At 39.4% G+C, this 72,089-nt stretch overlaps 2 protein-coding genes across 2 annotated transcripts; one reads left to right on the plus strand and one right to left on the minus strand.

The window, feature by feature from the left end:
* Window positions 1-11,659: 11,659 nt before the first annotated feature.
* On the minus strand, window positions 11,660-27,352 carry PDPN (podoplanin). Its single transcript, XM_009484437.1, has 5 exons — window positions 27,283-27,352; window positions 15,016-15,101; window positions 14,304-14,436; window positions 12,150-12,185; window positions 11,660-11,775 (listed from the first exon to the last, which is right to left on the minus strand). Exons 1-5 carry the CDS (start codon window positions 27,350-27,352, stop codon window positions 11,660-11,662), a joined length of 441 nt encoding a protein of 146 aa, XP_009482712.1.
* Window positions 27,353-48,143: 20,791 nt separating this feature from the next.
* LRRC38 (leucine rich repeat containing 38) lies at window positions 48,144-61,818 on the plus strand. Its single transcript, XM_009484436.2, has 2 exons — window positions 48,144-48,890; window positions 61,565-61,818. Exons 1-2 carry the CDS (start codon window positions 48,263-48,265, stop codon window positions 61,816-61,818), a joined length of 882 nt encoding a protein of 293 aa, XP_009482711.1. The 5' UTR covers window positions 48,144-48,262.
* The last annotated feature ends 10,271 nt before the right edge of the window (window positions 61,819-72,089 follow it).

Raw genomic sequence — 72,089 nt, forward strand, 5'->3', positions numbered from 1 at the left:
CCTGTAATCAAGTATGTTTTTCCCTGTTTCCTTGTTGATTATCCAAGTTCCAAATCACTTACACTTTTCTGTGCTGCTGAGATTCACTTAGCATATAGCTTTTAAAAGTGAAAGGTAGACCAGAAAGGTGCTGGTATTTAAAAGTCTTTCTTTTAAAGAAATGCATGAGCTATGTGAGGTAGTTGAATCTGGCATATGTCTTTCTGATTAAAAAGGTATTAATTTCTTCCATTAATAACTGCTGCTTTTCACAGATAGAATGTTAGGTGTTACTTCAATACTTTGCTTGAAACAAAACACTACCAAAGGGAAAACTTGGATGAGGCTCACTGTAAGACCCTAGTAACATTTGAAAGGGGACTGAGGATCTGTGTAGTATGGACAGCATGTTTTTAAAGCTATGGTAGGCTCCAACAGGACAGAATCTTTGTCAAAGTTCAAAGCTACATTTCTTTCTGGAAATAATTAGTGTTTATCTCAGCTGTGATAACCAAAGTACTGATACAAATGGAGTTTCTTATGTGGATAAAGGGATTTATAGTTTAGGAGTGTCATTGTATGCTCATTTGCAAAAGGTGAAAAAGGATGTAGGGGAGCAAAATACTATTTTATCTCTGGCCTGGGATTAGTATTGCTAGATTGGAGTCATTAACTAGTAGAAACTCACATTATTTATAAACATTTTAGCATGTCACTCTTGATGTAGAAGTCTTCCCTGTATGAATCCTAGGGCTCTCAAGCTGCTCATTTAAATTATGTCTCTACAAAGCTTACTGCAACATGCTAGCTTCTCAGAGTGAGAAATGCTATAGCAGGCCAATCACCTCTTGTTTTCAGAGGTATCCAAAAGCAGCGAGGCTAATGGACTGGTAGCATTAAAAAGGCAGGTAACAGATTTTGGCTAATTGTAAGGGGAACATGAAGGAAACATCCATTGTTACAATAAAAATACAGATTCCAGTATCAGCCTTGTCTCAAACACTCTTGTTCTATAACTCAGTCACTTCCTTGTAGTGTTCTTCGCTTGTATCGGGGCACACCTGTGACAGTTAATACTGCTTTTCTAGAACCCATCATTCAATCACACTGAACAGGAACAAGCTGTCTAGTTTTGGCATAGTCTGTGCTGGTCTCTGTTCTTCTCTTGCACCTCTTTATTGCCAGATAGACTTCTCAATTTTCTTTCCCTGGAAGTTTTTGCTTTTGTTGATTATATTCTGTAGTCACTTACTTGTGCTTGAAATTTAAGTAGCTCTGGCTATGTGTGTACAAGTTGTCTTTATTTTCCCTGCATTCACATGAGAATATATACCACCTGGTGGTGTTCCAGTGGACTTGCACTTCAATTTACACTTTCTGGTGGTCAGGGAAGCCTACAAATCTTTAGTTGATGAAAGTTCTGAACACTTAAATTTTTTTGTATTCTGAAAACATCAATATTGCTGCTATTGTGCTCTCTGAAACCATGAGTTAGCCTTTCAGGTTACCTGGGTGTGCTTAAGCACACTCAGGCACATAATATCAGCATGCAGTAGAGACAAATACTAGCAAAAGATTTTTTTGTAAATCTGGATGTCTGAATATGTTCAGGGTGACTGAAAAGATGACTTAAGTGGTTAGAGACAGGGAACTTTGTGTGTAGAAATCTTAGTGAGCTATGGCAGGAAAAATATTTCTAGAAAAGATTTTTCTCATCAGAGGGTCTGAAGTAGCCTTGAAACTAGCTAGACCCAAGTGATACCAATATGGCAAATTCTTCTCTTGTGAACTGGAACAAGGTCTCTATTATCAAAACTTTCTGTGCTGTTCTAGTTTGTCCTTATAAACATAGGAGACAGTGTGCTGCATGTTATGGCTTAAACTACTAATTTCTCTGGGAAGGACTGATAGAGTTGTACTGTTAGGGTTCCTGGTTGCTTAATAGCTCTGAATTTAAGTAATGTTACAGGTTTTTTTCTAAAAGAGCATTTTTGACAGATAAAACAAAGAATCGCTGAACTACTAAGATATTTAGGTAACTCGTGCTTGAAATGTCCTGGGGAACAAGACTCTCAAAACGCAAGCACTTATGTATTCCTGCTTCTTTCACTTCCTTCTGGTGTAGGTGATCCTTTCTAACTTAGCCTCAAGGTCCTTCACAGTCCTTATTTTTATTTCTGCTTTCTACAGCCTGGGTCATCTTTGTACCATAGCAGGTTTTGTTACAAAAAATCTAATTTTTCACAACTTAAAGCAAGTTTATCAATGGAGTTTCACACTACTTGCAAATGTCTCATGGTTTCCTTGTCATTCTTGTCTGAGTGTTTCTTGCCTGTTATACTGTATATAAGTTCCTCATCTGCTGCCAACAAGTACTTCTGTTCCTATAGCTATGGAAAGGTTCCTTTTCAGGACCACTTTATGGAACTGATGACGTGGTCATACCTAGTTAGTCTTGGATATTTGGCTTCCATATGCATGCTCCAAGTGGTCTTCCCACAATTCCCATATGACTGACTTTAGCAAAAAGGTAACCAGGGTATCTGATGGGGCAGGGTAATGGTGTCAAGTCAGTGAAGTCAGTTCACTGCCTCTTAGTCACAGGCTGTGGAACCTAAGACTTTATTTTCTCCATTTTACAGAATGGATGACTTCCATCCAAGACTGAACAGACATGCTTCTCTTGAACATGGCGCTCTCTGGAGCTTGACAGCTGCTGAGGTCTTAAGTCCATCAGGTAAGTTATGTAGGACTTAATAGGAGTAGTACTCGAGTGATGGCTCATAAATTAATCTGTGTCAATTACACCAACAGTGACATAGGGATAAAGATAAGGTCCATTTAAATTTAGGTAAATTTAAATTTATCAACTGATGTTGGATGGTATCTGTTGTAAACTAGAGCGGATGTTCTAGGACTGCCTCTGTAAATGGATTCAAACACTACAGGATTGGGTCTGGAAAATGGATGACCACGAGTTTATTAGCTGAATTAATAACTTAAATATTTCTTGTGTTTAAGTAAGCTTATGTTGAGAGAAGATGCTGGCAATACTGTGTGGAAGGGAAAGCATGGTAAGAATAGTGTTTAACTACCTACTACTTGTGTAGTGACAAGCTGTCTCTGAGGATGAAATAGCACTGAGTATGGAGAAAGCATCTGGTTGTTGTTTGTACTATTGCTTCTTCTAACTTGTAACAACTGGATCAATCAAAAACACTGAGGTGCTGTATAGTGTAGGCATATTCTGCAAAACCAATGTGTAACTTTGGTTTTGTTGGAAGCATTTTAAAAATAAAATCAGGCTTGATGGCTAGGAGGCAATATATAACAATGTGAAGCTTTTCTACTATGAACATGTTCACTTTTCTTGTAAAAATGCCTTTGGTAATTCTTACCACTAGCTGGTGCTAGGATACAGTTTACTGAGTGTGCAGTCATGGTGCATCTGCGTTATTAGCCTGCAGTGAGGAGTCTTTTGTTTTAGTATTCTGTTTGTGTAATTTTTAATACATTGCTTCTTGTCAGATGTATAAAATCTTGAATCATTCTTGGGGTTGCTCAGTTTTCTGCATGAGATGCAAGCATGCTTTACCTTCTCAGACACTTCTGTTACTTTCTACTCAATCAAGCATGCTGATTGTGGAAGTAAGCTAATTATTAATCATGACAAAATGAGCTAGAAAAATCCATCAGGAAAACTGTTTTCAAGGAGTAACCTCATATAATTGAGTTAAACATTTCTTAAGTTCAGTACATTAGGTTTAAATGAACAGATGGCAGGGTCTGCCTCCCCGTGAGTTGTGGTTAATAGCAATGTACATTTTCATGATCTCCTTAATATCTTGTCTCTTACAAAGAGACAGATCTTAGTGCCAGGAGTAGTTTCCTCAGGCTAGGTCCAGCTCTGGGTCACAGAGGTAACTTTATGCAGCAACTTATACTATGTAAATTCTTTTGTTACTTTACTAATAGAGCAAAGGCTGCCTGTTAAAAATGTGAGCTGTATTTTATTATACAACTTACCTGACAGTTCTGCAAATGGCTGTCCCTTATTTCTCAGCAAATTGCACCAGTGCTAAGTGCAGAGGAGAGGACACTCCTTTGAGAAAGGAGCTAGCATCTGTATGCTATGCTCAGTTATTACTGCTTATTCAACTCCTGTGGTTTTTTGCAAAATTGTAGATAGGAAATGAGGAAGAGCTGACTTTCCTATCTCTTTTTCCCTTGAGTACACCTGCTGAACCTGCTAATTCCTTCCCTCTTTCCTGCATAGGATGAATCAAAAATGTCATGAGGCAAAATACCAACAGGGTTCTAAAGGAATGTGTTATTTGAGGATAACATGGTTGATAAAAGCAGGAAATGGGAGTTGCTTCCCAGCTCAAATGAAGCATACAGTACTAATTTCCTAAGACAAACATTAGTACATTTAAAATTGCCTTGTTAGAAAATGTTTAGTCATTCCAGGGTAGCAGAAAGTAATTGCAACCTTATCTTCCAATAGGAAAGGGAGCAAAGTAAGAGTGACACTGATGCAATGCAGCAACAATTTCAATAAAACCTGGGTGAAAATAGGAGCTTGCTCTGGTTTTTGAGGGGCAAAATGGTAGAAAGGATCTATCATTCTTCAGAGAACCCCTCTGTCTTGTTTCTCCTATGCAGAACAGGAAGCTACTGATGTTTTAAGCAAATGGATTTCTCTGTACTACATAAGTCCTTTACCTCATTTTTCCTACAACAAGAATGCCATCTGGTAACAACTTAAAGGCAATACTGACCAGCACCTGAGTTAAATCATTGACTAGAAGTGGATGAACCTAAATCCTTATTAAAATACTTTCTCCTTCCCTCCCTAATACTGCAAGAGCAGCCCAGGATGAAGTAAGTGGTTCCTTATCCTTGTGTTTGTGCTATGAGATCCCAGAGAACACTTCAGAACTATGATTCTATGATAACCTGACATGTAGACCAGGAAAAGATTAGATGGATGACCTGGAGCCCCTCTGTGCTTGACCTTGGACAGATGATTTGAGACCAACTTCTAATCTGTCAGAACAAAACATTGTAAGAATTTTTTCCCTTGATGCAAGTTTACCTGAATACTGATGTGGCTTAACATCTGAAATAGCCCCCGCAGGTGGGCAAGTCCATTGTTTCATTTTAGCTCAATCTGGAAATGTGAATGAAAATTAAATTTTGTTTTGCAGTTCTCTACTTTCCCTACTCCTTCCATTTTCCACTTTTTTGTGGATGGTACTGTTTGGTTTTGGTTTTGAACTCTCAAAATCAATCATCCTTGCCCAACTGCTTTCTGGAAACAGAACACAACCTTGAAAATGCATGGAATGTGCAGCACTCCTTGCCTGCTAAGACACTTGCCAATTTAGCGTTTACCAGAGTCTGAAAATCTGACTTCTCTAGCCTGGAAGAGCCTAACAAGCTACATGATTGAATGGGGATCTTTGTGTTGCGGTCCAGCTGTTTGTTGCAGAGCAGGGGGAGCGGTGGGGTTTGGTCTGATGCCTAAATCCACAAGGCCTGGACAAAGACACATGGCTAGTGTGATGGTGGGTTTGTTTATACATAAATGCCTCTGTGCTGCAGCTGTGTAAAAAGTACAAAGCACTAATTCAAACTTTTCATTATGGCACCTAATGTCAAGTTACACGTCCCCTATTACCTCCTATATCCATCAGTAGTCATCTGACAAAACTAGATACGGAGAACTTCAGTATGATTATTACTTTAGGTGAAAAAAAGCTGTCTGGAAAAGGATGAATGTGGTTAATCTGATATTTCATCTGGTTAAGTAGATGAGTATAAATAGCTATAACAATGTCTTTAGGCATGGTGTAGGCCAGTTATGCCATAAGCTTTAAATTGCAGTGGTTCAGCAGTATCTACACTACAATACTTCAGATAGTGGAGGAGAAATTATTTTTAGATGGAATGGTTTTTCATCAGAAACAATCAGAGCATACTTCTGACCTGAGGGTTCTTGGTGGATTCAGTAAGTTCCTTTTTTTCCCCTGTGTCCTTTGTTGCCTTAGAATACCAAGGATCGTGTTATAAAACATAATGGAACATCACTTTATTTGAACCAATATGAAGCTGTGACAGGACTAATGCTTAAAGATTCCTGGGTGGTGGCTTTTCCCTTACCTGTGGCTACAATCCTTGGCAAGTCATACTCTGCTGAACTGGAGGTAGTACCTGCCATCCTCCTGTGAATGATACACCAGTGCTCTTGAGTTTGAGAGCTTTACAGAAAGTGTTAATGTGCAGGTTGTACTTACTGTAATGAAATAATATATGGTTAAGATACTTGCAATAGCATACTGCAGGTGCTCTTAAAATAGTGAGCAATTACATTTCAAAGCAATTGCTGCATGTTTGAATTGGTAGTTAACTATAAATGCACACTCTAAATTTATAGGAGTAAATTGAGATCTCCATAATTCTTCTGGATCATACCTAATTATTGCTGTTTTATTGAATTCATTCTTCTGACATTTTCTGTTCTTAGAGTGAAAACATGCCTTAGATGAACTCTTGTAAGAATTGCTGTACTGATGCCTAGAAGTATTACAAATATTGATGCATCAAGTCATTGCTTTCATAGTATACTACTGCTGTATATCTTCCTCAGACACAAACACAAGGGGACAGCTATGTTTATGATATTCTTTAGTGACATCTGGCATTCTCACAGGAAGCCTGGTGCCTGCTTGTCTATTAGGGAGAGCCACATTCATGACTCAAAGCCAAGCTGCAAAAGGGAACATTACTGTTACTAACTATAAAGGAATGAATGTGATCAGGAGTAAGGACTTGAACTTAAAAGCAAGTGTTGATGTATTGAATGTTGTTCCCTGTGAATAAAAATCAAACCTGGCCAGCTGGGGAAAGTATGGAGCTGTTGTTTCCTGATGAGTTCTCATGCATAGGAAGTCTCCTGACCTTGGGCCTTGATTCTGCAAGCATGTACAGTGATCACTCATTTCAGTTTACAGAAGTATTTGCCCTAGGACAATGTGTTGTTTGACTTCTTGCAAAGCAGAAAAGATCCCATCTTCCACATAAATTCTATTAAAAAACATGTAGTTTGTGTTCAACCTACCTTTGAAGTCCTGAACTAGTAATGGGAAGCTAGATAATACAAGTTAATGAAAGCTCAGTCACAGAACACTGCAGTAGCTTGTGTATGGAATATAGACCTCTGCATGAATTTTTAGTCTATATTTCTAGAATGTTTGTATCATGAAGTTACAAAAGGGAATTAAATTAAGAACTATTCAGTAGCGTATAAATACATAACAAATATGACAAAGATTTTCATGAAGAAGCCATTGTTTCTTGAGGCTTGTTTGAAGCTGAATAGAGTGTTCTACACTTGAGATTTCCAGGCAGCAAGGCAATATGAATCATCAGAATATTAAATGTATCAGTGTAGCAGCAGTTGCTGTTTCTTCATGTTGACAGAATAACGGAGGTGGTCTGATCCTTCACAGCCCTTGCTTTCTTTAGCCATGGCTAAAGAGTACTGAGTATCCTGTACTCCAGCTGATAATCAGAAGGAAATTAACGTCTTCACGTTTTTGCAGGTTCAGATTTAGTGCAGCACAATATTTCATACTAATGTCTCCAGTGCTGGAAGCCCCTCAAATTATGTTTCAGTGGAGCATGGGCCATTTGGTTAGGGGTTGATTTCACCTAAGATTAATACAACTTTCTTTAAACTAGAGGGCAGAATATAAGGGCACAGTTAAGACCAGAAAAGTTAGGTAGTTGGTGTATGAAGTTAAAACGGCTCTTAGTGAGAGATTGTGGAGTAGGAGCAAAGCAGAGCTTACTTGAGCAGAATGCAGGCTGTTCAACTGGTGTTCTGTATGTGATCCAGGAAAACTCAGAACTTCCCAAAAAGGTTGTTTGCTCTAATGCTATGCATTTTCCAAATGGGGCCTTGTTATTTCTGGCTTAACCAATATTCAGGACAGGCATAAGAACAGTTTTCTCATTTTGTGGTATTTGCAAGTTAGCAGCAACTGAGCTGGTGCAGAAGAAACTGGTAACATTTATCCTATTCCCTACAATGGTTGCATAATTCATAATTCCATATGGCATGTGTTTGGCCTGACATCAAGTGATCTTATGGGGTAGTTTCCAGTGCAGACAAGAAATTGTTAAATCTAGATTAACAGAAATGACTATTTTATGTTGGCCACAATAAGAAAAAGCAGTAATCTTTGTGCTTTCATATGAGTTTACATGTGGTTTTAGCCAATTCATACAAGTCTCACAAGCAAACAGAACAATCATTCATGAAACTTGATCCTAATTCTCTTTCAAAAACCAGTGGGATGTATGGACACTTGGAAACAAAACACCTGAAGTAATCTGGCCTCCTTTAAGTACTGTAACCTAAAAGTACAGGGGCAAAGGATGCTAGTGTAAAAAGTTAAACTCTTTCTAGCCAAGACAAATGTCTTCAACTGAGCTGAGTCACAGGAACTGGAAAGTGTATTAAGGTGTGTGTGAATTGTGTTTCAGGGATGGGACCTCATGTGCTCCTCTGTAAGACTGCAGACTTGCTTTCTTGGAAGATAACTGATTTAATATACCAGAAATTTCAGAATTGATTGGGTAAACTGCATGACTTTTGTTACATGAGTAATGCTGCAGAATGCAATGAGTCATAGGTAAAAAAAATGTACTGACACTTAAGTTAAATAAAGATGCCTTTAAAAAATAAGTTAAATTGAGGTCCCATGGCTTCAATAAAGGTAGTGAAAACTCTATAGCCTACTTCAGGCCCACTTTGGGGCCTTGGATTTTGTACTTTAAGAATGCCCAGTACTAACTTAGCATTAAAGAACTGACTTCAGATATACACTAGGTTAAAACTTGTTACAGATTTTTATATAGTACATATTTGACTTTGTACAGTGGTATCATTAATTTTTCTCTTTAGTTTTATGCAGCTTTTGAGTGTAAGCAGAAACTAAAGGAGATTATGCTGGAGGTGACACATGAATGTATTATTCCATGGTATTGTACTACCATGAACAAATTCTGGGATGCATATGCTCTGATATCTGAGTATTCCTTAATGTTAGTTGCATCCTTGTGTGGGTGTATACATACTCTGTAATTTCACTCTACATGTAACAACCTTGATTGTGTCTTGTCAGAGCAGGCTCTCAAAACAAGGTATACAAGTAAAGGTATATTTCAGTGTCATTATAAAATGCCTACCCATGGATACTGCTTGTTATGTGATGGGAATAGTTATTCAAGAGGAAAGTCATTCCTGTGGGAAAACTTTAACTTAGAATCTTCCTTTGGTAAGCAAGAGAAAGACTGTTTCAGGTAAAGTATTACTAGGAATATAAGCTCACAATTTGGAGACAACTATATTTACTGACAGCAAGCTACAAACCAAAACCTTGTATCCAAATATGCTTTAATTCTGAGATTGACAAAAAGTCTAAATTCAGACTTCAGAAAACTAGTTTCTTTTTATAGATGGGACAAAAAAAGCACATGTATCTGGAAATCAAAGCCTTTGGATCTGGTCTGCAGTTCTCAGCATAGATCGGTCTGAAGATAAAGCTTACTACTCATCAGTCATCACAGACTGTGACATTACATGAGCTTAAGAACTGCACTAAAGAGACTTCTAAATTTATTTTTTCTCAGATGTTTAGTTTTGATAGTTTCATTTATCAGTGTCAGATGAGTTGGTTGCAGACACTGCACTGACAAGACAGGTAGCAAAAGAATTTAGGAAAATTGAGGGAAGTTTAAAACATTTTGAGGTTCTTAAGAAGAATAAAGAACAATTACTGTAAAATAAGACAGTTTACATTATAATTTTTATTTCCAAAGCCTGGTTTGATATGATAGTTTATGGCACATAAAAGAAACAGAGAAGCAAATCTAGGTAAGTTGACATGTTTAACAATTATTGACCATATGGATTATCATGATTTTTACACCAAACACTTAAGTGCCTTAAAGTTTAGAAAATGTGATGCTTTGCAGCCACTTGACATATAAAGCCTTTGCTCTGAACTCTGTGCATTCAGGTACTGCTGTGCTAAATATGCCATAGAAAAGCTGTAGAGTCCAAAGATGCCTTATACTTCATTAACATATTCTGACCTAGCATTGCACACATGTTATCAAACAAGCCAACCATACAGTTAGAAAATGAGACCGTTATAAAGAAAAAAACTTGTATACACTAATTCAAAAGCTTCTATGTGCCAGCTCTAAAGCGTGCTGAGTAACTGGTTAAAGTGACCCATCAAAATTGGGTATTTTTTCAAGCACCCTTTAATTCAGGATGTGTATTTCAATCTCTGCATGTCTCTGTAACAAGAGAAGACAGGAAATTCCTGGTGCAATGGTCAGTTGAGCAAGCTTTCAGTTGGTAGGTCAGTTCCAGCTGGGCCTACCGTATTTTGCCACATAATAACATAAGTATCAAGAGCAGAAAATCTGTATCAATAGTGGAAAGATTTTTAGCTTCCAGTATCTAGTATTTTCTAAATTTGTAAATAATTGGTTCTGTCTGAAGCCACTTCCTCCCTTTTGATACATCATTTGGTAGATAAACATGCCACTTAACCAGCCAAAACCACTTAAAAGATTCTGGTTATATTTTTAAAGAAACGCATAAAATGTAATGTGACATAATCTTTGGCAGCGTTTAAAAAAATCAAGCTGGCATATATTACCTGCAAATCACATTTCAGATGTAAATCTCATTGCTGCTGGGTTTTTTTTCTTACAGCATAATCTTTTTCTTTCTTCTAGTAAACTCCTGGTTAGTAAATCCTATGAAATGTTCTGTACTCTGTAGTCTGGGGCTGGGGGTGGGGAGGGAGAGGGTCCTTAGAGCTGTGTGGGATCCCCATTCTTTGACTGTATTTTCCATGGATCATCTTCTCACACCAATACAGGAATTGTCTTTAGTTCTTATAAAATAAGAAGCACTTGCATTTTCTGGTGTAGAATGGCATGGTTGCTTTTCAACTATTTTCAGGGCCTGTAAAACAAAAAACACGGATATCTTACTGTTATTTGTAGTTACCTAAATGTGTCAGTTATGTGATCTTTTTTCCTTCCTCTCCTTGTCTTTCCTGTCACTGCTTTATTTCTCTTCCCAGCTTATATTTTGCTTTCCCTAATGCCGGGTGAATAGTATTTGTTAAATGTAGCGTGGCTTTCTTACTATTTTGGAGTTTGTAAAGCACTTTAGATTTGTATGGCACCAGTGGATCTTGTTGGTACCAAAACAGCTTCCACAAATGTCCAGAGTAATAAGATAAAGATCACTTGTCAGTGTTCACATGTTATCCAGCACTTCCAGAAGCTGGTCCTGTAATACTTTGTAGTGAATTTTACCTCTGTGCAGTAGAGTAATCCAAAACCCATGCACCTGATGAATATTGTAACAGCATGCATGCAGTATCTGGCAAATTTTTCTGAAGCACATGAGGGGGTTTAGATTACCCACATCACATTGGCAGCTCTTGCTGAATCAATAGGCACTGCATAATGTGAAAATAGGTTATTTTGTCAAAATAGAAGCATTAGAAATTTCCAAAGCAATTCCTGTGAATTTGCTCGGAGGATGATGCTTGTTTGAAAAGCCTGATTAGCAATTTACTTACGAGTACCTGCCTGACATCTTCCTTACAACAGCGATTATTATTCCTGCAAGGATTCCAACTGCAACTATGATTCCAATAATGATTCCAACCAGTGCAATTGTTTCCAGACCACCTGAAAGAGGAAATTGGGAATGTTAACGTGTTTCTCATGGAGACCATTGATAAGAGGCTACTGATAGAACTGACACTGTTCTGCATCCTGCTCCTTGGGGAAAATTTCCTTCTATCTTGTGAACTCTGAAGTAGGTTTGGTAAGTTCAGCAGGCTTATTCGTAGCCTGCAAAAGTGCCTGAGGGCTGGAGGGCTCCATATAGATGTGGCTATGGAGACAGCAGTCAGGTGAACCACAGGATCAGGGAGCAGGTTGTGGCTCCTCCCAGAACTTTTATTTAAGAATAGCATGGGCATAGCTAGTGGCTTCTAGAGGAGTAATGCCTGGCAGTTAAGCTCTTCCTTGTCTTTATAAGCAGTTCTTCGGTTTAATACCTTTTTCAGCTTTTTCTGGTTCCCCACTCGGTCTACCTGTAAAGCCAGAAAGAAAATAAATTACTTAACTACTCACTCTGCTTTGTACAGAGTTTTACATCTTAATTTATAATGTTATATCCAAGGAAAACTTTTATCGACTATATCACAATGGTTCAGGGGCTGTGTAGTAGGTTTTTCTTTTGATAGGAAGCGAGCAAATGAAAAGCTTGAGAGAATGAGTGCAAAGAGCTCTCTGAAGTAATAGAAAGAAACTAAAATCCAGGGGGACTGATTGTGATCTGATATATACTACTGAAACTTAAGTGTGATCACATTAAGATCAATAAGGATATACCTAGTATAAAATAAATTATAATTAAGACAGAAATCAGATTTTAATTGTCCGAGACTGATTTATGCTGATAAAATTTTGCCTTGTTAGCAGTGTATTTGCTGAACTATTCTTTGTCTATTTATAAATTTGTCAGTTTAATTTGTCAGTTTAAAAGCTCCTCAAGTTCCTTGTAGTTATTTTCTGAATGGAAGTTTGTACAAAATCTGTTTAGTACACTTCCCTAACTCTGCAATTGAATTTGTAGCTGAGTCCCCATCAGAAACAGATGAAACACGAATGCTACATTCATTAGAAGTATGTCATCCCAAATTTTTAGCATATTCTTTAGGAGAAGTCTGAAAATTCTATCCAAAATTCATATCTGCTAAACACTGCTTCTGTTGTTTAATGGGAAGCCACGATGAGGTCTACACTCTCAGCAGACAAGTAGGCTGGGAAAGGAGATAAAAGCACATACAACTTTTAAACAATGTGTCTGATTTATTGAGGGATATGAAACTGCTGTAGAACATGAAAGCTTCAAAAAGAAGCTAGCCAAAGAAAGAAGTGTTTGCTCATAGCTGTTGTCTGGGGTAATTGGCTTAGGCTACTTAGGGGAGAAGTAGTAAATAATATACATACTACAGGACTTTGTAGAGATGCAACCACCACTAGATTTGATTTGATTGTTTCAAAGCAAAGCCTATGCGCTAAAAACAAGACTTGAAATGTGATTGGCAGACTGCCACTCATGTGAATTAAGTTTATCACTAATGTGTTCTCATAGGTGAATCTGATGTCCTTGTGAGCCTCACAGATTTCCAATGCTTGTCATCTGATTTTTGAGTTTGTACTTGAGGTAAAGTGCACTCTGAGCATCTGTTGGCAACAGCTACTAATGTTCACATAAATTGGAGAAACCATTCTTCATTTATTTAGATGCTGTGCTAAATTTGCATTTACTTATCAAAAAGTTGGTCTGGAAACAAAACCTCTTTTCTCATGACAGCTCATCTGACCATTTTGAAGCGAGATGCATTAAACTTACGACCGGTCATTGATACTGTTATAGGGCTGGAATATCGGAGCAGAAACTGATGCTTGTGCTCTCTTACTTTTTACTGGTATGCACAAGAGTGAACTGCTAAGATCAATCCTGGTTCAAAAGAAGCTATATAGAGCATGTGCCCATTTATTTGTGCCCATATGTTCTTCTGTACACCATCAGACACAAAAGCATATGTACTCAGCAAGCTGTCTGGAGGACAGCTAAGCAGGCATAAGGTAAACAGGTCAGAATGAGCTTTATCAACCTCTTGCACCAATCTGTTGCTTCTTGACTACTGTATGGACATGGGTGCGGTTTACTTTCTATGTGCATGGCAGTAATTTGTGTCTCTCCAAGGAAGCTAAGGTAGACAACTCAGCAAAAATCGAGAGGGCAGCTGGGCTGTAACAGTTATACTTTCTGCACTTGAGGATCTTTGAGTTGGTAAAAAAAAAAAACCAAACCCTCCTGCAGAGCTGTTTGATTTTTATACTAATCATCTGAAAAGAAAGTGAAGGCTTCAGAGTTACTGCCTGCCTTGGGGTAGAACTGGCAGTGCACTCAAACAAAATGGTATAGCTACTCGTTCCTTTTGTCGGCTCACATCTGTTACAAAGTTAGGATGCTGAGTGATTATTAAGGAGCAAATTTAAGAAATCTTGCTTTTCCCTTTCAAAAATCAGCAGTGCTATCTTTGAGAGCACCTTAAACTTGATATTTTAATTTTCCAGATATCATTTAGTAGGTGGCAGTAGAACGTTGATATAATAGAAATGAAAAATTTTTTTACCATCAGCATTTTCTGTGTTAGCTTCATAAGCAGTAGAATTATCATGGTCTTCAGGTGGGGCAAATGCACTTTCTGTGGTCATCAGTTGTCCAAACTGCAAGAGATTTGTTACATTGTGTAGTCTTGTGGGCAACTACAAGAGTTGGGGGGGAAAGAGGGAAAAGAAAACCTCAGTACATTGAGTCTACATGTATGAAATAAGCATTTAAATTTCTTGGTCTGTCAGGTGCCCTGTGGATGCTTGTTTTAGCTATCACCTGTCATCTTTGACTTGCATACAGTGACCAAAAAGAAAAAGTAAGCTGATTTGTCTTCCCTGCCAGAGGCTTTCTAAATCAGATGACCTCTCAGCAGGACTACAAGAGTGTAGGAGAGGACTGCAGAACATGGCAGACCTGCCTTTTTCCATATTTTTTTAACATTAGTTTGTTGGTTTGGTTTCACTGAAGCTAATGGAAAGATACTGAATTAGAAGAGGCAAATAGCAGTGAATAAGAAGGTTATGAATGCTTTTTGCAGTACAGAACTGCCAAAAATGTTTTCAACTTTGTCACCTTTTGCTTGCAAAGCAAAAGCATTGGCGTTAGATCTTTTTTATGTTAGGACTCAAGGTTATTCTTTATAATGATTATTCAAATGTAAGCCACAGGACAATACCAGGAATATGAAATCAGGGTAACTTAAAGGAACCTTTGTTTAGAATTATACTCACCAGGGTTGGTAACTCTTCAAATTCTGTGTAATTTCTGTCTCTGAAATCAATTGTTGCACTTTCTTCTCCTTCTAGAACTGAGCTTGCTGAATAAAATTTTAGAAAATGAGTTACTATTTTACTTGGTAGTTACATGTTCTGGCTACTTTGACATCTGAATTTTGTTAAACATAAGATCTACGTAGCATTCAATCTCCCTGCTCCAGTGTACTTACGTTTGCAAAAGTCTTTGGATTAATTTTGAATTCTGTTCTATTCTTACACAAAGCTGTAGGACACAGAGCTTAAGTACATATCACTTAACCCTGGCACAACCTTGAAACATATTAGTTACTAAACACTTTGTCAAAAAAAAGTTTTTTTTTTAAAAAAAAGATACCCTCCCTGCTGTGTGGATGCAACTACTCCAGATTTCAAGTTACGCATTAGCTTATGTATTTGGATAAATTACTTCAAGCATCTTCCATTTTCTAAAATCGTAAGAGCTTTCTCCCACCTTTCAGCTCAGACCCAGCTGCAACCTTTATTTTTAGAACTATCATTAATGTTTATGGGTATAGCTATAGTTTAGGAAAAATTCCTACACAAATCTATTCAGAGATTTTTCCAAAGTTGCAAACCTTACTTGCCATAACTTGCATTCTTAGGTAACAATGTTAAGGTCTCCATTTTTATTCTAGACCTATATGTGTCATCTGTGCTCTTTGGTATAGTAGACATTTAAATTTTGGGCCACACAACACTCTTCCTTTACAAATACAGTCAAACTTCAGTAGGAGAAACAAGATGGAACACGGTAGAACACGAAAGATTCACATATGTGAAGATAACTGGCAGTATCAAGAAAATGTTGAAAACATCATTATCATTTGATTAAGTTTCATGCTGATGCATAAAACTGTGACCATACACAGCATGATGTTAATGTAGTATGATATCTCTTGGGAGTTTCTAATTCACCATGAATAAATCTAGGTGAGGCTGCTTGTTATGTTGTTGCCTGGGGCAAAAGAATTCTGGAATTCCAGATACCAGTGTTAAATTTAAGCAAAGAGCTAATAATAGACATTGTCCTGAGCAAAAACTTCAGGCAAAAAACCCTAAAACTCCTGGAAAATTCTTTTCTGGATTCAAATTCTGCATCTAACTTCTATTTATTTCAGAGCAAAAGTTTGTCCAAACACTTTCAAATCCAGTTTATACTTTTTCAGCATAATACTGAGTTATTGCAAGGAAATGTTGCAATGATAGCTGAAGGTTACGTGAGTGAGTGCCATGCTCATTCTATTCAAAAAGCAAAGAATTTTTAGGGGGGTTGGACAAAACCCTGGGTGCTCACACATCGTTTGCCTATGATGTATATAAGGTAACAATTGTCAGCTGCTGATGGGTTCATAATGAACAAAGTATACGTAATCCTCTTTTCCTTTGCATGCTAGTTTGATACCTCTGTAATTTGGTAAATACGAAGTGGTAGATTGTTAGTGCTGTGTAGTGATCTCTTTGGGGAGGAGGACAGCTATTCACATGAGTTATTTAAAACCAGGGATTTACTGTACCATTTGAATATTTTAGGTAAGAGAACAACTCATGACCTGTTTGTTTTATTAAATCTTAACACTGTTTCTATTAATTTCATCTGGTTTTAGTGACCTAAAAGCATTCTCATCTCTTCTGCATTTGAAGTTAGACTTTCTGAATTGTTAGACTAGTTCTGAATAGTTAGACTATTTCTTATGAAAGACTCTAATACTCTTAAATGCACCCTACTTGTGTTGTACATGATAGAGGCAAGCAAACAGAATTTTTGTTCTGTGACTGCAATTAGAAAGAATGGCCATTTTGCTCTATATCAGTCAAAAATGAAAAAAGGATAGAATCACTTTGGATCAGCTGTACATAGATCACTTGGAAGTTATTTTTCTTTAATTATGAGTTCCATTAACTTTCGTTCATTTTTTAACTGCCCATTTGAAAATAAAAATGGTATTTCAAATGAAAAGCTCAATGTTTAATTTTGAAATTAGTGGGGGGAAAAATATGTACTGGCACTTCAAAGAAAACTTTTCATTCAGAGGATGAATGATTTGACATTGGGGGGAAATCTGTTTTTGTTTGAAGCTGTCATCTGAATTCTACTGGAAACTTGCAAATATTTTTCCTCGCTCCCAAAACTCATTTTTTTAATCAAACTAAAAATTTTTCATCCATCTCTAGCAATGTAAGACTGAGAGCTTTGTCCCATTGCCAAGAGACTAAACACTGATCTAAACTTAGATTTCTAATTCCATGTTTACTCAAGTAAATAGAATTTTATATTTTTATACCTTTATAAGCCCGAGTACAGATACACTTTCTATTTAAGAGCCAAAAGGGTATGCAAGTAGTACTTTAGGCACTAACAGATGAAGAAAGTATATTCATGTTATGCCAACATGAGGCCTAATATAGTGGCTAATTAAGCCAGCCAGTCTCCCAAAAATCACCTTATAATCCATGGAAACACTAGAACAGGCCAGTGTAAATCATATTTCTAAGTTAGATGGTAAAAATAATGTTTTGGTCTTTTTTGATTTAAATACTCCAGGTGAGCAGCATTGAAAATTTTCTGTTGAGACAGCATAAAGGGGGCTTGACTTTTAGGTGTGTTGATTTAGCTACCTTCTAAATATCAGGGTATTTTAAGATATGGTGCTAGTTTATAATACTTATTTTTTGCTTATAAAGTAATGTCTCTAAAGTACAATATTGGGATTATGCTGTGTAAATGTTAAGTGTACAGAAAGAAATAGCAATAGAGGTCAACAACATGAATTGTGTACGGATCAGTTTACCTTGTAATCCCAGTCAGAACCGAAAAAACATCCTTCGTTCACTAGTTGCAAAATAAGCACAGATGGAGAAAAACAATTACCAGAGAAAAACCCCAAGTAGAAAGTGAAATAAGCTTTGTATGTTAACAAGCAGCTTATTTGGAGAAGCTGCTTGTACTTGGCATGGCATTAGCTTTCAGCTCTGAAGAATTACCTGATAGTGAAGGCAGGAAAGCAAACAGTGTCACGAGCAAAGGTGTAGAGGATTAGTCAATGTCACAAAGAAACATGAAATAGTAATTCTGTGTGATAAAGTTATTGCAGATTCTTAGCAATGAGTGGCATGCAGAAAATTTATTTCAGTGCATGTGTCCTCAGTGTACAGTGATTGACAAAAGGAGGTGGCCCAGATTAATCTTGCCTAATTTTAGGTTCTTAATAAAGGTGCCTAAATAAGGTGTCTGCTTGCCCTTATCTTTTATAGTCTGTAGGGAAAGATAAATGCTTCCAGAAGGTAATTCAGCTCACCTGAGATTTGGGCCATCCTTGGAAATGCTGCCTTTCCTTAACTGTAAAGGGAAACTAGAATAATATGGCTCCTATTAACTTCCTAAAGCTCACAGACTGAACTGGTTTCTATCAAAGTGGAGGTCTTGTCCCAGCCCTGTCCAATCTGCATAATACCACATTCAAGCTGAGGTCCCGGATTTGCTGGAGAATGGTCCCTGGATGATATTCCCAGGTTTGTTTTTCTGGACAGACAGTGGAGGTGGTCTGAGTGGTAGTTACGTGGACAGTACTGAACTATTACCAAAAGAAAAAACTAGAGGTCATTTGTTATCAGTGTACTGCATTTGTAGGAAGGGACACTTGATACTAGACAACTGTCAGAGAAAGCAGTAATAAAGTCAAAAATATTTAAATGAAATTGAGAGAAACTGCTGGACATGAACCTCCTTTCGCTGTACCCATACACTGCGCACGCTGCTGCCATCAGAGACTGTCCCTGGGCTGCAGGGGTGCATGTGCTTCAGTCATTTGTTGCTTTCGTCTGATGTGGGCCAAAAGTAGCAAGAGCCATAGTGCTAAGCAGTGCTTCCGCACGTGTTCTTAGTATTGTCTTAGAGGAGGCTGTAAATAAAACCAGTGCCTCGCAGTGCTATGATTGTCCCCAACCAGCACTATGGCCTCTTCTGTTTGCGGCTATATGTTGCTGCAGATGTGAATTAATCATTGCATCTCTTTCTGCCAAAGTTCCAGCTGGGTGCTTTTCAGTTCAAAGTCCCCAACTGCTATCAGGCTGCAACTTCTCACACCAGGAGAGAGTCTTACGTCTTTAAAAATTTAATACTGCTTTGAAAACATCCCATGGTTAAGCATCCCGTGACCCACTTAGGAGAAGATGAGCTCACTACTTGTTGTTATGCATGGAGTGACAGCTTACTAGAAAAACCTCTTAGGGTTGCTTTCAAAGCACAGTGGTTGTGTTGGAAAGGAGAGAGAGTTGTAAAGCTGTTGCTCATTAGCATTTCTTTCAGGTATCTCCAAGACCAACAAAGATACTTTTGAAGATGAAAAATGTTGTAGGATCTTGTTTCTTTCCCGGCAGTCTGAATAAGCCCAGAGACTAGTGGGCAAAGGCAGCTGCAAGCCTGCATTTTAGCTTGGTCCCTGGAATAGGAAGCCCTCAAAACAGAATGAGTTCCCATCTCTGTGATAAGAGACCAGTAGGTAAAAATGGCTAACCTTAAAGGATTCCCTCTAGCAAGAACTGAAATAATCTTTCTTGCTCATTGCCCCTTTGCTCCTATTAAAAAAAAAAAAGCAGCTTAGTTATTTATAATAGCTAAGAAAAGTTAACTGTCAAACAAAAGCTTAGATCTTAGAAGTCAAGTTTATTTTACCAGCATCTTGTTGATATCTTATTTTATCCTATCCAGCTGTGCTAGATAGATGCTCTGTGAAATCTTTCTCCAGAAAAGCAAGGGAAAGAATTTAGTGGGACAGGTCACTTGGGAGATACTACTCTTCTGTTTAAGATATTACTGAGCTAACTATCTGGAGTTGACTGATGTTTTTCAGTGTCTGCTTCCTGAACTGTTACAGACCAAGTGGCGGTGTTTGAAGAACTGTGTGTGTGTGTGCACCATCCTGTTTTGGCCATATTTTACTCATTTATGTCCTGATAGGGGAATTCCCTTTCTAAGGAAGCATTCTTCACTCACAGACCTTAATTTGATAGTGAGCAAAGTGAGTCTTAAAGTCAGCATCTCCTTTATTGGAATCTTGTTCAGTTGTAGTTCCATGGAAATGTTTATTCATGGTGGTGGAAGTTTAACAAAAATGTATGATTTGATAAGGTATCTGCCTTTTGAATATGTAATGTCTCAGCAGCAGCTCTGTAGTTTTCAAATACAATTTTGTCTGTTATTTGGCTTCATCCTCAATTTAAACGTACTCCACAGTCAGGTCCAAAACCTACCTCATCAGCTTATTTTTCTCTGAAAGTAGTTTTCCGTTATTTTTCTATAATTGCTTAAGCATTTTTGGATGTTTAAAAAAAGCATATAGGTGTCGTTGGTTGTTTTTTTGTGAAACGGCTCAAGACTGCCAAAACCAGGCTACAAAATTTTTTGGACTTTGAAAATTTAAGGTTTTGAAGAATATAACATAGTGGATTCTGGGTTTTGCCTTCTGGACTTTGAGCTTTTTGGACAGTTAAAATTTTCAGACTTTAGAAAGGTGACGAAGTTTCATGAGAACTGAAATTCTCATTTGTACCTGTGGCTCCTGCAAAATTCATGACATCTGCAGTATCCTTAGCCTGTTTGGGGCCACAGCATTGGCATTTTCTCTTTTTCTGTTAATTCTTTCTGGAAGTTGGAGTAATATATTGTGCCATGATAAAGAAATACCCTGGCATATATTTAAGTGTCTAGGCTTTTTGTTGTTCAGGAGAAAGTATGTACTGTCTGTCTAAAGCCTGAAGTGTTTAATGCAGTTTCCTTATGCAAAAACTGACAGCTTTGCTTTATATAATGAAGGAAGCTGGATGACAAAATACCATTAGCTTTGGAAAGTATCTGCCAGTAGAAAAATGGTCATGATGCACAAGGAAGGAGTTGGCTCAGCCTCCTTTAGAGTATGACTGACTCTGTTCAGGTATTCCATGTAGCTCATGATGAGATGACAACGTTTTGCTGAACTGTCAGAAACATTTCCTTTGGTCACCACACCCTACTACAGATGGTTTCTATTGCTGCAGCTGGCTTAGCCAAAGGAATAAAGCCAGAGTTTAAATCTACAATGCCAAGTGGCAAAGAACCACTCAGCCGCTTCTGAAGTAAATCACATGTCTTCTAAATGTTACAATATTCTATATTGCCTGCATATAGGATAGCCACAGAAAAGGAAACCAAAATATATTTTAACTGGGCAGATCTAGAGAAAAATAACTGCTCTTCAAGTGCTTGCTATATGTGTATGACCCACAACTGAAGTTATGAAACAAAACCACAAGAGGAAAAGGTGGTAACTTACTGAACTTATGCATGATAAAATCTGCCACAGAGCTGTGGGCACTAAGAAGGAAGAGACTATTTAACTCCATTATGGGATATTCCTTTAAAATATTCCTTGCAGAACTAGAAATGAGGAGTCTTCTAAGGTTTATGCTTTTAATAATGTTGCTGTGTCAATCTCTAATTTCTTGTCTGGTAAGTACACTGACCTAAGAGTTGCTATCCCATGAATGTGGGGTAAAACCATTTTCTTATTGATATTTGCTGCCCATGACCCTGTGGCAATTGTTTGCAGTCTTACTAGCAATTTCTGTGTTTTCTCTGAGCTGTAAGGGTTTGACTGGGGCAACCAGATTGGAGTTGTGATCAAGGTGTAAGTCTCTTTCACATCATTCTGTAAGTGGCACCTAAAACTGCACCATTACAGTACTGTGTTTATCACTGCATGGCTGACAAGGAATGAGTGTTGGAGCTAAGACCAAGGAGAAAAGTACAAAATTTTGTGTAATGGATCAGCAAATTTTGTGGGATGTGCAGCAGAAAGCAGACAATCTGTGTACAAATACTGGGTTATGTAAATGCAGACAAAAGGAATTGGAAATGACCTCTGATACAGTAATAGACTAATCTTTTCCCTGAATCACTTCCTTCCCAAAACTCTGAGGCTACAGCCGTTTCACAGCTGCCTTGGTGAAGGTTACTGACCCCTTCTGTCTTCCAGCAGAAGGGCTTGCATGATCATTTCTTAATTCATTTGTTTGAAATACGCGTGCTAAACACTATAACTGGAAACTGGTCAGGCTTTAATTCTTTTCACACACGGATTTTTGGCTAGTTGCTTTATATTGCCACACAGCAAGCAAGATCCATTCAAGTATGTTTAGTCTGACTTTGATACTAACTAGAACATACTAGCTAATACTTGGATGGGTTTCATAGTCATAAAAACATTTTAATATGCATTTGGAATTAAGTGTGTCCCCTTTACAGATTTAGCGGCAGCTCATATACTATTCAAGCCCTCCGAAGAGAGTGCGTTTGCCTGAGATAGCGTATGCAGTGGAATTGTGCCCTCACAAAGGATTATTCTGATGCAATTTATGCTGGATGTTGTAGTGTTTGTAATCAACAAATACAAAGATGGAAAAACATGAGGAAGTCATAAAGCAACATGAGAATGTGCACAGCATCACAGTTTCTATTTCCTTTGAGAGTCTTTGGCCAGGCTTCTGAGACAGTGAGTTGGAAATAAACAGCACATTTGTGTCTTTTCTCATTTGTTTCTCTTTAGAATATCCCATCATACCTGTACTCCCAATCCTATACCTTTTTCCGAAATGCTGTGTAGCAAGTTGTGCACCACACAGCTCTGCGAGCTGTGCTGCAGCATTATTTCTAACCGGAGGGTATGGTATGTGCACGCACAAATTGGAGGAGGCCCGTTGAGAGGCTGCCTGTCTGCTGCTTGGATCCGCGATGCAGTGAGGAGTAGGACCTGGCAGCATTTGGGTTCCATCCTGTAGTCCCTGACCACATCCAGACAAAAAGCAAACAAACCAACAAAACAAACGTGCAACTGAGACAGACCATATGTTAGAGCTGGGCAAACAGTAGTCATTTCTGTGGTATGCATGTATGTATGGCTTGCCTCAAATGACACAAGGAAGAAACACTGCAAGCTTCTGTTGGAGCCCAACAGCCTGCATGCTGTGGGCTGTCCTTCCTTTACCCTTTTTTTTATTATCTGTTAAAATGCTCTTTTATCTCTTCAGGTTCTCAGCTGCTTATTTTTGCAGATGATTTACGAGTACTAGATCTGGGGTAAATGCATGGGTTCAGTGGAATCTCTTGAATTGTAGGAGCTGAGAATCCAGCCTCTCTGTCTGGTTTTGACTGTGCAGCCTGAGTTAATGAAAGGTCCACTTGTGAGCTTTTAAATAGGACTATTTCCGTTGCTTGTAAAGCTACACAGATTCAAAACACTAACTTTTGAGATACAGATGGGCAAGCCTCTCTGCTTTCCCAATGAAGAGGACAAATTTTATCTGTTCCTGCTGGTCTCTTACCAAGACACTGAAAAATACAGACTTGCTAATTTGCAGACCCACTAATTGAGATCCAGTAAGATGGTTTTTCTCCTACTTGTGGTAATTAAGTTTTGGGTATTGGACATGTAGAGCTAGGTTCATATCATGCTAATGTGGATTACAAGAGGCATACACGGGGACACATGTGCAAGTGCCATCATCATTCATGATGCAGCCAGATGCAGGGTGAAAGGTTTTGTCATGTGTATTTAGTAGAAAACTGGCTCCCTTTTGGAGTCACATGTGACTGTTCATTTTGGTTGTTTTATTTACTACTAGCAGTTACAAAATTTTTGATTTTCAGAAGAGTTGAGAGTTGCATGTCTTTATTGTTTAGTTTTTGCCACTGAACTGGCAACAGAGTTTGGGTAACTCAAGATGATTTCGAAAAAATCCTCTCTTGTGATTTTGTCAATTCTGGGTTTTATGATTTTGAAAAACATAGAAAAGTTTTCAGTCTTTCCTGGTTGACTGTAAACTTCAATTTCTTTTCTTACCATATAAACACTTTCATCTGAATTATCCTGTCTGTGTGCTTTTAGTCCAAAACAAATGTAAAGTAACATGACCTAGTATAAACCTGTTTAATTGAGACTTGCATAAGGAGTTATAATTTAAGGCATGTGGACAGTTGATACAGCTCAAGTGATGTGTGATAACTTGTTTAACAATCATGTTAATTTTTGTTCATGTTATGTGACAGCCAATAGAGTAATCTCCTTATCTATGATGATACTTGCACCATGGGAAAGATTTTGAATTAGGAAATGCGTTGCCTCTGTACAGCACTCATTTGAGTGCTTGTGCTTTTAATTGTTTGATTAATGCTGTGCCCAGGAAAACTTTTAGGCCAACTTCCATTTCAACTCATTTGGTCTGATCCTGTGTGCTAAGATTTGCCTAAGTTTATATGCTGAACAGGATCACAGAAGGACAAATATATATCTGCTAATCATTCAGTATGAAATGCCTTAGTCTAAAAATTCATCAGCTTGTATAGTGCTTGGGGCTGTCCTTGGTTGTAAGAAAGACAAAATACTTGGCTGTTTCAGTCAGGATTTAAACCATTAATAGATAACACAAATGGAGCATGTGTGAATGTGTTTCAGTAGACAGTGATGTAAGAATTGTTACTAGGTTTTCTTTCTGTATTTTTGCTAATTTCTGCCTCTAATTTTATTTGAAGTTCACATATGAAGCGCGAAATTAATTAATAAGTTAATTATCTTTTTCTCTTCCACATCAGTATTGTATTTTATTCTTTTACAGCTTTGGTATAACTTGCTTTATGTGACCGAATTAAAGGAGCATTTATCGTTTCTTTTGGAAACCACATTGCTGACTGGGACCTAAAATTCCTGTTGAGTAGCGCAAATCCAGGAAATTTTAACAGAAGCCTTACTGGTGTTAGATGTAATTTGCATGTTCTCGATGAGCAAAGAATGTTTAAGCATTTCTGACTTCTCCCTTAAGATTCATATTTTTTCACTGAAATGTTGTTCACAGGTTGGCTGATAGCCCTGTTATTGGGTCAGTGGTAACTGCTATTTTTCAATCATGTTTCTGGTTCACAGTTGTCCTGAAATGGTTTCTGTGCCTCTGGCTTTTTTGTAAAGTTGCAGCAACTAAGGACAGCAGATATTAATGAAATGACTCAAATTGTGGATCGCTACCTGGAAGGGGAAAAAATGCTATGCTTACAACTAGGATCAAAGCTGGGTTCAATTCATTTGGCAATTCAAGGAGGAATTTTGAACGAATAATAATCCTTTTGGAAATATGCTTCCTGATCAAAACAAACCTGGTTTTCTTGATCTAGTCTCAATCTAGAAAATAGAGTCCCCAAATACAACAAAAGGGTAGCTGCAGATTTATTTATGGCCTTGTCAGGGTTAAGAGGTATCAGAATCTGATAAGGAGACTGTTTTTCCTCTAAAACCCTCAGGTGAAATGTCTACCACAGAGGTTTGGGTATCTGAATATACCCACTCTACCTAGTACTATACAAGCAAAAAAAATTCTCCATCTTCATTGTCAGTGCAGTCACAGATTGCCAAAGGTCACATTGTCGTTTCGATTCTGCTCTAACTTGTAATTGTTGATGGTTACCAGTAAACAGCAGTGATACACATGCTAAGTATTTGAGACTTGCTTATATTGTAGCTGGAGTCTGTTTTCCTGGTGTATACTTTGGAAGTTATCCTAAATGATTGGCCAGATGTGAAGAAAGTCATAAAACCTAAACAGACACAGAAAGCCTTAAATACTGTAAACCATGTTCTAGATCCAATTGTGGAGTTCAATGCAAACTCTACTGGTCGTAAAACAGAGGTGGAGTCTTGCAACCAGGAAATATTTTGACATTTTTCTGGTTAGTAGGGTTTCAACCTTATTGTTGCTGGACGACTCCTCTGAGTTAAGAGAAAATATGCTTAAATTCCCCAAAAACCATAAGATGAATGACCTTTTTTCTGTAATTCTGGTATCCTAGAAACTGCTTAAGGTAATTCTATAAAATGGTGGTGGGGTTTGCCTCATTTTTAATGGCTTTAAACTTTGGTACATTTAATATTGATGCTTTTTCAGGATAAGCTAGCTGCGTGAGCCGTAAGCGCTTATCTCAGAGAAAGCCTAGAAAGCAATATTTGGGACTTGCCTAATATCTGTTGATTATAGATTTTTCTGTGAAACTTTGAAGCGTAACTCCAAACTTTCAGCCTCATATTCTGATATACGGAACACCAGGAATTCCCATTAGAAGTTTCAAGCCAACATCCACACATCCTGTATATTGATACAGCTCCATTATTTCCAGCAGAATTATATTGACTGAGCAGAGTTATATTGACTGTCACCAGGCCAAAACCGGGTCATCTGTTAGGGTCCCCAAATCCAGGTCAGACAAGTAGATTTGTGCTTTGGAAGACTAGTGGGTTGAGTTTTTGGGTCATTGTTCTCAGAGCACTAGTACTTGGAACATGTTCCGTAGCAGCGGTAGCTGTATTTCACCACTACAGGCATGCTTTCTGGTTGCGCATGCATCGTACATTAGGTGCATTGCCTGATGGCCAATTCATTCATAATGAGTCAAATACTATGTAGAAAGACTGAATTTGAATGTGATGCTCCTGGAATCAAGTACTGCTCAGGGTAATTCTGATGTACTGTTAATAAATCAGACTCTTCTCCTTTAGCTGTAAAAAGACTTAAACATCTGTTTTACCTAAAAGTCTATGTTGTGTTCTTATAAAATTCAAAAGAAATAAACTTTTTCAGAGTAGATACATAACACTTCTCAAATCTTAGGTAATAATTCTTCCTGGTTTAGTTTCCCTCACTTGTTACATATTGCTTATGGCTAAGTTACTATTAGCAAAACCCTGCATAAGGCTCAAATTCTAAGCTGTTGTGATGCCTCTAAGTACAGAAGCTAAACTCTTGAATGGAAAGATTTGTAAGTTCCTTTCACAGAGTTTCACCCCCTAAATGTCAGTTACAACAAAATTACTGTTTGCAGTCTGCTTTGCATATATTACAGTGAAACTGAAGACATTTCCAGGGGCTGTTGATGTAATGCCTTCCCTGGCTGCTTGTACCGTTCTCCTTCCCTTCCAGACACACACAGAAAATTCTTTTCTAATAGAGTGGAACTCAGCCCATCTTTTCAAAACTTTTGATGTGTGTGTTTCCTGATTACAGCCATAGCAGATGCCCAGTAGTAGCTTAAGAATTCAAAAGAAAGTTTTATAAACAGGACAGAGCAACTATATTGCCTATGAGTAAGCACACAAACTGTTAAATTACAGGAAATGACTGGAAATAATTTTAACCAAAGTTTCTTCTTACCTTCTTCAGCAAGGGCAATGAAAGGCACGCTCCCTAGAACGAAGATGAAGAATTGTACTTTAATAAACATCTTTGATCTGCTTAGAGTATAGCTTTCCAATCCTGAGGCCAGATGGATTCAGATTCTGATTAATTTTTTTAGAGGTAGGGGAGAACTGAGATCACAAAAAGAAATCACTGCAAAAAATACTTTGGTATTCCAAATATTCCCTTAGCTGCTGTAGTCTAAAGCGGGAAGGTTTTCCCAGATAACTATACAGCTAAAGAAAACCGAGTGGAGTCGGCATTATTTTCTTTAGCCAAGGGGTGGGAGCATGCCTAAGGTGGTCCTCAAAGAAGAGCCAGGCCCGCCCTCTGCACTCTGTTTGGTCAGTACTGAAATTATGATCTCAGCGCAGGTTTAAAGTTACAGGAGCTGTTGTGGCTTTCAGAAGACTTCTATTTAGCAAAGGGGGAAAGGGTATTTAGGCAGAGCGAGGTGTTCAGGGAGTTCCCTCCCTTCTGCAAACTGTCCTTAAAAAATATTTAAGGAACAACGCTAAGGACATTTTTCCTGTTATTTCCAGCAGTGAACTGATGGGTTTCTTTTTTAATTTCAAAGTGAGCCCCCATGTTTATCTGAGCAAGTGTGGTAGTGAATGTGCATTTAGGGATACCGAAATAGTTTTAGGACAGGTTATTTAATTCTGCAGTAAATACTGTCTGAATTTTCCTGCCTAAGTCTCTCTCAGCTTGTGTCCTCAAGTGACGTCCTGGCTGTACCCTAGCATTTACCTCTGCCCACAGGCTTGCTGGCCTCAGTGTGCTAATACCACCCTACGGAGAGCGGGTTTTCTTGGTTTCGTATGTAACTATTAGTAGTACAGCTGTACAATGGTCTGTACAAGACTAATTACTTTTTTCCTGTATATGTTTCTGTGCATCAGCACTGTGTGGCTTGTATGCAAGACTAGATTAACTCTCTACCAACATCTGTAACGGATACTTTTGCTCACAAATTATGGTTGTTAGACAGGAGCTAGGGCTGAAGCAGGACTTGGGGAGCAATGATTTATATTAATCCTTTTCTGAATCTTCCCTTGACCTGGGCGAGTAATAATCTACTGATTTACATCTATTTAGAAACTTAGTGAGTTTTAATCGGTGCTCACATATGAACTAACTGTACCAGTGTGCTACGTAGCTGAGTGGAGGAAGTATGTGACCTTCTTGCTCAGTGTCTGTACCTTGAATCCTGCAGTGCTAGGATGCTAGACTCTGAAGCATAGCAGCAGAAGCATAGCTTTGTTTCCTTTCTGCTGACAGTTGTGGAGGAGGTAACCTCTGCAGAAGAGCAGGGCAGACTTTTGGGGGAGTTTTTTTTATAAAAAAACCAAACAACAAAAAACCCCTAAAACACGGCTAGGTTGCTTTGCTCAGTGAATGTGTACCAGAGCTGTCATTAAGACCCCACAACACTTTGCGCTATGAAGGAGCAAAGCACGTCTAAATGTAAGCAGTGAGAGTGATGTAGAGAGGGCTGCAGATGGGAAATGCAACACCTTCCGTAGGACTTTACTTTTGGAAGTGATAGCTAACAAATGCCTTCGGCACCTATAGATATAAAGCATGGTGCTATAATTGTGTTCTTTGTATTGAAGATCACTAGGAGAGTTGGATGAAAACAGTCAATGCTAATGCAAAGAAACAACAGGCAGTATTGGCTTATTGTCTTTAGAAAAACAGTAAAATAAATGTTCCCAAATACTAACTTTCAGTATGTCTTACTAACTTTCAGCATGTCTTGAATCTTAAAATCTGGGATTAATTATTCTTCGATAATGCTGCTTCAGATTTATTTAAAAGAATGTTTCCTTATTGGGTAATGCTGCTCATACGAACCTGAAATTTGCTAGGAGAGTATGTCAGTTTTTATGAAACTTATTTTGAAAAATCAAACCAAATAATTTGTTACGTTATCAGAATGGAACATTTGGAATTGTGTATGTATTTTCAGAACAAAAAATGAATGTAGTAAGCCATGAAAGACAAACTGGAACAAACAGGGACGTTTTAATGTCAACAAACTTTCATCAGGAACAAAAAGAAGGTATTTTTAGGTTTTAATTCAATTTTCTTTAAAGGTACTCTGAAGATCTTTAATTTTTATGATTATTCATACGAACAAATTTGTCTCAGGTTTAGGAGTAAGCCTTCCTAAAGAAGGATAAGCTATTTGCTGAATTAAATAATTTCTTCCTTTACACTGTACTGTATTCTGGGTATAAAACTGGAGCTCCTGAGCTTTCAGGAGCTGGAGATGTCCAAGTTCCAGTGGCTACTTCAACACTTTTCTATTATTCTTCCCAATAAGGAATAGCTTCTCCTGTACCAGCCTGTTCCTCCTGCTCCAGCCTGTTCCTCCAAGAAAAACTCTTTAGATAAATGTATTGGACTATAAAGAATTTAATAAAAATAGCTTCTATCATGGTATCAAAGTGCAACAAAGGGAAAAAAATTTGCCTACAGATGCAAAACAAGTTAGTGAAAAAGCTAGGAATGTCTTACTAACTGTCATCTTGGGATGAAATTGCTCCTTAAGGAGAACCATGGCAGGAACTTGCCTCCTAGTGAGGACAGCATGTTGCTGAGTAAGGAGATTAAGGCTTGGATTTCTTGGATTTCTCTGATTTCAAACATCAAGAAAATTCTTTCAGAAGAGCCAATATACCCTTGGGAGAGGGTATAGAGCCAGAGAGAGATGAAGGAGCAGTTTTCCTCTGAACCATACCAAACGAAAGGTTTTTAATGAAACTGTAGTTTACTGTATTATAATGCTGTTAAGCCAATAGGTTTTGGGAAAATAACGGAGTTATTCTAAGGTTCTGATTTAACAATCCATCTATGTTTAAAGCAGCACTTAATTACGTGCTCTATTTCTTTCAAAGTAGAAGGAAGGTGCATACCCATATGTAAGCGTATGTCTTTGCTGATGGGTTGCGGACTTGCGCATGTGCTCAAATGCTGTAATGAAATGAGGCTTAGGTCTATGCAGAGATGTTGTAACTTGGTCTTTTTTGTTCTGGGTGTGTTATGACAATTCCCACAAATTGCCAGGATATGAGTGCATGGGTCACCCTTTTTTTTTTTTTTTTTGGGCAGGCAGCTCTGTGTTTTTAATCACAGTGGTTTAAGGGAGGAGGTGGAAAGGGTCTAGAGTACAAGCAGCCCTCATGTTTGTATTTCATTATCTGTTCTTTCCATCTGACCGTATCAGTCATTTGCACAGCCTTGTCAGAGGCTTAGGCTGTCTGTAGTTCAGTAAGAGCAAAGGATGAAACATAGCTGGGGGAGTAGAAAAATAGTGACTATATCCTGCAAAGCGTTATGCCTCAGTGGCAGAAGTCGTGTGGGACGGTATGTTTTCCCTTGAATCAGTCAGTGTTGCAATACGAACCCAGGAGCACTGAAGTCAGGGGAAGACCCCCTGTTGTCTGCCATAAATGGGCTTTGAACCAGGCCTTCAGACAGTGGCTGCAGTACCGGCAAGGGCAGCCTCGCCAAGGATTCTGTGTCACTCTGCTAAGATGGATGTGGAGCAGAGGGTAAATGTAGGCAGCTTATTTCTATGGCTCTGCATGAGCGTGGACGGGCGCGTGCAGTATTAGGGTTGGTCGGTCTGCCCAAGTACGCTCTTCTCAAAGTGTAGTGCTGTACGATGATCTCTTCTCTGGTATTGGTTTGACCTCATAATTGGCAATTTGCCTGGCACTTTATCCTGGCATTGATTGCATTCCTCTGCTGAATGAAATAATCTGTATGTGTACATTTAATTCATTTACACTGCAAAAACCTAGCTCCAGATTTTCTTATCCTGCAAGTGAACATTACTATGACCCAGAAAGTAAGGAATATTGTGTAGGGCAAAGTGTGACAAGGAACTCTTGGGGACAATGATGATTCAGCTTCTGGGGTAAATGGGCTGGAGGGAAGGAGGGACTGTTGTTACAGAGCACCAGGTGTAACATGAATCTGTTAACTGTACTTTATCTCAGATGACAATAAAATTATTACTGTTTTCCTGAAATATCTCAGGAATTATTCCCCTTTTCACTGCAGCTATCTCTAAAACACAAGGAATTATATATATCAAGGTCTAAACTTTTAAGGGCTGTATTACCAGAATTAGTATTTGATTTTTTGTTGTTTGATTTTTTTTTTTTTCCCAGAAGCCCTTTGAGGACACCTGTGTCTTCTAGGGCTGATGTTTGGGAGTGCCAAGCATGCAGAACTCCTGTAAATTCTCTGAGCCTGTGCATGCTTGTCCCTTCTGCAAACTGAGGCTTTAGTGTCTCAAACTGGACAGAAGATAGTTTCTACAGTTTTGGGTTACAGATCAGAAGCAGCTGCCTAAACATCAGTTATGAAAAATGCAACCTATGAATAGAATTTGCTTTCTATTTCCACTTTCAGAAGAATTTGTTTTGTGGACCCTCTTTGCTTGTGACTTATACAATGTTTTCTAAGACTAAATCTATTACGTAAAAGGTTCAAAAACTGAGATGGGCAATTCTGTGCAGCATGATTTGCTGAAAGATTACCTCAAAGTAAAGCAAAGCAAAGCTGCCTTGTTGAAAGCAGGTAATGCAAAATTGTAGCTATCGTTCTGGGTCTGCTCCTCTTTCAAGTAATAGAACATTTCCTCAAACTGAACGGGGTGTTGTTTTATTTCAGTACCTGCCAAAAGGGGTGGGTTTGGCTGCAAAGGGAAAACAGGAAATGGCCTGAAAATTAATAAAGCTTGCAGAAAACAGTTTTTATGCTTGTGACCGAATATTGCAGGGTCCACAGCTGTCCCCGGGGTACAGAAACAGGAAATTCGGCAACAGAAAGAGACAATATCTTTTTAGTTACAGAGCAGATTTGTATAGGATATCATCAAATTGGATGCTTAATTTACACTTTTCAAGTGTGTTTTTAGTGAATGAGTAGGAAGGGAAAATATGGGTTTACTTTCTATGTACTGGAGATGCTGTAAGCTAAGATCTCACTTGTACTGGAGATGGTTCTGTAGAAAGAGAAGTTCCAGCAGCATGGAGCTGCACATTCCTGGACAATTCTGTAATAAGTCAGGCAGAAGCCAGGACATGCAAATCTGTCACCATGCTACAATGTCTGACAACCTGTGGGACAATAGAGGGATAATTTGGATATTCTTGTCATGAGATGAGACATTTGTGTGGCCTTTTTATATGTACGTATAGAGAGAGAAGTTGTCTGCATATGTACATGTATATACTCAGGTCTACATAGTGGACTTCAAACTGAGGATATGGAAGATTATGTTCCCATCTTATGGAGATATTTAAATGGAAGTAAAATATTCTCAGAAGGCTTTTGCAGAAATACAGACTCTTGCCCTCAGAAATGGCTGTTGGCTTTCCTAATTCACAAATTGTTAAAGTCCATCATACTTCTTCGTTGATTTGCATAGCCTTAAATAGCTGTGGCTTTGCGGTAGCTTTTGGTTTTGAGTCACTGTGCCTTTAGTTTCTAATTTCTGGAAATGCATGTCTTATGCAAGATATGAGAATGCATATTAGCCTCGATTTAGCTTTTAAAATGGCTAAAGAAGTTTTTCATTAGGCAGGTGTCAGGAGAACTGGACGATGCTGCTTTCACCCTATTTGAGGCATCCATTCCTGACTGACAGGGACACCGCTTCTGATGTGAAGTCAGACTTGCAGCTGGTAAGACTGAAGAAGAAGTCACTGTTTGAAAAGTAAAATGTGTCCTATAGGAAGGGATTGGTATTAGTATTGACAAACTCAAATATTCATATTATGCAGCTATTTTTAAGATAAGCAACTATGAATCAAATCCTGTTCCTTGACCATCTGTGTTCCTGACTGTAAAATATTATGTGTGCAGATGTGTGAGCAACCTGAGCTGTCAGATGTAGAGAAGAGATGTTATTGAGTGAGAAAATTGCAACAATGCTTGAAGTTGGAGATCTTAGGCTAGTATAGTAATTCTACTTATCAGTCAGTTTTAGAGGTGGGGCTAGATTTTCAGCTGATATAACTCAGTTTCACCAAAATCAATATATACCAGTGTTCACAAACCAGTGCTCCAATCTGCGGGGCACAGAGGCAACCTTGAAATATTTTATGATCTGCTAAATGGGCACACGCTGAGCCGGTGCCTCTGGGCTATGCAGCAGGCTGATGGAGAGCGAGCAATTCTAAGCAGCCAGGCCCCATCCTAGCCAGGAAAATAAACTAGCATTTAAGGGAGAAGAAGTAAGCATCTACACTTGCAGTATTTTCATTTTAGCTTTATGGGGAATTGTTCTTTGTACAAGCTACTTTTCTCCATGATGCCATTTCAGTCAGTCCTGAAAAGACTTGATTAAGATGGGCTGGGGGAGGGAAAGGGTAGAGGGCTACACAGTAGTTGTATGTAAGAGCAAGTTGATCTATGTAAAATGTCAGGATTTCTTTATGATGTTTCAAAGTCTGTGGTTTGATGCTGAAGTGACTTTATTTCCTGCTTTTATAATTACAAAATTGAAATTGGTTTTGGTTCATACTATAAGGCTCTTCATTAGCAGCAGATGAATTTGGGCTGTTTAACACAAAAGCGTGGATTTTAATCTTTTAATCGAGTAACACCATTGTCTACCTGAAGCAAAATACTGGTTTGAAGGGAGTAGGACACATTTGGTAGACAGTCTACACTGCCTTTCTCAAGAGGATATCATGTTGGTTGTAAAGACCCCTGGAACAGAGCTTCTCAGCTGCTTTTTCAATAAGGCTTTCTCCGGAGAGAGTGAAGTTCTCTGGGGCACAGTGCTGGAAACATAAACTTCACTTAATGTGACAAGTTACGTACAGTGTAAGAGCTGATTGTAGGGAGTGGGCATGCTCCTGAGGACATGCTGGAGTTGTTGGGATTTCTGTCAGTAAGTACTTTATCCAGAAAAAGTCTTTCCAGAGTCTGCCAGCAGTTGTCTCTACGTGACACACAATGGAGTGACTCAGAGTTAAATATGGAATGCCCACTCTTTACTACTTTTAAACCTGTGGATGACCACCATGTATTTAACAAAAAATTATAAGGTTGACGTAGGTTTTCTTAGGTCAGGAGTGTTCTTCTAACTAGAACAGTTATATAAGGAAAGCAACACAGCAATAGAGCCAAGGGCGGGGGGGAACACATACTGTGTACTCAGTCTCTCATGTATTACAGAATGCTTCTATGAGTTTGCTTCTTAATAGTTTCAAAGACTTTCACTCCTTTTATAGCGAGTTTATACAGATAAAGCAAATGCCTGCCATTAGGAATTTATATGTCCTAATTGTTTTAAACACACATTGTGTTAGTGTGCTGAAAATGCACCAAGAAATGCTGTAATCCTGACAGTGTGGCTGAGATCACACCTGCTCGGAATTTGAGCGGAACGCAGCGCAGTCCCTGCAGTATTGGAAGCCATGCTGTGCCCTAGCAGCCAGGCCGTCGGCTGCCCGGGCATCTGCAGCGTGGGGCAGGATTTGCCTGTGCTTACAAGGAGATGGATGGACCGAGGCACCTGCAGCACATAGGTGCAGCCAGTTTTTCTGTAAGTGAATAATTGTCTCTTTGAATAAGCTTATGTCTTAGCAGAAATGAAATGCACATGGATGGATAAATGAGAAATACCACCCCCGTTGAGTTCCATGACAAAATTCCCATTTCAACTCTCATTTTAGGGAGGAGTTGCATATAAAAGAATGTGGTTTCTTTTCCTTTCTTATACAAAGCATGTTTCCAAGAATAAGCAGCTTCATGAAGGAAGTGCAAAGATGAACAAAAGCTGGTGGAAAGAATAGTCGTGTTTCAAATGGGGGGAGGGCAGGCGGGGACAGAAAAGCAGGCTGGTTGTGGGGATGGATATTTGAGTGTGAAGGAGTGAGTGCAGAGTGATGTTCTCCAGCAGCCTTCCCTGTCTGTGACACATTTCATGTAACTGGGATTTATCTGCAAATAATATGAGTGAATAAACAGAAAGAGGCCATCTACGCAGGGCTCTGCAGCCACCAGAGGGAGTGATATGTTCGCAGGTACGGTTTGGTGTAAAATGCACTGGCTGCAGGGCTGGCTTCCACTGCCTCCCTACTCCCAGTGAGGAAACTGAGCAGAGAAATGTACTCCAGACAAGTAAGGCTTTGGGCTGCAATTTTTTTTTTGCCACGTCTTCAAGCAGCAGCATGTTTTTCCACCCTGGCTACATGTCCAAATGGGTATGAAAATACACGCTTCAGTGAAAAGTTCAGGGAGAGAAATAAGGCATGGTGATCTTTCAACCGTAGAAACTGTGGGTTTTCTTGAAATGACAGCCGTTGTGGTGACCCCAGCTCACCTTCTGACTGGCAACCAAATTCAACAAATAGCAGCAATTCGAGGAGTTTTATTAAGGGGCAAAGCATACCTCAAATGAAAATGAAACCAGGCACTGAAACCAGGGCAGGGACTGTGAATGTTTCAGCTATTCTGCAAAATCTGGACTCATTCACATATTATTCCACTAACATATAGCTGAATCATGTACTGTAATCTCTTAAAATGAAATACTGTAACACTGAATTTAATAAAGGGTCTCAGCTGCAACTGCTAATGCTTTGTCTAGGAGAAATACTAGACTAATAGCATGGCTTTACAAATGTTTTTGCCAAATGTTTATAATATTGGATTGTTCTCATGGAAAATAAAGTGAGTAAGTATCATAGCAAGGGAAACAAGAACAACAGAGGTCACCAACAAAAAAAAAGTACCGATTGTTCATCATAGTTAAAACAATGATTAGATTCAGGGCTTGATTATTCTCTGAACTACACTATAAATCATTTATGTCTGGGTAGAACAAAATGATGACTTGAGAATGTGTAGAGGGGTGGAGTCCCAGTCTGAGAGTAGAAGGTGGACCTAGAGGAATGTGATTAAACTGGAATTCACAAAGACAGACCTTATCTTTGCATTGCACGGGATTGCTTTTTGTGATATTATCTTGTCAGTAATAACTCAAGGGAGAGAAGGGAAGGCAGTTCAAATGCAGGATTTTCCTACCTAAGGGGTAAGTTAGTTCGTGGTTTAAATTAGGAAATAAATGTTTTATGCTTTGCTCTGTATTTGCAAGACCTGTCTTGCATAAACTAATTCTAGGACACAAAGGAGAATGAGACAGTTGTTCTCTTGGAGGCCTGCTCATCACTTAATAGCCAATAGCCCCAAGCCATCTACACATGTATTCAGATCAAGGCACTATTGTATTGTTAAAATATAAATATTTAAAAGCCCAGGCCTTTTAAAATGGAAATGCTGAAAGCTTTTGAGGTGAATATCATCTCACTTTTAAAGCTTCATCCTGTTGCTGCTTCTAGTTATTTCCATATGAAACAGTGGGGAAACTGGGGCACTGAGCACTGTAGTGACTTTTCCAAGGTTACACAGTAGGTCAGGAGTGGAAGTATTGCAGGTTCTCCCTCCAGTGCCAACACTGTCTCCATTTGATAAATTATTTCATTAAATATAAGTAGTGAATTAAGAGGTTTTTTTCTTTATTGGAATGGTAATATCCTGTTGGTTTCACTGCAGGGAACTGAATTAGAGGACCATGATTCACATATTTGTAGGCTAAGGCAGCTGTACACCAAGTACAATACAAAGAATATTAGCAATTTTAATCGCCTGCAGGCACTATTGATAATACAGCATCTTTCATAGCAAAGAAGATTACTCCTAAAATAAGGGATTTAGATCCATGTGTCTTATACCCTGTGTAGCCTGTAAGTCTTACAGCAGTTTTATCCCTTCCCCTGTTTAAAAAAAGGAAAGTGAGGCCCCATGGTATTACATTGTAAATGTGAGTAAAGGTAAAACGCTGGGTTTTAGATGGATTTTTTTTTTTTTGCCTTAGAATGCGTATCTAGGGAGTTTGACCTGTTCTTTATTAACATGTAGAATATTTATGTTGCATAAAACTGTGTGCGCATAAATCTTCCAGAAAGTTTATCAGGAATTATGGAGCTGTATTCTTGGCTCAGCAGTTGTGACCCTGCATCCTTCTGCTTTTGCCCTCGTCACTTAGGGTAATAACGATGTGCCACAAGGCAGCGGGCAGTACCAGACAGTGCTCTTTAAAAGTAACAGTAAGGTGTCTGCTCTACTGAGTGATGCCCAGTAGCCATGTTATCAGTGACAATATTTCAGGATACTGTATTTTCTGAAAAGTGACAAGTCGAAAAGCAAACGAAAAATCATTAGGGCTTTTTTTGAACACTTGCATTAACTAGTCCTTTATTGGATGATTATTTTTTTAGCATCAAAAGTACATCTAGAATGATTCATCTTACTCTAAAACTAGTCATTTGAACACTTGGTACAGCTTGTAACTATATCCCTTTGGCCATCCCACAGAACAGCATGTAATACCTGGTTGGAATGGTAGCCAGCGGAGATGTTCTTCTGGATAAAGTGATTTCTTATTCTTCATTTTGGTGAAAAGAAAGGTCCCACTTTTAGGGGACAAAAAGTAATTTTAAACTAAGTGCGCATCCCACCACTGTCAAAATCTTTCATTGTTAGTAACTCCAAAGTTGTTTCTTGGTGGGTAACTAAGGAGGCCTGCACAGATGCCGTATCAATGCCTTGACAGCTATTCCATGCCTGTGTCCGTGATAGTCACATCAGTGCTCTGACACCGATACAGTGCTGTCTGTGGTAGCTTTGAATGATTGCACTGCTTATGCACCTACTAAGAAGTTAATTTCAAACCATATTCCTTAAAACACATAAAATCTTGACAAAGGAAGAGCAGAAAGCTAGGCTTGTATTTGCAGGAAAAGCAAATAAAGTGTTTATAAAGTAAAATCTGGATCAGAAGAAGCCATGCATGTATATTTTAGCAAGTGTTTGCCTAGCTTTGGCAGAAGGAACTAAGTAATTTGTATGAGTGTCTATGTCAAGAAATAAATTGAAGCTTTTCATTATATGCTTAGATAAGACATTTCTGACCATAAGTTATAGGAGATGACTTTTTGGAAAATTCAGAAGATGATATCCTACTGAGGAGTATCATAGAGAAAATGTAAGAATTAACAAATTAAATCCCTGGTTAAAAACTGAAAACACTTTCTAAAAAGAAAACAAATTAGCAGTTAAAATTAATTTTTCAATTTTAGTTGTGTTGAAAGTGTTATGTTGGACATTTTTGGCTTCTCTATTTTCAGTCTGCAGCTGTTCCATGATCCCTAAAAATACCTTTATGCTTATAGCACAGCCTGAGAAAATGGAGAGTATAGTACATGCCACATGTTACCACCCGAACAATAATTTTACCATAGTCATCTTCTGTGCCATTAACTTCCTGAAAAATTCAGAGGAGCCTGAAGCAAACACACTTTTTCTTCTGGGTTCCCTTTGAATTTGAGATTTAAGAGACTTTACTTACTCCATTTTTGTGAGAGTGATTTATTTTTTATATTACTAAAGAAAAAAGATGTAGAACCATCCCAGACATTGTTATGACTGAGAACTGCACTCTGCATACTGCCAGGACTAATGCCCATTAACTTCACTAACATTTCCCAGCAAGGAAATTCTGCATTTTACCTTCTTTTGGTGATGTTTCTCAGCTTTAATATCTCTGAAATGAGGCAGCCCCCAAAACTGTAGAAGACTGTATAAGCAGATGTATGGAGGAGTTAATCCAGACATTAATTATATTCACAAACCAGATATGCCTCCTGACAAAGGGCAGTGAGTTACACTTGCACAAAGCATTATGTAGTAGTGTGGGACAACTTGTTGGAACTGTGCAACCAAATACTAAGACACCTCCACCTCCCAATACTAAGGGTCCTACTCAAGATCTAGTATTTAAAACTACTACGTACCACTGCAGCATCAGCATGTAGGCTGAAAGAAGTTGTGTTAAAGAGAGCAGCTGTGCTCGTGATTACTAATGCACCATTCAAAGTGTGACTGCGACAAAATTCCAAAGCTTGTGTCTGATATCGCTGAGTACCAGAGAAGGACCCCCAATTTGTTGTCAGTGAGGTCTGTCATTTCTGAAGCAATTATGGAAGCTAGTCATTGCAATAATTAGCATTGGTTATCAACATGGTTTTGAAAAGCAAATCTAGAGGCAGCATTACAAGGCTCCAAATATCTCCCTTTTGGGGATTGCTGCAGTTGCTGATATAATTTCACCTGACATTTCACCCATCTTGTTAACAAGGCAAGTGAAACGTCAGAAGGCATTAAGTCAAAATATGCTGCATTCCCTAAGGCACGCTATACTTCTGTATAGCCAGAGAAACTTGTGAGAGGGTGGAAAGATCACTTTAGAGCGAAGACAAGTGGATGACCAGGATCATCAGCCATGAACAGGACTGTAGATATGTCAGTTATACCAAGAGATTGGTAACTATAATGAATTCTTGTCATTTTGTAAACATTTTTTGCATACAGTAAAGGATATGGGCCTTTTCAACATTTACTTTATATTTTAAAGGTAAAAACAAGTCCTTTGCATGTGGGAATTTTATCCCGTTGGTTCAAGGATCTTTGTCACCGCTTTGTTCTTCATGTGGATATGAAAGAACTATGTGTTTCTTGAATTTAGAAAGGGAATTTGATTTATTTAACATAGGATTAAAAAGGATGACAGATCTGTCTGCAGAAAGAGCTGAAGTCTAAGGGCCAAACTTTCAGTTGTTTCCACTAGATCGCCCTCTCTGGTTTTTCCGTATTTGATTTTTTTTTTTTTAAATTAAAAAGGGAACTGCACATGCATTCATTCAGATACGGACACATACACACGAACATACATTTGCATATATGTAAAGGGTATATACGTACCCTTATTCTGTCAGTTTACTTCCGTTTGAACATAGTGCAAGAGTCCAGTGTTCCTTGTCTTGCCTCAAGTCCTCATCTATTGTTTGTTGTCCCTTCGTACTTCTTAGTGCTGTATTGTTCCAGTGCAGAGGGCGATGCACTTTTGTGGAGTAATTATTTTGTAGAAAGCTAGTTGTTCACAATTAACCTATAAAATGTGGAATTGTGCACTTGCGGGAATGGTGCATGTTATTTAATGAGTGTGCAATGCACTTCAAAGGGCAGTTTTCAAGCCCTGTTTTGAATTTAGAGTCTAATCCTTTAAGCACTTAGTTATATTTTTCATGAAGTATTTTTATGGTAAAGGGCAACAGAGAGGGGTGTAATAATTATTTCCATTATTTCTATCACTTATCTGATGCTTGGAATGCCCACAGAACATAAACATGCTTTCTGCATATTTAAATCCACGAGGTGTATGCAGCAATAGTCAGTATGGTTGATGGGAGAAGGGAATTAAGCACAAATGACTGTCTTGAGGGGTTGTTTTTTCCTCTGCATTAGAAAAAAGGTCTAGAAGATTTTAGCCTGCGTTTTCCCCCCCTGTTTTGACTAGCTTGTGCCACATCAAATAGGTTAAATTAATACAGCCAAGAAAGGTAGCTTGTAACATCTTTGCGAAATCCCCTTATCAAAGCAAACTGAGGAGTCAGGAAAAGACCTTGACCTCCAATTAAATTAGCTGTGCCTTTGTAAATGGAACTGCTTTCTTGCTGGGTATATTTGGTATTGCATATTTGGTATGGATGTGCATAAAATCCTCACAAGTGCACCATCGTCTTTGGTGTGGAAAAGACAGTCAGCCCATTAGTGTTACAATGTTAATAGCAAAATGAATTCAAGTCCTTTTTTTGTTTGTTTTGGGGATTTTGGTTGTTGGGGTGTTTTGGTTTTTTTTTACTCTGCTGTACCGTGCAGACCTCATGATCTGGAGGGGTTTTATACTCAAAGAATATATATGTGGTGTTTTTATAAACATTAGCTGTCAACTGTTTAAATTGCTGTACGCCTATTTGCTGTTCATTAGAACAAAGAGAACTCTCCAAAGGGTTTTCTAGCTGAGTACAGGCACAGAGTGCAAATTAAAACTATATACGTCCTCCTGAGAGAATACAAATTTGCTTCCCAGATATTTCAGAATAATTTCTGGTTTTCCTTCCTAAGAGGAAAGGAAAACCTGCCTCCTTTTTGCCAGAACATCCACCATTTGCCCTCTACTCAGCCAGATCTCACAGTGGCACATTCAGCCTCTGAACGCTCTGATAACGTGTTTAGCTCTTGTCCTCTCCAGAAGGGCTGGAAGGAATGAGTGTGCAGCGCATGGTTTGGAGGAAATCAGTTCCCAAGAGTTATTAGTTCCTGTCTTTTGAAGCACATATGCCGTGTTTATAGTGGCAATCATGGGTTAAAAATAGCAATTGACTTAGCTTTACATCAGAGCTGGATTAAATTTTGTGATATCTTGAGGCTTTGAGAATTTGCTCAAACTTCCTTCTCTGTTTAGCTTCGTCACTTGAAACTTAGCTGCAAGTTGAAACAAGTGTCAGATATGAAAGTTATGTTCAACTCCACCTGCTTCCTTAAAGTCACTGATTTTTGTAAATATTCCTCTACAAATCCTATGCTGGATTTCTTATAGATATTTTTATTTAGAAATTCTGAGCTTCTAAAGAATCTCAGATCTCTGATATCCCCGAGGTTTTTCAGATCTTGACAGACACATTGGTTGAATCTGACCAGATAAATAGTGTTTGAGAAGAAACCTGAGAACAGCTTTACTTGTGACTTCGTTAGGTAGAAGAGTAGCAGTGGATATACATGAGCATATCTGTTCGACAGCTTCGGAGAACTCTCACTTTTAGTCGCCTTTAATTTGCTTTAAAGCTGTGGTAATACTGGACCAGTATATAAACTATGCAGAGGGCAAGCGGCTGACTACACTGCAGTGGCTGGATATAAACTGCTTCCTGAGAGAAAAAGGAAATGTAATTTACCCTGTTCCATCTCTCGTGAGTGCTTTTAGTGACTGTAAATGGTTTACAAAAGATAGTGTCCACGTGTCTGCGTAAGCCACGTTGTCTAGAGCAGATGATGGAAGTCTTTTGATAGGTTTAGGCTGGTCTCATTTGGCTGCTGAACTGCAATGTCTAAAGTTTTCAAATTCAATCATTGCTGCTGCCAGGTTGATTAATTTTGATGTAATTTTCCTCCCAGTGGCACGGAAGCAGCAGTGACAGCAGCAGTGAAGGACTGGGAGGGTGTGATACAGGCTTCAGTTCACTTCATAGTTCTTATCATCTCATAAACTGTAAGACAAAGGAATGTACCCTTTTTCTCTTTTGCTTTTTCAGTCCTTCTTAGATGTAAGATCAGAGGGAAAACTGTCCAAAGGTGTCCCTTGGCTGCATTCATAAAAACATACCTGGTGTCCTGGTTTTGGCTGGGATAGAGTTAATTTTCTTCCTAGCAGCAGGCATAGTGCTGTGTTTTGGATTTAGTAGGAGAAGAATGTTGATAACATGCTGATGTTTTTAGTTGTTGCTGAGTACTGCTTATGCCAGTCAAGGACTTTTTCAGCTTCCCATGCTCTGCCAGGCGCACAAGAAACTGGGAGGGGGCACAGCCAGAAGAGTTGATCCAAACTGACCAAAGGGCTATTCCATACCATATGGTGTCATGCTCAGTATAGAAACTGGGGGGGGTGGCCGGGGAGCAGCGACTGCTGCTCGGGAACTGTCTGGGTATCGGTCGGCGGGTGGTGAGCAATTGCATTGTGCATCACTTGCTTCGTGTATCATTATTATTATTATCATTATTATACTGTTACTATTAGCATTACTATTTTACTTTATTTCAATTATTAAACTGTTCTTATCTCAACCCAGGAGTGTTTCTCACTCTTACTCCTCCGATTCTCTCCCCCATCCCATCGGGGTAGGGGGAGTGAGCGAGCGGCTGCGTGGTGCTGAGCTGCTGCCTGGGGCTAAACCACGACACCTGGTCATAGCAGGGGAAGATTTTTCTCAAAAGAAAAAAGCACCAAAGCCAAAGTGGTAAATATCTGAATAAAAATGGGACTTCTGTTCGGAGCTGTTGTGTTTAGCACTTGATTTCAGTCTTTGATTAACTAATTAACATACTGTTAGTCAGTCAGGTTTGAACACTGGTTCCCCTGACACATTGCTAATGTATGATAATGAGGAGGAAAACCCTTTGCAATCATTATGTGCACCTGGTACAGCAGCCTTGGACATGACATGCACCTTAACTCAGTGGAGCATAAGCCTGGGATAACTTCCTTCATGGAAAAATATGCTTAATTAGCTGTTCAAAAATATGAATGAGGATGGGCAGTTTTCAGTTTCAGTCTCTTGTAAGTAAGGATGTATTGGCTGAGACCTGAATCCTTCGTGTGTTGGTACTACAATTGCTCTTTTTTTTTTTTTTTTTTCCATTGCTCAAATTATTTTGGGAAGTTTTGATCACTTTTAAGGGGAGGGCTGCAAGTTTCTAAGGGAAAGATGAAACCTCTGTCATTTTTCTGCAAAGCTATTTCTTACTTCACTAGGCAAGGAAGGGAATGGTTTTTCTGTTAGTTTCTTACTGCTTTGCATGATACAGTACTACAAGCACACAAAAGATCCAGGACCAGTGTGGCTTCACTCCTGTTTTATTTTATAGATTTCTTAGTAGAAAAGAACAGAAAATTTTCCTGAATTAGAAAGCCAGATCTTTCTTGTTTTAGTCCAAAGCCTGCTTACTGTTGCACTTACTCAACTCCTGCAACTGGGAAGTATGGAGAGAAATTGGTTTTGCTTCCTTATTCTCCACAAAAGGATTTGATACAAATTCCTCTATAGTTCTTTGACTATGAAATTGTTACTCTGTCTGTTTTTACAAGCATGTTTTTCAAACCCATCCTGTCACTCATGCCTTAGGGAAGCCTGGAAGCCAGGATCACAGATAAATGAGCTGATAGTTGAGATCTATGTAGGATCCCATCTGTGTGGAGAGAAGAATATTTGGTGGGCTTGTTTGGCATCATTTCTAATTGGGAAGCTTGTGCTTTTTTGAAACTGTATGAGCTAAAATTTAGTACTGGAAGTATTTTTGGGTAATAGGTGACAAAGCTATGAGGGCTTTGCTTGGGAGTACTGAAGAAGCATAGATTATAAACAAATCTTTATTTCTGAGACTACTCACTGGAGCAGTTTTGTATTCTACCATAGTGTCAGTTGAAGCCAAACAAAGTCCTGATATGCATTATCTAGTGTGACGTACTTTAAAATTTCCTCCAAAAAAAAAAAAAATCCAGATCTAATAGGTGATTGGCAACCTATGATCTAGCATCCCTGTTGCTCTAAAAAATAGCCAAAAGGTATGACGGGCTGTGCAGGTGGAATGCAATTCAAATGACAGGAGCAGCAGCATACAATAGGTTTGCAATTTGGCTCCTCTGACTTGGCGCAATCAGGGAATTAGAAGCTTGCTTTGCTCCTTGCATTTGCTTCCCTTCTCAGGTTAGCATTAGTTAGGCGTGCTCTGTGACACCTCTGCTGTCTTACTGTACACCGCTCCAAAAATAGCGCATAAGAACACCACCTGGATTATATCTTTTATTTTCTTGCGTGGACTGATTGGGGTTTCTTTAATAGGCCACTGGAAGAGGAAGAAGTGAAGCTCCGAGTATAGGTAAACTATAGGAGTGTGGTAAAACTTGGTGGTAGCTTATCGGAAGAGCCCAGAGCGGTTGCGGAATGACGGCTGTCCTGCAGGGCACAAGAGGGTGCTGTGCACTTAGCAGATAGCAGGCTAAACCCCTTAGTACAGGTTACTGTAACTGACTGATGCAAATAAAAGATTGAAGAAGTAAAGCTTTAATATCTTATTAGATAATAAGCTTTGCAGAATCTTCTTCCTGCTATCCAGAATTGCCTGAAATGGCTGGCAAGTGAATGAAGCTTCAAAAAGATTCAAGAGAATTTCTGTGCTGTGAGGGAAACAGAAATGAGCAGTAGCAAAAGAATGAATAAAGCTGAACAAATAAAATGAAACAGGAAATGGTATGCAGAGAAAGACAGGTCAGGAAGAAACTCTCCAAACTCAAAGATGGCAAGAGAAAGGTGTAGGACCATGGCAGGTGGCCTGCAGCTGGGCTGGCGTAGCTGAAGATCAGTGCTGTTACGCGTCGGCCGTGAAACTGTTTGCCTGGATGCTGTGGGAGCAGGGCCGACGTTTGACAAACCTATGGGATACCTATCCCAAAATATCCGCAGCCGGATAGCAATCCCTAGTCTCCTGCCAACCCCTTTACAAACATCTCGGACAGGAAAGCTCCACAGATTCTGTGGAGAAATTGCAAACCGCATGTGAGCGTGCAGAATAAGCTGTGAAGACAGCATTGCTTACAGCGCTTCCCCTATGGGGGGTAACGTAAAGAATACACGTGAGCAGCTGAGCAAAAGGAAGGTCTGTTTCTTACAGAAAGGAGTGGTAGTTTGAGCAAGGGCTGCTGGAACTTTTAGGCAAGCTGAGTCGTCTTCCTACCCCTGCCATTAACATGTTCTTGGATCTTTCACAAATTGTGCCTTATTGTGTGTAGTCTCCCATCTGTGAAACAGGGATAATAATGCTGAGGCATCTCTGAAGAGAAAATGTCAGAGTCTGATTCTGTGCATTTGATAGAAGAAGGATGGGTCTGCATAGGAGGAGCCATAGGGACCCTTCAGTCCTGTCTATTGGTAACCTCACTAAATAAAGCGCTAGATCTCTCTATATAAAGCTATCATTACTACAAGATATCAAGTCAGTATTACTACAAGATATCAAGTCAGTTCTGCTTTCCTGTGTTAGGAGCAGCTTTATCTCTGACCTAAAGCCTTACTTGAACTAGGGGTGGGAAAACAGTAAATTACAGCAGGAGCAAGTGTTTGCAAGATATGGCCTTAAAAGTTTAAAAAGCATCAATTCTGCATGAGAAATGCCAGTTGCAGCTACTTGGTGATGCTGATTCATTGACTCCTGACCATAAGAGTTATTTTCCACGTTTGGTTTTTTTTTTTAATCCAGAGGTAGCCTATCAAACTTCCACTTCCTCTGTAATTTAAAGGTAAATATTTTAAATAATCATCTCAGGAATTTAATTGGGCTTTGCCCTGGTGATTTATAGGGGCAGCTGTGCCTATTTGTTTCTGGGTGGTGTTTTAAAAGCAATTCAAGACATGAAAGACACCTGGAGCAGGGTGTGTTTATTGCAGGGATCTAGAGGCTGGTTCAAGGTGGTTTAGCTAAAAGACCTATGAATTAGAAACAAGTTGTGTTGCAAAATGTGAGAGGTGTTCAGAGGTATAAGCCTTCCTGGCATGTTCATTTCCTAACAGCAGTTCACCGAATTGCTGAGGATGGAAGGGCCCTCTGGAAATCGTCTAGTCCGATCCCCCTGCCCAAGCAGAGTCACAGCAGGTTGCCCAACGCTGTCTCCAGTTGGGTTTTGAATATCTCTGCAGATGGAGGCTCCACAACCTTTCTGGACAACCTGTTCCAGTCCCTGACCACCCTCACAGTAAGAAAAGAAGTGTTCTCTTGTGTTCAGATGGCTTTTAATCTGTGCCCGGAGCCGCCTCTTCTGTTAGTGGGTGCTATTGAGAACAGTCTGGCTCCCTCTTTGTTCCCTCCCAGCAGTTCAGTGTTTCTACACACCTACTGAGAGAGAGGTTGACAACACTGCTTTCATTATTTGAGTTTAAGTGCAGGTATCTTGGGAGGATAGGCTATCTTAGAAGGAAACTTTTGTACCCTGTCCTGGATGAAACATACTCTGAATTCAGTTATGAAATGTGACCTTAAATTGAGATTACTGGCTTCTCTTTGACCTAGGAATGAGCTTGCCAAAGGTGTTTGTACTCTCATCTTCAGGACACGTGCACCCAAATACAATCTGTCTCTTTAGAAAAATCTTCCCTCATAGCGTATAGGTGGGGTCCAAGCACTAGCGTCCCATTTGTCTGCTTACACAACGTGCATAAAGAGGGAGGGATGGAGTTAAGTTAAGCTTGCAGCTGGTGGAGGACTTGCCTTTCTGTGTGTGGATTTGGGGGTGTCAGGGAAAACACAGATGCCTTGTTGCAAAATCATCTCTGCTGTCCCATGGGTGACAGGCAGATTGATCGTCAAATATTTCAACCCCCTGAAAATGAAGCAAACCTGTTCAGTTTTAACTAGCTGAAGATTTGACCCACAATTTGCACTTTTATGTGGCCCAACAGACATCACCGGTGCTGTATTGGTTTGGTCATTAAAATGGAAAGAAACAACCCCTCACTTTTGAGACTGTATTCCTTGTTGCTACAGTAGGTTATACTACTTAGTTAAAAGTTAATGAGTTATATTTAAATAATGTTAACATGCTTGCTCGAAAAGCTGAGCAGGCATCCAGAAACGGCAGAAGGCAGGGTTCCTTGTCTTTGGGCTCTCCTCCCCTTGCTGCTTTTCTGCTCCCTGCTTTACAAATGAAAGGGAAAGCAGTCCTTAGCAGTCAACCAGGATACTTCCCTGACCCTCGCTTGCTTTTCTGTAGGGTATTGGTGACCTTGATGTAGATGTAGGCTTGTGCAAAGAAACAAAATAAGCGATTTCATCAGGGTTTATTACCTGAAGGGCTTTTAAAGCATAAGCTGTTGCTGTCAGAGTCACAGGATCAGGTGTGATTTCCCGTTTGCTGGAATACACAGCAAATAAGCAAACAGGCTCTCAGCTTTTTTTAGCTCAGAAAAGCAAGGGAGCCCTTTGAAAGATCCTCCGTTTACCCAATCATCGCGTTCCCTTACACAGTACAGCATTATAATATTCTGACAGTGTAAATCCTCACATTTGCCTCCCTCCCTCCCTCTTTCCTTCAGTCACTCTCCTTCCCCCCTCCCAAGACTGCTGCTATCGGATCTGTGATGATATGTGATCTGCTGGATACAGTCACACACACACGAGTACCAGGCACTGCTGCTCAGCTGAGCAAAATGTCTTTCTCTTAGAAGTGGTGCTCATCACAGCTTTCAAATCCTTGACGATGTTGCCATGCTTTCCTTTCTGCCTTCTGCCTTCTTCTGTCTTGGTCTGCCTGCTTTTCTTGCCCGTGGGTCATTTTTGCCCTGCTGTCTGTAGCTGTATGGACTACCACACCATAGATTGCCGGGATCAAGGACTCCCAAGCGTTCCTAATCCGTTTCCATTGGATGTACGGAAACTTCTTATAGCTGATAACAACATTCAGGCGATACCAGCTGATTTCTTTATATTTTATGGAGATCTAGTTTATTTGGACTTCAGGAATAACTCCCTCACCTCTTTAGAAGAGGGCACTTTTAGCAGTTCTACCAAACTGGTGTATTTAGACTTAAGCTACAATAATTTAACACAGCTTGATGCTGGGATATTCAAATCAGCAGAAAAACTGATAAAATTGAGCCTTGGAAACAATAACCTGGTGGATGTGGATGAGGCTGCTTTCGAGAACCTGGAACAGCTCCAAGTGTTAGAATTGAATGACAATAACTTACAAAGCCTAAATGTGGCAGCCCTAGAAGCGCTCCCCTCCCTGCGGACTATACGCTTAGAGGGCAACCCTTGGGTCTGTGACTGTGACTTTGCCAATCTTTTCAGCTGGATACAGGACAATGCATCTAAGCTCCAGAAAGGTAAAGCTCGGTGCCTTCCAGTGCCGTACGTGCGTTTCTCTGTGCGTGTGTCTTGGAGGGAGGGAGGGTTCTTGGTCAAACTGTCTGTGTGCTGCCTGCAGTGACCCAAGCTGCATTTTGGCCAAACTGTAATTGCATGCTTTCAACAAATGAGTCCATTAAAGTGATGTTGGCTTCTTTTTAGCAGCAGGTCGTCCTCCCAGTTAAGAAATGAAATTTAAAAACTAAGCCCTAATAATTTTGGTTTATAAACTAAACTCACATAGGCAGTGAAAGAGCCTTTTCAAATTCATTCAGCCCAGAGCTGGTTCTCTTCCAGACTTCATTTTCTCTCTGGTAAATATATTTTCTACAATAAGCCCTTTGAGCAGCTAAACATTCTGTGCCAGCTCCTTAGGAAACCTGATTTTTCTCTCATTTTACTGATCAGCTATAAAGCTGCTACAGAGGAGTTAAATCCCCATTTTATGCAACTGTGGTTGTCGGTCCTTTCCTGGAAATATTTTGTTGTGATACCCTGTGTTTGAAGCTCTTTTCAGTAGCTTGATTTTGTCTCTTTTCATTAAAACTGTTTCCAACATTAGGAATAAATTGAAATGACTCTGGAACACCCCAAAATGCAGGATATATAATTCTGGTATTTGGGCCAGTAATTTTCAGAAAAGCATGGGGGGGGGGGGGGGAGTATTAAGACTGCTGTGCATAGGGAATCCAAACTCTTGCTTCACATTTCCCAGCTGACCCCAAAGCCTCTCCTAATCCAGCTTTAGTTGGATCATCTCACAGTTCATGCCTCCCAACAAGCACTAGGGCATAAACTCATGCCATTGAGCCGCCCAGCTGCCTGCAGAAGGCAAACTGCTTGGAACATAAAAACTTGAAGGGCTACAGAGGGTATGCAGGTATTACCTGACGCGAAATCACTGGTGCCTGGGCTGTGTCTGAGCGGGGATGTCTGTGCAGAAGAAGGTGAGAGCTAAAAGGCTAGGGGAGAGGAGCTCAGGAGAGTGGGTTGAGGTCAAGTAACTGTTTCTTAGAATTCAGTCAAAAAGGGGGAAAAACACAGTGAGCCTACAAATTTCAGAGGTCTTTTATCTCCTTTCTTGATCATCAGTCTGTAGTCAGTTATTCAAGTTCTTCCTATGCTCATGACCTTGGGTAGCATTTTTTTTTAATATACTCATCTGGGTTGCCCTAAATATTCTTAGCTGTAAAACAGCTGTTTTAAGGACAAAGTCATTTGAGGGAAGAGTGGGTTTTTTCCTGTCTGCATCAGCAAAACTTTCATCTTGATTCTTTCTAAACCAAACCTGGGCCTGTTCTCCCACCTTCCCTGATGCTTTATCTAAAGTTTGCTCTACTTGAACCAAGTACTTGCCCATCTCTCATGCTAAACATCAGTTCACTTTCCCTGTGCTTTGTGCCTCTTCTAATGAACTTGTAGCTCCTTCCCCTTTATCCAGACTGGGTCTGTTCAGTTTGAGAGTTCATCCCAGCCTGTCTCTCTTCTCTCCCGCCCTGTCAGTGTTTTAAAGTGTATCTGAACTTATGTCTGGAATTCTCAAGTGATTGAGCTTTCCCATAGTATTGCCGGTGTTCCCCAGTGTCTTGCAAGCTTAGAGATGCTTTCTCACAGCATTTTCTCTCATCCACAGTTGTGTTTCAGCCAAATAGCTAAAAAATTGCTAGCTCGTCTGGATCTTCCAAACTTTCAGTTAGATTTGATTTGGGAAGACAAGGGGGGAAGGAGCAAGCATTGAAATGGTTGGTTTTATCGGAGCTGTTCCCCCCAACATGTCCTAAGCAAATGATTTGCATTTGTTCCCAGGAGCAAGTCCGCTGATCCCTTTGCAGCCAGTCGGATCAGTGAGATCTAGTGCATGTATCCAGAAAAGCACACAAAGTCAGCATTTTCATTGCTTGTTGTGAGCTGCTGCCACAAAAATACTGGCTGTCTCCTTTAATAAACTAGGAAAACATTATTCACAAAGGCAAGGGCAAAACTAAACCCCAAAAGGAAAGACTGTCTCGATGACAGCTTAAAACCATATGGCTACAATTGAGTGCCGTTCAAAACAACTTTTAGAAAGTCAGTGTAAAACTAGTTCTTAGAATTCTGGTTTGATTGGATTTTATATCCAGTTTTCATTTTTTAATGATGTTGCAGCATTATACCCATAAGGAACTAATCACATTAGCATTACTTGTCTGGTTATACTTGTCCAAAGTCACGTTTGCATGGCCTTTCCTGGGAGGGGTGGGAAGAGCAACTCATTGAAGGATTCAGCATTCAGACTCCCTGACTTCCTCACAGTACTGCTGCAAGGCTGGAGACAGAAGTATTCTTGCAGCAAACACATCAAGATAAGTAGGGCAGCAGGCATGATGTCTGGGAATACAGAAAAAGGCAGGGATACATCTTCGGGGCCCAAGAAAGAGCTTAGCTGTCTCGGCTGCATGCTTTTCCTTTGCAGTTCTGCAGCAGCTCAAGCATTTGTGTTGCATTACCTATACAAATGGGAAACGGGAGGAAGGAAAAAGGAGTTGGCTGGTGTTTTTCTTCTCTTGGTTTTCTTTAAGAATAAAGTCTGATTAGCAGTACAGAACGGTTCCATGACAGACTGGAGTTCCCCAGCCTTTAAATGGCAGACTTTGTAACCTCGGGTTACTGAGAAGGGAAACAGTGTGGAAGCGTGAATGACAGTAAACTTGCATCGGTGATTCCCCGTCCTTTCGTGAAAAGTACAAAGCACTGCAAAGAAACTAAAGGCTCTGTACGCTGTCGTGTGTCTTATGCTGGCTTGGGATGCTTCAGCATAGGTTAGACAAGATATGCCAAAGCACGGTCTAACCAGTCTGTGGATGAACTAGGACCCCGGGCTGCCATTTGCAAGTGTCGCTGTAGCGTAGCAGTCCCTCAAGATTCAGAGCTGATAGTAAGAAACAGGAGATAAATGGCTGGGAGAAATACTGACAGATTTAGGTGCTGGGCATTCATTTTGATTCCTCACTTTGAGTGATGCTTAAAATGGTTTAATGTGTCCTGTCTGCATATCTGAGAGAATTCACTCAAGCTGTTAACTATTTACTAAGCCCAGCCACTGCTCCAGCTTTTAATTTTAGCACTGCAGTAAAATGGCATGTTAGTCAAAGCTACCTTTTTTCTTTTGCAAAAGAAATACCAAGCTGAATTTAAAAATTGGAATTTTGTCAATGTGAACTGAAATATCAATAATTGATCCTGAAGCTTCCTACGTCTGTAATTAAGGCCTGTGGAGAACTCAGTGATCTGAACAAAAGCCATACTTCAGCTCATTAGTTTTGCAAAAGCCAGGTCCATTTTCTTTCTGGCATGCTACCAGAAATAGCTTGTGAAGTTATGACTTATGCTGACCTGTCTGACTAGCTGACTGTAAAGCCTCTTCCCAGCTGAGCTGCCTTTGCATATCTATCTTGTCGTTTCACACAAACAGCTGGGATTTGAATCATTTTACAGATCCCAGTGTTTATTCATCTAACCTAAATTTCTAAATAAAGGCTTAATTGGCAGTAAGTGAATACTATTCCATGCCAGATTTGTAGGCAGACTCATTAAAGAAACTACACTAAAAGTTTTGCAGTTAAACACAGCACTTTACCTGCAATCAAACTCAGCACTTTAAAACAGCAAACTTATTTTTATACTTGCAAAGAGATATTAAAAACAGTATTTTCATCATACTCCAAAACCAAACCACTTTTTTCCCCTCTGGTTTGGTTATTAATTGATGAAAAACAAATTAGTGTGTAGTGCAAACTAGACAAAGGAACTGTGAAGATCAGTGGAATGGTGATAAGTGGAGAATATATAACAGTTCTTCTTTTCCCTAGAGAAGACAAAGTGTTCACCATGGGTCAAAATGGTTAAGTTAAAACTTACAAAGATTTTCTGTAGAAGGATATTTGATTTCATAGGCATTTGTTACGCCTGAACGGCAGCATGGTGGCCAATGATTCATATTAAAGGCTTCCCATTAGGAGAAGCATGGAGATGAAGAATATTGGGTAATTTTTTGGAAATAGAAAAGTTGTAAGATCTCTGTCCCTTCAAAGACAGGTGTAAAAAACTTCATGGAAGGTTTTACTCCATGGGGGGCATGCAAACTCTCAGAACAAAAAATATCTTGAAAGAACAAAGGTGTAAGCTGGTCTTAAACGTATTATTTAAAGAATTCAATGAAATCATATATCTGTCTTCTGCTTTCAGAGCTTGTTCCGTATCACATTTTATCTTGGCTAAAAATGCACTTTTCCTTTCTTGCCTCATCTCTTCACCTATGTTTTTTAGTAATACTGTTTGAAACTCAGGGCTCATCCAGCAAAAGACCGTCGCTGGTGCACATGACCCACAGAACTAAAGTTTATGAATGCTTCCATTTCAGTGTTTAAATACAAATGGCTCTGATGGAAAAATTTTTGGTGTAAGGTGCTGTTTAAAAGTAGTGCATAGCACTGTAAAAGACATTTCTTGAACCCCTCTGAGGATCTCATCTCAATGAAGGGATTGGATTCAGATAAAATGCATGTAACAAAGAAATACAAGTAGTCTGCAGTGGCCATGTTGAAGTGCTTTGTAGAGATCTCTGCTGATTTTTTCTTTCTGTGAACGTGCTTTGGGCAGCTGTGCCTGTGACCTTGTTTGCTAATGACTAATGCATTTTTAACATTACTTTTAATTAGAGTTTAAGTATTTCTTGGAGTGTGACTGTAGTGTCTCCTTTCTGTCATCTTGCCCTCGTTTTGCTTTTTACTTTTTTTCCTTTTCAGTATCTTTAGAAAAACCTTTTTGGGAAGTTGTTCAGAGTTTCAGGGATTGCAAGAAATAGTCAGCGTCTATGCTTTTCATGCTAGATGTAATGGTGTTTTCTCAACCTGTTGTGTTTAATACACACTCTAAGTTCCCCACTACCCATTGCAAGAATGAAAAATTTTGCTGCCTGCTATTTAAACAGTATTAGAAAGACTTAGCAATTTGATGAGAAGGTTTAAACTGAGCATTTTTATGGGTAGCCTGTGTACACTGATATTTCCAGAAAGACTTGGAAAATTCATTCAGAATTGGCCAGCGATGGAATTCCAAATAAATGTGTGCTGCCCGTGTGATAAATAGAGGAAATATATGTTCTGAATGTCTGAAATTAAAGTAGCATGAGTTTAAGTGAGGATTGGTGCTGAGTGTTAGACTTCCCTGTTACAGACGGGATTAGCTGGCACAGTGTCAGTGCACCATCCTCCTCAATGCTAACGTTGACCTTCGCACCACTAGAAGCAGAACTGGTGAGAGAAGCCTGAAGGAGACAGAACTGGGTCCGCTTGCAGAACTGTATGCTAAACTAATTGCTGAACCTCACTGGAAGGAAGTTCATTAGTGGCAGCAAATCCCATGTCGCAACACAAAGGCCGTAGCTAGGACCATGTTTTCCTCCTCATTTGGTCAAATGTTGCTCCACTTTAGAAAGCTGTGTGCACAAGATTACAAATTTTTAAGATACTCAAAGGGGTTTTTAGTGGCAGTACTGATACAGATGCTGTTTAGCTACTTTCAAGACTTCTGTAGCCAGTACCTCCTCAGTGTGGATGGACAGGTAAATTCTGGTCAAGTGGCATGTTTCCAGGTGAAGGCTGTTTGTGCAAAAGAACAGGAGAGAAGGATGGCAGTGAGAGGAGGCAGGAAAAAAGCCAGAGCAGGTGACAATGAGACTGTAAGCACAGCCTTCTGGAACAGGAAACTCGGACTGAATTCAGTACTAAAGGAAAGCAGTTATGGGATTCAGAAGTGAACCGGTGTAGCGAGAAGAATGGAATGATTTTTGTAAGCCTGTTTAAAAGACTGTGCCATGAGGTGATCACCTCTTGCTGCTTGGGCTCCTTCTATAATCCCATTCCAATCTAAGATCTATTACTAACCTTATTCTGTAAAGAAAATAACATCTCATTTCACTAGTCCAGGTCTTTATAGTAGCCCTGGGCTCACTGAAAATGTTAAACATGGTCTTCAAAACAAAGCATCATAATTACATGAGAGTACAGGTTTCATTTGACCTTCTAACCTAACTAAAAGCCAGTGAAACAACTGAGCACTTTGTAAGTCCTCTTGACTTACCATTCTTTATCAGTACCTATTTATTCATCTGCTATGTAGAGAAGGCTGCCTTAACTTCATGTACTAATATAGAACCAGAGCAAGCTTCAGCTAAAAAGGACAGGCTGTTCTGTCCATTACAGCCATTCAGCTCTTCCCCGAGTATCATGCACATGCTAGTACAGAACATAATATCTGGTTTTTTTGGAAAGGAATTAAAAAGCCTTAAGACATTTCACACATTCAGCAGCTTTTATTCTGTTCAAGCAGGAACTCTTAACAGAAATTAGATTCCTGAACAAGCGCATCAAATCTGTTTCTATATATACACATAAATAAATATATAATTTGATATCCTAGTCATTTTCGGTAAAATGATCTGACTGCCACTGGCTTTTCACTCTGTTTCTTCCATCTTAAGGTTTTTTTGGAATACTTCCATCTTTCACGGCTTTGAAGATGCGAGGACAGCATTTGCAGATGTGAACACCTAATGTTAAACTTTATATTTAGGCATTGAGACAAATGGTTAAGTACCCTCTACTGTTGATCTGTGAGACTCTGGGGCACTTGGCTATAAAAAGTTTTATTTAGGCACCTAAGTCTAGGCTTCAGGTTTTTTTAAGCCTTACTGTTCTGATAGCTTGAGGCTCTTTCCAATGAAATTTCATATCTCTTCAGGGGCAATGCCTCTCTTGCTGCTTATTAATACGTCTAATACATTAATGACAGTGTTTAAGTAGATGAAAGAGAACCTATAGGTGGAGGCAAAAGACCATACACGAAATAAAATGCCACATTTAAACATTTCAAGTCTGTGTCAACTACATTCACCAACATGAGAGAACAGGTAAATTCCACCTAAAAGGGCAAATAGCAATTTTACTTTTCAAAAAAAAAAAAAAAAAGCATATTATAGTGCTCTTACATTTATTGTATAGACAGTAATGAACACATGTGCATGAAGCTCACTTAAATGTTTATGGCTTCAGATATTTTTCTGGATATATTTCCTATACATACCAGCATATGTATGAGTGGGCATTTTCATTATCTCATAATATTGTACATTGCTGAGTGTTAGGAAGCTATTTCTCTTGAGACCTGTTTTTTTTGTGAACTCTACAAAGACCCAACAGAGTTGAGGCCTCTTTTTTTTTGTTGTTGTTGTTGTTTTTTTTTTAAACTCAGCATCCAAAATTATAGCTGGGAAATCTCCCTCTGAAGGTTAACAGACAGACCATAATATTAAATTAATAATGGATTGCAGAAGTTCTCCAATAAAACATACAGTTAGTGTAGGTATTGAAATAAGCAAAGACAGAAACACACAAGGAGTCCTTCAGAATAGAGTCAAGTAGGCCTGGAGTAAGTGATACCTCCTGCTGCTTGTCTTTGGCTGGAGGAATATGAAACAAAACTCACCATACAATACAGCATCAGGCAACATATCTAGAGAAAACCCATGTCGGATCCAAGAGCAGGCAATTTCAGCGCACTCAATGGTCCAGCCAATGTACTGTTTGAAAATTCCTGATCAAACAGTACCTATGAGAAGCAGGGCTGAGTTACGGCTACAAAGAACCAGCAGAATGCTCGTGAAACTTGGTGTCTGGCGTTTTGTGGGTTTCTTGAGATGGGAAGATCAGTACAGTTAGCGCTTGGGGCGTTACAGCGTTGTCAGTCTGTTCTCATTAATTTACAAGGAAATTATTATTTGTATAAAGACTGGTTTCAGGCCGCATCCATTTTTCTAAGAGCTTCATTTTTACCAGAGAAGTGTTTCAGCCTTTGACTCTGCAGGACAAGTAGGCCTGTGCATAGTCCTTTACAGAAACAAATGCAAAGTGTTTATTAGGATCTAACTGCAGCTTAATTGCCTACGATTTCTTGTCAGGGTTTAAGTGCTAGACTTCAGTGGAGTTATAATCCTCTAGTGGTAAGGCATCTCAAAGTCATGTTGTTCTAAAACCTGTTAGGGAATTTCATTGAAATAAATGAAACCTGGAACCCTCCTGCATCACTTCCTTATAAATACATGTATCTTTTTTTTTTTTCTTTTTAAAAACATGCCGCCTCTTTTAACATTATGGTTCTAGAATTACAGCATTTTCACGCTTCCCATGTTACTTAGATGATCTATTCCTCAGAGTACAGACCCATATTTTCATCTTATTTTATTTTTTCAGTGTTAAGAGAAGCCTATGTAGAATCTAGCACTTGTCCCTTTGGGACTTCAAAGCATTGCCTTTTTAAAAGCAAACAATACATTACAGCTCGCCAGTATAGTATATCTGCTTCTTCAGATGATGTAGCAGAAAGATACAGAGTGTGTGACATTGTCCTCAGGACAGCTGGAGTTATTACAGATAATGTCATGGCCCTGACCAAAATAACATAAGCTATGTATTTATAACACTCACACTTGTTATTTCATTTACAGATTTGTTTGGTATGAAGAAGCAACTCTTTGAACATGTTGTGGGAGCAATGAGAGATATATACAAAAATATCATCAAAGGCTTTCTTGCTGCAGCGAAGCACTGAATAGCAAACTTCTTTGAGATACCCTTTAGAAGAAGCCTGGATGATTTCTTAAAAGAATAAATTGAACAGGTTCTGGAGAATTTAAACCAAAAAACAAACTATAAAAAACTAACACCATTCCAGTGGTTAAAGTGTGTGAGAGTAGAGCACTAATGTTAAATGGCACTCTCCTGTTCTCTGGAAGTCCTGTGTGTGGGGACAGGTAATTTGATTGAGCCAGTCTATATGCAATGGAATCACCCAGTGGGGAAAAAACTGTAATTAGTACTGATCACTTCATAGAAGCCATTGTTTTGTTGTTCATGCAGAGGGTGTATGATGACCTGGGATTACTTCCTGCCCAAGCAAAGAACAAAGTTGGATCTATTGGTAGCCGTGAATGTAATAACACAGGTAGAGTACAGAACAGCAGTTTTGCACACACGCTGGATTCTCATGGCATAAGGACAACCTACTTTTAAGTAATATAAAGAAAGTAACATATTGCTATGGAAGGAAGCAGATGAAATGGTGTTGTTCCTATGTCGTCTTAAGCAGACATGCATGCGACCTTCAGATTATGATGTCTTCTGGTAAGCAGTTAGAAGCTCTGGTGCAATAACCACTGCATTAGCTTTTGGAGGAGAAATTCCTCGTGCCACCAGGGATATACTGGTGGCTGCTTGTCTTACTACTGTTACAAATGAACCATCTGTTCCAAATTCTCTTTTGAGTTGAAAGAAAAGCTTCTGTTAACTGTACTGGGTTTTGCAATAGTGTCGCGACACAGCAAAGAAAAACATTCACTGAACAGGATGGCCTCATAAATGTTCCTTTCTCCCTCGATCACTGGCATGTGCTTCCTCCGAGCTCTGCAGTCCTTCTAGGTTGCTTCCAGCACAATTTTAGCAGCTTGCCTTGTGTGTGGATAGGAGAGGTCAGTTCATTCCTGTCTTGTTGAAAGGCTGGTGCATACACAGGGTGGCTGAAACTGTAGCTGGGAGCTAGCAAGGCCTCTGTACTGGCCCCTGGCTTATGATGCTGCATTTTGCCTATTGGCATCTATTATTCTCAATGACTAAGAACTCTGTAAAAACTTGAGGCTAAGCTAGCACATTGGAGTGTCACAGCATAAAGCAAGTAGAAAATTCCCATCTATTCTATTTGGTTTGAGAACATGGCCTAGATTCCAGCACCCATGGCTACATGGAGAGGAGCTTTTTTTATTTCTCGTTATTGTATAATCAGACTCAAAATCGTTACAGTACACTGATTCTCATAACGAGAAATACCCTCAAAGTGACTCGGTGTGTTGCAGATTCTTTTCTGCTTGCATTCTGTGAGTTGTGATGTTAGGTGAAAGTATCTGGGAAACAGGCATAGAGCCCACAGTCTACAGGCTCAGTTTTGATCTGTGGCAAAACTGCTGGTGCTGATAGTAATGAGTAAGTGGGCCCTTGCTTCTCCATCTCTAGCATCCCAGGCAAATTCTACCATACCAAGTTATTTCTGGAGGCAAGGGATGCGGTATGTAGAACTGCTTAGAACAGGAGTTTTGTTTTGGAGTCTTTTTTGCTCTGTCTCGTTAATATATTCTTTTTCTAATTCCTTCCTTATGGAAGCTTAGATCTGATACTCTAGCTCATCAAGGCCGCTCCAGCACAGAGGTCATTTTAAAAGCTGGCAGGTGAGGACACTAGAGAATTTCGTTTGCAGTGATCAGAAATAGAAAAAGTAGAGTTGTTTACGGTCACCTGTGCACTCTTTCTTTAGACATGCTGCGATCATGGCTCAGCTGCTATGAAAACAGCAGTGCTCATGAGGCGTCAACAGCTATTGTAGTGGTTTGTTTTACAGAAACACAGTTGTATAGAAACTTGTTTTTTCTTGTGCTTGCTACAAGTGAAATGGAGTTTGTTTAGGTGTCGCATTCACTTGGACCAGGCTTTTCTGCCAAAATACTGCAATGATCTTTTCCTATTAGCAAGGAACTTCCTCTTCAAATGAATTTGCGCTGTTACATTCATTTTGCTGTTTCTACACAACAGCAGTAACTGCTTTGATTACTGTCAACGCCATGTTGATTTATTGAAAACTGTTCACTTTTTTAAATCCGATTAGAGAGACACGTGTCTTGGAATTCCAGCCTATGGCTTTTCACTCCTCCCTTATTTCTCATGGTTTTGAATAGGGAAAAACATCCATTTGTGTTCCCTTTTGCTTGTTACTCCTTAGAGTTGCTATTCCCAAGTCTTGATGAACAGGAAATGCGGACTCAGTGAACAGCTCTCGGTTCTTTCAGTAGAAGGTTTGTACCAAGAGCTCTATCACAAGCTATAGAGTGCAAGAGTATGTGCTTCCTCTAGCCACCCAAGTGCTTCAGTCTGTCAGCTTGTGTACAAGGCGTAATGTATACGAATACCGCAGGTTCCAGATTCCCTAAAGCCTCCGAGGATGTTTGAAGCAATGTGGCTCCTTCACCTTCCAGGCCCCTTCCATAGGCAGGAGGTTTCAAAGACCTGCAGAGCAAGTTGCCTCACCATCTGGTATACATTGCCAGTGCACTCCAGGCTCAGAGAAAAAAATGTAGCATGTATTCGGGTGGCAGTTTGCCTAGAGGAAACCATTCAGCCTTGAGCGCGCTGACTGTTGTCCTATTCTGCTGGCAGCTTTTATTACGTTGTCAGTGAGAGGAGCATGAGAAAGAGGGAAGGCAGCAGAACTTTAGCCAGATATGACAGATACAGGATGGCTTTTAGGGATCAAGATTTCATACAATCATCATTCCAAGTCAAGTATGTCAGGGTGATAATTGGATCCATAGCAGACTTAGCTAAAACTCCCTTTCAAATCAGCGTAACAGCTGGGCTGCATCCAGATAACCAGTCAGGTTTGTACCAGTAACCCTAGGAGCCTGGGTTTAATAGTAAAACATCATATGCCGTAGCTATTCAGCCACAAAATGGGATTCACAAAAGCAGAGGAAATCTTATCATCATGCGTTCCTTGTTTAAAGTGACATAATGGTTATACGGTAGAGCTGTGTGAAGGAAGCGCTCTGTACACTGTGTGCACAGAGCAACGCAGAGTCAAAACCTGTGAGTCCGTTCTGTGATCATTAGCAGATGCAGAGTAAAAGTGTATAGAGTAAACCAACAGCAGTTCTTGTGTCATTAATACACAATTCTTGTGTTTTCCCCTTCACGTTCATATCCTTAATAGTAAGATAAAAGCTATCTTACCAACAGCCATACAGGCTTAATTCACTTCATTTTTTTTTTCCATTCTAGCCATATTAATATACTCTCCTGAATTTCCCCTGTTGTGAATGAAGAGCTGGGCATGTGCAGTGAACAGTGTGCTTTTACTGTCCAGTATCAAACTATATTCTCACCAGTTTTTAAATTTGGATTTTTTTGCTTTCACTGTGAAGAACCCAGCTCTAGACATTCTTCAGTAATGCATGGAGAAATAGTACTTGCTAGTCTGCATGTTCTTATGACAGTCAGGGAGAAAAGGTGAAAGCAGGTCATAGACAAACAAGCATCCATTAAACCTAACCTGTTGTTTTGACCAGAAGAAAAAGACAGCTGTAGTTTTGGAACTACATGGAAAAAAGTTGTGTAGAAGGCACCAAGGTGTGGAAAGAACTTCAGTATTCCTGTTACCCTGTTTTAGAGTCAGAATTTGCATTCAGATGGAGTTGCTGGGAAGTGCTTCCAGGTCTCCAGATCTAGATGCATTCAGGGTTCAACATTAACTTTTTTAAATCCTCAAAATCGTGTCATACCTGACCTCCTGGAAGACTGAAGGTAAAATAACTTAATTTCCAGGAGCCACTCAAGTGGGTTACGTAATGGCTTTTGGACAGTGACAGATTTTGTTCCATTTTTTCCTGAATTTTGTACAAGTTCATAAACCTAGAATTAAGCCTAAAACTTTTCTTCAGCCATTCAATCTCTGACTGGAGCAACAGAAGGATTCATCAATATTCTGCTGATTTGTTTCCCTTTCCTCTTCTTTGCAGGTCTCCACGAAATCCAGTGTTCTCTGCCTGTAGAAAATAGAAGAATCTTTCTGAATGAATTATCTGAGGTCAGCTTTAGTGAATGCAAATTTAGTTTGTCATTGACGGACCTTTTTATCATCATCTTCTCTGGAGTCGCAGTCTCCATTGCTGCTATTCTATCAAGCTTCTTCTTAGCAACTCTAGTACACTGCTTCCAAAGATGTGCTCCCAGTAAAGATGACGATGATGATGAAGACGACAGTGAGGACTGAACTTAGTCCATATACCTAAGTTTTCTTGGTTTATAAGTTACTAGATCACCAGCCAAAGTCTAGGAAGAAAACAAGTAGAGTAAAAGCTTTAAGCATGAATTAAATGAAATCACAATGTGTAAGGATCCCTTCTAATCTCATGATGGTCACAGGTAGGAATTGCAGTTTGCATTTGAGACTGTTAGTTTTGGTTACATATGTAACCTGATGCAGTCAGAGCGGGTTAATTTCTATGATTCTTAATCGAACACTGCATTTAAATTTGAAGACTGGAGGAAAAAGGGGGAAAGGCAAAATAAAGAATGTTCCAGTGTTTTAAAAGACTGACTCACAGCTTCCAGATCATTCTTCTGATGCGATTCCTGTAGTGCTTAATAGCTTGTTCTAAACACACTTTGAAAAGGACTGGCTAGAAGGAGGCATTTCAGCTGGAAAATATGGAAGCAATTTAAAATAGTGTCCTTCCTAGATCTAAGTAGTGGGAGACTCTATTAAGCTCACACAACTTTATAAGTAACAAAATGCAATTAAAATGATTCCTAGAACTGTAGAAAGCATTATGGGAAGGTTGGCATTTTCTTGCTACAAATGTTCTCTATAAACATTCATTCTCCATCTAATGACAGCAGTTGCAGGCATCATTCAGCCAAAAAACAAATTTTCTATAAGTGAATACGATTCTAGGTCTGAGTCATCCACTGCAGCTGCCTGGCACCTCTTTGGTCATGGCACAAATACTAAATATAACATTCTTTTGCGTTTTTAGATGCAATGAAGTAAAGGATTTCCCTTCCCTGTAGTGCTAGGCCCAAGTAACTGTTGCAGTGTCCAGTCCATTTAGTTATTTTAAAACAGTAAGGGCTATATTCTGCTCCTGATTATACTAGAATAACACTGACGTGAACACCATGATCCAAATTGGCAACTGTATAAACAAGAGTGGAGTCTGGCCTAAGGTGTTTCTGACTGTATTACAGATTTGTCAAAACTTGAGCTCTTCTATATAGGGGTAGATATTTTTGTTAAAATTCAAAAAGACATTTATTACAAGAGATTTTTGGAATAGTGCTGGATAGCTTTTTAGGATAAGTATATTTTTAAAATATTTGTAATGGAAATATTTTTTTAAAGCTCTGTGTATTTAAAGTATTATCTAGAGTAGCTGTGAGGGCTGAAAGTAATAAGTAACATAGTAATAAACAATCTAAGGACTGTATGCTATTATAAAAGAATTAGATCTGATGAAAAGTAGCATCTATTTGACTACTGTAAATGCTAGTATTTCTTGAAAAAACACTCTTTGGTTAAAATATTGCCTTGCTCAGCTAATATGAATGGTCTTTTATGGCCAGTTCCAAATGTCTTGTACCTGTTGTGCTACTTGTTCGGGCAGACAGGCGTGAATGACTCCGTGTGAGGTAAGGGGCCGTATGGTCCAGCAGACAGGGTACAAGATTAGGACTCAGCGCTCCTGGGTGGTGTCCCCGTCTGACAGCGATCAGCTGGAAGACCTTCAGCAAATCACTGTCTGTCTGTGCCTCAGTTCCACTACCTATAATATGAAGATCATAATAACTATTTATCTTTTTCAAGTGCTTTGAGATGTGCAAGGGGGGGCACTATATCGGGGCTGTGTATAACGATTGTATATGTTAGGCTGAAGCAGATGTTGTGCAGTAGGTCTAATCTGATCTGGTATCAGTACGGCTTCACTGACATGGATGGAGTTACTCCATGGGCTAACAGAGTTTGCAATGGAGTTTGCACCATGCTGAGGTCAAGACCAGGACAAAAGTGTTTATTTCTGTTAGCTCTACAGCTTATTCAATGCGACTTAATGCTACTGTTGTTAAGATTATTATTTCTGAAAACACACTGAAACAGAATTAAATAGGACAGTGAGAGGATATTCTGTATCAATACTGTCTTATTCTATTCTGATCCTTTCAAGAAAAATGAAATGACATGATTTTCACTGTGTAGTGCCATGATTATAAATAACACAAATATATTTATAATTTCAACATAGGCTTTCATGTTTATTTGTATATGGGTATGAAAAAAGGAGAAAAACCGTGCCTGATTCTCTCATCATTTATAAGTGGGGTTTTGCATGAGTGGAAATATACCACTTGTTGCCTGGTGGAGTTCATGAAGTACACCCCCGTTGCAGCAAATACGGATATATTACCAACAGTTTTATATTTAGAGCTGTGCAAATTGTTCAGTCATGGAACAAGAAACAGGGTCACACTTTTTTGTCTGCAAGTTTTATCATGGACTCAAAACTTGCAACCAGTTAGCAAGGTGATTTGTCCACCCAAACTTTTCAGTGAGACATCGGTGAATGTTTCAGCCAATGTCTACCCTGCCTTTGGTAATGAGTTTATGGTTTTGTTTCGTTATCCTGTAAGGCTGAGTAATTTTGCAGAGGTCGCATCCCAAACCTAACTGTTTTGACTGGGTTGTGCTCTTACTTGCAGGTTCATCCTACCGTGGTGCCTCAAAATGAAGATCTAGATTTGTTCATAGTTTGTAGCTTTTTGTTCAACTCAACATAAAGCCCTGAAAGCACTGATTATATTTGGAACTTAGCACCCCTCAGAACAGCAAGGAACAGACCAAGCTGACACCCACATAATCCAGTGCAAGCTGAAGAGCAAGGCTTAGTAAAGCTTTATTTATGAAGCTGCCATTCTGGATACTCCATCACATCCGAGTGATTTTGCAAAGTATGGTTTTTTCCAGATAAGAAACTTTAATGATATTTCCCCCTACTAAGTAATGTATATTTCATAAGTATTGAGCTCTTGCAGTTAGTAATATTTATTCATTGTAAACATCAGCAGTTACCTACTATTAATATTGATTTTGTATAATTCAAATTTCTAGTAAATGGGACAGAACTTGGATTTAGTTCTTACTAGGATTTTTTCTTATTTTGTGTAATCTTCAGAACAAAACATTCTCCTATTGGAATATTGCCAGAACTAGTGATCACCATAACGATCCCCTGCAAAACTTTGAAAGCAAATTTCATTATGAATAGGAAGTGGCCTGAAGGCTGCATTATTATTGCAGTTTTACTTCCACAAAGGTAGTAACGTGGCAGTAATCCCATCTCCAGCTTTGTGGACATGGGAAGCGTTCCTGTGCAAGGAGATGCTTCTGTGGGTGGGACGTAGCGAGCATGCACTCCCTTCTCAGACTGTGGTAACCCCCGTTAAGATTAGTGAAGTTACAGTGGTGCCCAGTATAAGAGCTGTATTTAGCTCCCTCTGCAATACAGCGCTTGCTCAAGAAGCACTGCCTGCAGGCGATTATAATGGTGCGGTAGCAAGTTTGTCCTCATTTACTATTTTCCTTCTCAAATGGCCTTACTTTTCCTGGGGGTATCTCTCACTGTCAGAAACGAGCAGACATTTTACCTGCTTCAAGGGGAAGGAAAGATACTCTGCATGACCCAAATAAAATGTTGCAGGCTGAGAGAGCCAGGAAGCAGCTGTCACATTGCCTGCAGATACGCCTCCTTGATGAAATGCTGGATCTTGGTATGTGTGAGGATCCAAAAAATGTGCAAGAAAGCAAATCTGCATGATGTGATTGAGGTAGTCTGACTTTTTAGAAGTGTGTGCATTGGTTTAAAAAACTAATCCACAGAATATTAAAATAAAGATCACCTGAAGCAACTGTCCAAACCTAGCATTCATCCTCAGTCAGCCAGCATCTTTTTGAGGCAGCTTCAGTCCTGCTGCGATTCTTACTCAGATTGTCAATATTAATGGATCATTTTTTTAGAGCAGCATAAAAATGCATTGGGAAAGTACCTTGAACGGCTGGTTCTGAAAGCTCATAAAGAGGAGCATACTGCTTGCCTCAGATATACAGCAGAGAGTGAACCATTGTACACTGACAGCTAAAATTTAGCCTGGCATACTTAGAGGTGACCAAAAATGGTCGTCTTTCGGCTGTGGGAAGAACGGTGTGCAATCACCTATATATGTGGATAAGGTGCGCACATTTGTGCGGTAGGGAGAAGGTGTGTGTATAACCGTACTAGAGCTTGCTGTAACTATCACCCCTGTAGACAGCCTCAGTGGAACAGCTGAAGCCTGATGCTGAGCCTGAGACAGTCCTTCATCCCTAACGGAGGTTCCTCTGTGCTGGCTTCCAAACCCACGGGAGCAAGTCTATGCAAGACCTTTTACTGATTCAGCATGCGCTGCCTACCTGCTACGTGAGTAAATTACTTTAGTTTCCAGGGCTGCTAGCTGGCATGTTTCTAAGTTCAGCTCATGTACCCCAAAATAAAGGAGCAGGGGTTTTGATAGTTTCCAAATCTGACCGTTCCTCTCGGACAACGATGTTCTAATTTGTGGCATAACCTGTCTTACTGACCTGTAGTGGCAACTGAGATGCTTCACTGTGGAGGTAAGTAATCTTGATCTGTTGTGGCGAAGGTGATGTTGAAATGCTGAATCCTTGCATACTCTTTCCAAAAAGAAACCAGAAATACACATTAGGAGATTAACTTTCTTGGAGAGTAAGATCTGCCGTGGACTCTGAGTGCCAAACACCCTGTAATATGTATGAGCCACCAGACACGTTTATTTTGTGTCCTATCTGTTAATATTGGAGCAATACAACCTTGTCATAGAATTGTAGAAAATAGCTATGGAAGAACCTCAAATAAGTCATCTAGTGATAGCTGATGCTTTGTAATAAAAATACTTAGTTTTCTAATCGGATTCCTACTTACATCTTACTATCATCTTCCCCATTGCGTCTCGGTTTCTATACCTTCCTCTCTCGACTGTATCTGGAACAACAGAATCCCAGTTCGGTACTATCTCTGCATGGTACAGCAATACAAATCACCAACAGCAATAGCCAGCCCACAGACTAGGAAAAACACAGTTTTGCTTATGCAGAACAACCATTCATCTATGATTGTAAAGAGTTAGCAGGAAAAAAAACTATCGAATTTTAAGCTGACAGAGAGCAACAGGAGACTTTCTGTTACAAAGCAGAATGCCTGAGTTATGATGTGTCTTTGCAGTTCCCATCAGCTCACACCCCACCCAGAGTTCCGTGAAGCCATGTAAAATTGTGTAACACTGGGTTAGCGGCACATAATGTGCTTTTTTGGGGTTGTCAAAACACATACAAGTAAACACTTTGGAGCAGGCTTCTACTGTTAGTTTTGTGGGAATTGAAGAGTTTGCAGGGAGGTGAGCGGTAAATAAGGAGTGAAACAGCTTGGGCCAGAATTGTTCGGTAGAATCAGGTTTGTTTCAAAGCAGCATTGTTTTGATCTCAAGAGCTGCTTTTTCACCAATTTCTGTTAGCAGCGGTGGGCTCTAAAGGTTAGCCAGTTCACAAGCAGGTATGAAGCAGCATAGTCTATTTTAAGCAGAAATTGATGTCAATTGAATTTCCAAAGTTCACTGCTCCCAACCAAAGCACCATTTGCCTATTTAAAAGCTTTAATTCAAATCTGAAATGTGATATGTCACTTAGTAGGCTGTATAAAAATGTTATCAACTCAGAACTGAGAAAGTCAAAAACATCCATCCAGACAATGGTGCTAGCAAGATACGCTTCAATTGTTTTGGTGTGTGAGGTCACTCTTCCAAGCTGACATCACTGGAATGTAAGCGATTGGATTCTGACTCTTCTGGTTTTTTTCTCCTGGTCATGCTACTCACCAATAGCTAAGCAAAGTACAAGATACAGGCATTGTACACCACCTTAGAAACTCCCCTTAGCTGGAAGAATGAGCAAAATGAATTGGAATTGAGCAGGAAAGGCAGCTTTGTGACCTTCACTTAAAATCTAAATGTGATACAGTCCAGCTAACTGACATTCCAAGGCAGAGCTTGCTGTTGTTGTGGGGGGGGGGTTTGCTCTTTAATTAGGGCAAGTGTTGAAAGACTTTGCAGTAGAAATCATGTGTGGTCCTCATGGCATTTAACAGGGAATGACATGACTGTGAACATACTTGACAAACAATTGTAGTCTATTTTTGCCGACTGGTTTTTCTCAAATTGAGAAACTGTCGCTCTCTTACGAGTAGATTAGGTTTGCAGTCTGCGGTGGGTTGAAGTATAACTCTTTATCCTTTGAAGATCTGGCTTCAAATGCGAATTTGGGTCACAGGAGGAAATGACCAGAATAAATCCCTTAAGGTCATTTTGTTCAGTTGGGCAAATGCATAGAGATGCCCTTATTAACAATATGAACTGCATATTTGAAGGTGGGAAAACACTTCTCTGAACTCCAAAAGATTCCATTTAAATGTGGCATTTGATGGTTTTAAAAATGCAAGGCTAAACAGAGAAATGAGACATGTATTGTAAATATTAAAAAGGAAACTGAGGCGTAATTAGATTGGTATTTTCACAGGTGACCATTGTTTTTGAGTTTGTTACTTTGTTGAGTACTTACCTTAATTTTAACATGGTGATGTTAAAGCCTATATACTGGTAGGGAAGTATGGAATATTGGCTACAAAGTAGCACTGGTTATGGGTTTAGAGCTGCAGTGTCCTAACTAATAACCTGAAATATCTGCCTTGCAATGCTGATTCACTGTGCAGACCCTTGCTTTGTTCAGAGTAATTCAGTTGCTTTGTGATTGTATTAATTAAAAAAGCAACAAAAAACCACCCAAACAAATGAACAAAACCCCCCAAAAAACCTATTTTGCATCTTCAACAGACAGAACAAGGAAACTTTCTGTAAGAGGATTCACTGCTTTCTTCCTATGGCAAGTCCTAAATGTCACTGCTTTTTACCAACCTCTTATCTGAGGTCAGTAAAAGTGACAGGGCAATGATACATAAATATATTCTAGAAATACTTTATCATAGAGTAACTTGAGGTTGGAAATTCTCAAAATCCAATTGTAAATTATGTTTCCAAGAGTGGTATAATGTTGTGAGCTTCAAAAAAAATCTTCTTTAAAACAAAAATTGGAAGAAAAAGCTGCTTTAGAGATTATTCAGTCTTGAATGGCTTTTTTTAACAACCAAATTAAAATAAACCCTGCGATGTAGGGTTTTAAATGAAAGCAGAAAGCGTTCTAACCATAAACTCATGAACATTATACTATGTGGCAGGAAAATAAGTACAGATTTAACATAGTCTAATTTATATTATTCCTTGAGGGAACAGAAGTTGCTAGGCTGAGAAGTTTGTATTGTTTTCAGAGGAAAGTATTTCGTGCAGGCTGATTTCTTCAGTATTGGCATATGGGATGCAGATTATCCACCACTGAGTAGTGTGGGTTTTGTGAGACTGGGCGAGTGCATCAAAGGAAGTAATTTCTTTCTATTTAACCTGAAGTATGGTTTGTCAAAAATACTTGTATGTTGGCCTCGATTCTGATTTCAATACTGAATTATTTGGGATCCAGTCCTTATCTGGTAAAGATTGGTAGGGCTCCGTTAACTTTACTACTGTGATTTACCTAATGAAGATATTCCTGGACAATGGAAGCTCTGCAGTCATGTACGTGTGTGGTGTTTTCTCTCTGTTTTCATACAGAAAGAAAGTGACACTCTGTGGACCTTCTGTAGTGGTGATCTGTACATACGTTAGTAACCCAAGTTCATGGTTTCTGCATTGGAGGGTGAATGTGAATTTTATTTAGGATTATAGATGGCAGTATTTGGAGATTGCAGACATTCTGTGCAAAGAGAGGCCGTGTAGCTTTTCCAGATTCTTTCTGGATTCAGCAGTGTTGCTCCCTGCTCTGTGAAAGGAGGATGTGACACTACTTACCAAAACTTAACTGCAGTCTTGCGTAGCTCAGGGAGCAACATAGAAGTTGTCATTCTAAGCACATTCCCTCGATCTGATAATCACCATATATCTATGTCCTAGTTTGATGATGGATTTATAATGAATGTCTTTAACCTCAGCCTAGCCCAGCCATCTGCTCTGTGAAGCAAGCTGGCACTTCAAAGCCATTTTTTTGCTTCAAGGTGTCTCCTTGTAGTCTTCCAGAACAAACAGTGAGTCATCTCCTCCCACCAGAGTAAGGCGAGATTGTAACCTAGCTCAGTGTGAATGCCCGGTAGGAAAGACTGGTTGCAGAGAGCACCACAGCCAAATACACTAATAACCTTTGCACTGAGGACAATAAAGGCTTGCCAGAGCAAGTAATATGGACATACGTATGTCCTCAGCAGGGGCTGTAAAGGCTGGAGTGGTGATTACATTAGGCTTGTGAGGCCACTCGTAGAATCTCCTTGGTAGTACAGTTAGGTAAAGGCAGACGTTTTTCGGTGAGCCTTCTTAAAATGCAGAGAGCAGAGAAATCAGATATTTCATATTTTGTTGCATCCCTCTTACTGCAGACCTGAGAGCTATGTATTACTGAACATAGGCACCAAACTTCAGCATTATTGCTTCGCAGCTGAATGGTAGAGAGATGACACACTAATCTCTTGAGGGATGTGTTAGGTATGGGAACGTTTAACTTGATGGTGTGTGAACGGAGGGATTTTCTTGCACATAGGATTTATGATCTGATTAAAACAAGCCAGGAAAAGAGATAATTGCTTTGTCTGGACTAAGCTGTTGGAGAAGTATCTCTGCCATGCTGGTTCAATTTATTACTTCTCCAAATGTTATATCAAATTATAGGAATTTTAGACTGATTGGTTTTGTTTTGGTTTTAGATGATCTTTGATTTAATAGGTGTATGTGGAAAAGACTTGAAGATGTGGGGTCATTACTGCTACCTCGTTCTGTGCAGTTACACGTAAGGTAGCATGCATCGGCACAGCGTTGCACACAGTACTTTACATGCCCCTGTCACTATATTACATGCACAGAAACTGAGACTTAGCATAGTTTCTCTGTAAAACCCATGGCCATGCAGGGAATCGGTTCCAAAGCTGGGTTTCAACAGAAAATAATAGATTTCAAATTCACCTATTATTTTACCACTTTGAATTTTTGAGAATCTGATCTAAATCGTACGGTTACTGAAGAGAAGACTCCCCACTGACCCCCTACTGTATAGGCTTTTATCAAGCCAAATGCCTTTGGATTCTTCCAAGGACATATGGTCTGTGTACTTATTTAAGGAAAGCTTGCCATTCAGTTAGTTGCCTGTTTGCCCATCCTGAAGTCCATCTGTTCATCACATACCCCTTCTGCAGCAAGGCGAAGACCCTTGCCCGCATCTACCGGCAACAGGGGAAACCCAGTGCTTATTCTACCTCTCCAAGCCTCCCTTTGCAGTTCCTGATTAACTTCTGTCCTTGCCTGTTTCATATCTATATCGCCATAGATTCCTGAGATTGAAACTTTTATGGGAGCTCTCCATTTTTCTATTTAACAGGATGGCTCAGAAAGGGAAAGTGTCAGTGAGGGCGCTCACTTCATTAACGGAAATAATTTGGGGGTTATAAAACTGCTCTCTGCCTGCCTACTGTTAGCAAAAATGAACCTTTGTCAAGTCTCCAGGATTTTGGTTTGTCTCCTAGTGCAGCGCTAGAAAATTAGGGATGTCCAGTCTTAAATGGAAAAGTATCGGAAGTTTTGTCTCATAAAGTGACATGTAAGACCTGTCTGTGGTTTTTTCCATGTTCTTTACTAGATGATCCCCCCTGCTGCCACCTTCAGATGAAGTGATTTAAAATGGAAGGGATATTCAAGCTTTAAGATAGGGTTTTAAAATAAATGAAATGCTATCAGGACTGTAATAGTACTGTCCAGCTGGCAGACGCAACAGCTGTTAGACTTAATCACTCAGTCAAATCCCACTTTCTACAGTGCTGTGCTTGTTTTCTCTACCTTCTGCCTTTTCACCAAACCCACAGCATAAGCTCAGCAGAGGGATGCTTTCCCGTGGTCCATAGCCGGCTCTGTCGGAGCCATGGAGGGAGAAATCTCTTTCTCCAAATTGTCAGCACAGCATGCACTGTGCAGCTGGGTTTGCCTTACCTGGAACGTGCTTTCTAAAGTCCCAAACCCAGGAACGAACAAGAGCTCAGGCTTAAACCTATGTACATGCTTTTGTTTGCCTACACGCAAGCTACAGGTAGGAATGCGCTGTTCAGTGCGTTGCTATATACTTTAGAGCTGCAAAGCAGGGCATTTTGGAATCTTTGTGGATGTTGGAAAAGTAGCTCTGGAGGCAGAAGTCCTGTCTTCTGAGCCTGCTGCATGTAGTGCTGTTTTTCAGAAAGAAGGAACTTCTGTATTCAGTATGGGATTGAATATTAACAATGTCAAATAGATTTCATGAATACTGTC

Source organism: Pelecanus crispus, chromosome 15, assembly GCF_030463565.1.
Source record: "Pelecanus crispus isolate bPelCri1 chromosome 15, bPelCri1.pri, whole genome shotgun sequence".
NCBI classification, from domain to species: Eukaryota; Metazoa; Chordata; class Aves; order Pelecaniformes; family Pelecanidae; genus Pelecanus; species Pelecanus crispus.

What these genes read in the sequence shown, in the direction of transcription:
- PDPN (XM_009484437.1), bottom strand. Translation starts at nt 27,352, where the DNA reads ATGTTTATTAAAGTACAATTCTTCATCTTCGTTCTAGGGAGCGTGCCT. An exon ending in CATTGCCCTTGCTGAAGAAG is followed by an intron (nt 15,102 to 27,282) that starts GTAAGAAGAAAC and finishes AATTTTATTCAG; the next exon opens with CAAGCTCAGTTCTAGAAGGA. An exon ending in TTGAAGAGTTACCAACCCTG is followed by an intron (nt 14,437 to 15,015) that starts GTGAGTATAATT and finishes CAACTCTTGTAG; the next exon opens with TTGCCCACAAGACTACACAA.
- LRRC38 (XM_009484436.2), top strand. Translation starts at nt 48,263, where the DNA reads ATGTTGCCATGCTTTCCTTTCTGCCTTCTGCCTTCTTCTGTCTTGGTC. An exon ending in TGCATCTAAGCTCCAGAAAG is followed by an intron (nt 48,891 to 61,564) that starts GTAAAGCTCGGT and finishes TCTTCTTTGCAG; the next exon opens with GTCTCCACGAAATCCAGTGT.